Source organism: Mchenga conophoros, linkage group LG3, assembly GCF_057382185.1.
Source record: "Mchenga conophoros isolate Kocher_MC1m ecotype Shallow Benthic linkage group LG3, M_conophoros_male_GT1.1, whole genome shotgun sequence".
Taxonomy (NCBI): Eukaryota; Metazoa; Chordata; class Actinopteri; order Cichliformes; family Cichlidae; genus Mchenga; species Mchenga conophoros.
In genome coordinates, this window is record NC_140528.1 from 44596166 (window position 1) to 44647578 (window position 51413).

A 51413-nucleotide genomic window follows, 5' to 3' on the forward strand; every position below is an offset into this window, starting at 1 on the left:
ATACCATGCGGCCTGGTTGGTGACAATAGGCAGAAAAAGGATGTTTAATGTGGGTCAACTGAGCAAAACGGTTGAAACCAGTTTGAACCAGACAAGCTGTACCCTTTTTTTGTCTCACCACATTTTAGTGGTTAAAGCAGAGAGAGGCTCAGGTTAAAAAGCACCTCCATCTCATTTCCTCTTAGCTGAAGTGACATCACAAACAGTGGAAAGAAACACGCAGTTTACTTGTTTTTAGTTTAAATTTTAGGATAAATATTAAAACAAAGATTATCATGACACGAGTAGTTTGGGTCTTTCTGGCTCGTAAAACAAAGAAGCATTTTTCATTGCCTCACTTTATAGACTTATGAAAAAAGAAACATTTCTTTAAAGCTATAGGGGGGCAAAGCCAAACCACAGTGTCTCACAGAATCAGGAAGGAGGCGTGTCTAACGAGATGTGACTATGACCTTTGACTACGATCAAAGTGTCAATCACCAAGAGAAACAATGGAACCAATGACTCTGCTGTGGCTGCTCTCTAAGTACAGCATTTTGAATTAATACTACACTAGCTGACATCTGCATTGCAGTTCTGTTGTCTCATTTAGGGTACCAGTTATAATAATTGAGTTTGTTTCCAATAACATTTACTTTCATTTAAAACATTCTGGTACCCCTATACCATTTTTCAGCTCCCAGGATATTCTTTAACAAAGTCTAAAAAAAATAAAAAAGAGAATTTGGGAAACAACAGTCTTAAAATATATATATATATTAAGGTCCCCACAAACTCTAACCAAGTTACATTTTATCTTCATTTTATGTTTTTAATATAAAATGTATTTTTAAAAAGTATGTTATTAAAACACTCCTGTCTGCTAAGATTGCTTTTACTGTGTTTCCAGTTTTGAAAGATGACTTTCAAAACACATTTGCTGTGAAATAGAAATAGGCTCATGACAAGCTGTCAAAGGCCGAACAAACAACTTTTTCACTGCATTTGACCTGCGATACTGTGGAGTTAAAACATTTAAAAGTGAAGTTTAGTGACTTTAAACATGCTTTTAATGCTTTGTGCATGCCTTGCTGAGTCTAAAACTTGAAACTAACCTGAGTATCATTTCTCTTTAGTTGTGACCTTATTACTGATCTGCACAACAAACCAAGGTCAGTAAACCTCTGTCAAAGTTGGAAACTCAGCAGCTCTAATAAAATAAAAGTCTGTAAAGTGCTTCAGGAGAGCTCATAGAGGCTTTTCATTGGTGGGATAGATCAGAATTGTATCTTGCCTGCAGTTAACTCCATATGAAAATGCAATATTTTTAGATCTTTGTCACCTTTTCATTTTTCAAAGTAATGGGATCCAGAAAAGAGAAGTAGTGACATAAATGGAAGAATTTGTGGGCATATTTCAAGTGCAATATACTGCAGGCCAGCAGAAACACGTTACTGTTGCATGTTGTGGTGAAACTCAGAGACATCACATCCTGTCCCACTTTCATGTCACACTTTAACAACTTTAACCCCTTAACATCCAGAGCCTTTTTTGCAAAAAAGATGATATTCTTGGAAGGACTGTGTTTGTTTTGATGCACCCAGATTTGCATATTAACAATCATGGGGCATGTTCAGAAACAGCTCCGATGATGACGTCAACGTGTTTACGGAAGCGGTTGTGGGATTCATCGGGAAACTAGCGGATGATACCGTGGAGACAAAGACTATCACAACGTTTCCCAACCAGAAGCCGTGGGTGGATAAAACCATCCGCGACGCTCTGAGATCCCGCACCGCTGCCTACAACATGGGACTCACGACGGGGGACATGGACCTGTACAAAGCCGCGTCATATAACGTGCGGAGGGCGGTGAAAGAGGCGAAGCAGCGCTACGGGAGGAAACTAGAGTCACAACTCCAACAGAGTGACTCTAGGAGCCTGTGGCGGGGACTAAGGACAATAACGGACTATAAAGCACCAACAACCGGTATGACGAACGCGGCCGTGACTCTGGCAGACGAGCTGAACACTTTCTATGCTCGCTTCGAGGCTGCAGCTAAGGACTCCAACGATGCTAATGTTAGCGGCGCTAACGGCTGCAGACAGGAAGATACTGCCAGCACCGGAAACGTGCTCGTCATCTCCGAGCATGAAGTAAGGAGAGCCTTCAAGAGAGTGAACACCAGGAAAGCAGCAGGACCAGACGGCATCCCAGGTCGTATCCTAAGAGACTGCGCATACCAGCTAGCTCCTGTGTTCACTGAGATATTCAACATCTCTTTATCTCAGTCGGTGATCCCCACATGCTTCAAAGAGTCCATCATTGTTCCTGTCCCGAAGAAACCCCACCCTGCTTCTCTCAATGACTATCGCCCTGTAGCCCTCACCTCAGTAGTGATGAAGTGCTTTGAACGCCTGGTCAGAGACTTCATCATTTCTTCACTACCAGACACACTGGACCCACTACAGTTCGCTTACCGTCCAAATCGTTCCACAGACGATGCCATCTCTCATCTCCTCCACACATCACTCACTCACTTGGACGCTAGAAGGGGGAATTATGTTAAAATGCTCTTCATAGACTACAGCTCTGCATTTAATACCATAATTCCCTCCACACTCACCACCAAGCTGGAGCATCTGGGACTCAGCTCATCTATGTGTCAGTGGATCTCCAACTTCCTAACTGGCAGACCACAGGCAGTAAGGATGGGCGGACATGTCTCAGCCTCCACCACTCTCAGCACTGGAGCCCCCCAGGGGTGTGTTCTGAGCCCCCTGCTGTACTCTCTGTACACATATGACTGCGTGGCCACTACCAGCTCCACCACCATCATCAAGTTTGCTGACGACACCGTCGTGGTGGGCCTGATCTCTGATAACAACGAGACGGCCTACCTGAAGGAGATTAGGAATCTGGAGAACTGGTGCCAGAGGAACAACCTCCTTCTAAACGTCAGTAAGACAAAGGAGCTGATAGTGGACTTCAGCACTAAGCAGGAGAGGAACTACCAGACCCCTGTCATCAACGAGTGCCCAGTGAAGAGAGTGGACAGCTTCAAATACCTCGGAGTTCACATCACGCAGGACCTGTCATGGTCCTGTCACATCAACACCGTGGTGAAAAAGGCCCGTCAGCGTCTCTACCACCTCAGACGCTTGAGAGACTTCCAACTGCCCTCCAAGGTGCTCAGGAACTTTTACTCGTGCACCATAGAGAGCATCCTGACTGGAAACATCTTAACCTGGTTCGGGAACAGCACCATGCAGGACAGACAAGCTCTACAGAGGGTTGTGCGATCAGCTGAGCGCACCATCCGCTCCGAGCTCCCTGACCTGCACTCAATCTACAGCAGGCGGTGCTGGACCAAGGCCAGGAAGATGGTGAAGGACCTCAGCCATCCCAACAACAGACTGTTCTCTCTGTTGAGGTCAGGAAAGCGATTCCGCTCCCTGAAGACCAACACAGAGAGACTGAGGAGGAGCTTCTTCCCGCAGGCGATACGGTCTCTCAATCACACCACCACACAGTACTGACCCACACATATGGTTCTTACACACACACTGGACTTTCTGGACTTTGTTTCACTTCATCACTTAAATCACTGCTGCTGTTATTGTGTATATATTTATTTATACTTCTTGTGTATTTTGTTCATACATTCTTATATAGTTCTATATTGTGTATTGTGTATTTTGTTGTACAGTTATTTTATTTTCAATTTAATTTATATATTTTATCTTATTCTTTCCCAGTGTGTTGTACAGTTATTTCATTTTTAACCTTAATTTATATTTTATTCCTTCCTAGTTAAATTTACCCTTTTTAATTTTTCATATTTATTTCCTATCTTATTCATAGCCTTTTCCTTTTTTGTTTTCTTTAGGTCACGAGCAGTTGTCCAAGCATTTCACTACATATCGTACTGTGTATGACTGTGTATGTGACAAATAAAATTTGAATTTGAATTTGAATTTGAATCATGAAACTGAGCTCTTTCTTAGGCAGTGGTGCTAGTTTCAGCTATTATGCAAATATGCTTATAATAATGGATTGATTCATTCACTCTCACATTCACACACTGGTGGAGGCAGCTACAGTTGTAGCCACAGCTGCCCTGGGACAGACTGACAGAAGCCAGGCTGCCATATCGCGCTATCGGTCCCTCTGGCCAACACCAGTAGGCGAAGTGTCTTGCCCAAGGACACAACGACCGAGACTGTCCGAGCCGGGACTCAAACCGGCAACCTTCCGGTTACAAGACGAACTGCCAACTCTTTGAGCCACAATCGCCCCAAATGTAATATATATAAGACTGGGTTAACCAGCTGACTCAGCTTTCACTGAAGAATTTACTGTTTTATCATATGATGACATGTTTCTTCCACTGAAAACACTACATTCACATTAGCAGAATACAGTCCCTGGCATCTTGATTGTTGTTTTGTCACAGTGAAAGCAGCATGTGCTTGACAAGCACATAACTGTTAACTTAACTGTTAAGTTCATTTTAGTACATTTTAAAAAATAAACATAGTTACTACATATAAACACGTGTATGATACAATCCATGGTCGCATATAACACAGTAACATGACAACATGTACCATTGGTGTATAATTTGAAATTTAGTCACTATTTTCTTTCTTTTTTTTTGGGATAACTTTCTGCATCTTCTTCCAGCAGCTAGATCGTAAAGACGGAGAAATGGACTTATGTTGATTTGGAAGACAGAGGAATTGAGCTGGAAAGTTGGAAATTGCGGAGTAGAAAGGCACCCAAGTGCATTGAGGCAACTGCTGTTGTGTTTTGAAGCTATATAAATGAAACTTAATTAAGTTAAGCCAGCCAGTGGAGATAGAGCTCCAATGCTCTCCCATTAAATCAACTGAGTGGGAATGTCAGATGTTCCAAAAAGCAGCAAACCCATCTGGAAAACCATAAACAAAATGTCAATCCAAGTCAATAATTGACAATTTAGGAACTGTACTACCCAGCTCGTCTGACTGTGAGTCCCAGCAGCTCTCAGTTCTTTGATGGAGACTTTGTATCTCTGAGCTGTGAGGAGGACGACAGCTCTGCTGGATGGACTCTGAGGAGAAACACAAGCAAAGAAAAAAGCAGTCAGTGTGGAACTGACTGGGGAGGATCAGCTGGTTCTTCCTGCATCGTTAGTCACATCATCTCATGGGACAGTGGAGTTTACTGGTGTGAGTCCAGAGAGGGTCCCATCAGTAACATGGTTAACCTGACAGTCACTGGTAAGCTGAGTGTGTGGAGTTAGTGTTGATGAAGCTGTGTGTAAATGGATGAAATGCTGTAGTTTGTCTCTGTGTTGAGGTGGATCAGTGATCCTGCAGAGTCCTGTCCTCCCTGTGATGGAGGGAGATGACGTCACTCTGCTCTGTAAAACAAAGACCACTCCCTCCAACCTCCCAGCTGCTTTCTTCAAAGATGGAGTCTTCATCGGGAAAGAGCTTACAGGTCACATGACCATCCAGCATGTTTCCAGGTCTGATGAAGGCCTCTACAAGTGTGACATCAGTGATCATGGAGAGTCTCCATCCAGCTGGATCACTGTCACAGGTGAGGAGTTTCACTCTGATTTCACCTTTTATTTTATTTATTTATTCACCTGAACAGATGGGATTCTCTCTATAGGTAGACCTCCAATCAAAGCTCCACTTCCTGCCTTAAAACCACCCATCTCTTCCTTGAGCACAGTTTCTGTCCAGCCCACATCTGGAGCTCCGTCCTCTGTCTCAACACACTCACAGCTCACGCTGACCCTGCTCCACTACCTGGTGGTGTTCTGTCCATACTTTATCTCCACTCTCCTCATGGTGTCTTTATATTTATCCAGAGCCAATAATCAATAATCAATGACCTAATAACCTAATGATTGGCAGCTGTTAATTGTTTAATTCTTTAAATAGAATAAATCAAACTTTCCTTTCTGACCTTGCTGGACTCCATGAAATGCCTCCTGTGACAGTGATGATCCCGCCTACACAGGCTTAACAGGGACTGGACCAGGAGATTGATGATGTCACAAAGACAGAGGGAGTGTCATGGCTCATTTTTTACTCTATGTTGCTTTCGTTGAAATACTTCCAGAGCAGGTTCACAAAAGTTTGACTGTAGATTTATTTATTCTCACTGGTCTGCTCATCTCTGATTAACACAGCAGAAGCATGGAAGTCACAAAGTACTATATGACCCATTAACACACTCTTAGCATCAAACTTACCCTGAATAATGATGCAGATACTCTTTAAGGTTTGATTTAATGTTTTAGTGCTGTGCTCTCTGATTGGTCTTCTGATCTGGAAAGACTCATGCATAGCTTTGTTTGATTTCAATTGGACTATTGTTACACACTGTATACCAGAGTTACTCATTAATCTTTTATCCATTTGCATTGACTGAGAGAAGAGATCACATTAGTACAGTGTCAGCAGGCTTGCACTAGCTCCCTGTGAATGATAGAATTCAGTATTAAGACGCTGTTTGTGTTTAAAGCCTAAATGGTGTCAAACCTGCATATGTGGTAGAAATAGTGTGTCTGTATTTTCCCTCCAGATCATTAAGGCCTTCTTAATCACTTGTGATCATCCTGCAGTTTAAGCTCATTTCAAAAGTCGGTGTTGTTAGTATTGTTGCACAGTCTCTTCAATCACCTCCCAACCGACCTCAGATAACAGTTTCAGACTCAGCTGAAGATGAACCTTTTCTGCCTCTGTGTTTTTAGACCTCTCATTTCTGGAACTGTGATTGAAGGATTGGGTGCTCTTGGGTTATTTCATATACAGACTGAATATGTATATTCTCTTTTTATATTTTCTAGACAGAATTATAAAATCACTTTGGTTTTAAATGTGTTATCAATGAAATTTCAGAATCAGAATCAGAATCAGAATACTTTATTGATCCCTGGGGGAAATTATTTTTTGTTACAGTGCTCCATTTTAAACCAACATTAAGACAAGACAGACAATACACTAACTAAGAATAGTACAATATATACATATATATATATACATACATACATACATACATACATACATACATACATACATACATACATACATACATAAGTCACTCATAAATAAATAGTTGGAAAAGAAACATGTGTAGCTGTAGCAGTAAACAGTGTGTTAAGTGGATGCGTTGTACAGGGAGATGGCCACAGGCAGGAATGATTTCCTGTGTCGTTCAGTGGTGCTTTTTGGTAATCTCAGTCTCTCACTGAGCGTGCTCCTGTGACTGACCAGCATGTCATGGAGTGGGTGGGAGGTGTTATCCAACATTGTCTTTATCTTGGACAGCATCCGCCTCTCCGACACCACCTTGAGGGAGTCCAGCTCCGTCCCCACAACATTGCTGGCCTTACGGATTAGTTTATTAAGTCTGTTGGCATCTGCGACCCTCAGCCTGCTCCCCCAGCATGCAACAGCATAGAGGATCGCACTGGCCACAACAGACTCATAGAAAATCCTCAGCATTTTCTGGCAGATGTTGAAGGACCTCAGTCGCCTCAAAAAATAGAGACGACTCTGGCCCTTCCTGTAAAGTGGTGTGGTGTTTTTAGCCCAGTCCAGTTTATTGTCAATGTGTACTCCAAGGTATTTATAGTCCTCCACAATGTCAACACTGACCCCCTGGATTGAAACAGGGGTCAAGTGTTTCCTGGTCTTCCTGAAGTCCACGATCAGTTCCTTGGTCTTTGCCACGTTGAGCTGCAGACGATTCTGCTCACACCACGTGACAAAGGAGTCGACCACAGCCCGGTACTCTGTCTCATCATCCCTGCTGATGCATCCAACCACCGCAGAGTCATCAGAAAACTTCTGAAGATGGCAGGTCTCTGTGCAGTGGCTGAAGTCTGTGGTGTAGAGGGTGAAGAGGAAGGGGGAGAGGACAGTCCCCTGTGGTGCCCCTGTGTTGCTGATCACCTTGTCAGACACACACTGTGGGAGACGTACATATTGTGGTCTTCCTGTCAGGTAATCAACAATCCAGGACACCAGAGAAGCATCCACCTGCATCGCTGCTAACTTATCACCCAGGAGGGTCGGCCTGATGGTGTTGAAAGCACTGGAAAAGTCAAAAAACATGACCCTCACAGTGCTCGCCAGCTGGTCCAGATGGGTGTAGACACGATTGAGCAGGTAGATGATGGCGTCCTCAGTTCCGAGACGAGGCTGATAAGCGAACTGAAGGGGATCCAGATGTGGTCTTACTATGGGTCGCAGCTGGTCCAGGATGAGCCTTTCCAGGGTCTTCATGATGTGGGAGGTCAGTGCCACGGGCCTGTAATCCTGGGGGCCACTGGGACGTGGCCCACGTCTTTGGTACTTCCACATCACCGGGACCCTCTGCAGACTCAGACTCAGCATAAACAGTTTATGAAAGACTCCACACAGCTGGGGGGCACAGGCCTTGAGGACAAGGGGACTCACTCCGTCTGGTCCAGCAGACTTGCCTGAGTGAAGTCTCCTCATTTGCATCTCAACTTGGTATTGAGTTAAGGTGATGGGTGGGGGAGGGGTGTCAGGAATCTCACAGGAGGCAACATGTGAAGAGAGAGGCTGGCACAGTGGTGTGGCTCTGGATTCCAGGCTGACTATAGGTGAGGTTGTGGGGGTGGGAGCAGACACTGTGGTGTCGAATTTACTTTGTTACGAAATTTACTCACAAATTAACTATTAATTTGTTTCTGTGTGTACCGGCTAGTCAGGGTTGTGTGCTAACCACATCATGGTTGGGGAAATTAACATGTTCATAGACTAGATAAATATGTTCCTATTTTATAAATACTGTTTGTATATTTCTGTTTTCTTTAAAAAACACAGCAGACAGCTGCAGGTAATAAGCTAAAACTCTAGATTACAATAGATTGAGACTGTTGTGTGTTTTGAAGAAGCTGTTTTTGGTTGTCCTTTGGTTCCCTCTAGTGACTCATGGAAGTATAAGCATTTCTCTTTTCCAGCAAAGTGTTTCAGGAAATTTGTCCAGTTTGGTTCACAAAATAAAATCATGGCTTAAACATATAGTGGATCTCTTGTAATGGTGTTTACCGTAATACTGTGAATATCAGCATATAGTGTAAGGTAGAGGGGGAGCTACTTTGATCAGACATTTTCAATAGGCCCCTCCTACCTTTAGGGCCCCAAAGTGCAGTGACATGTGACTGGTGCTGATCCAATAAGAAGTAAATACAGGACTAGTGATGTTACGTCTGACACTGAAGCCTGAGTCCTGTAAAGGGCCAGTAAAGTTGCATGTCCAAATAAAGCCTGTGTCTGTTTTTAGAATATCTCGTGACCAAAGGCTCAGTTTCTCTGAAATGATGCCACTGCCTTGTTATGCGATTCGAGCTGTTTAAAATGCAGAAATTATTTTTTCACATGAACAAGGAGATGTAAGCAGGTTAGGCGGACAAATATCAGCAGTTAGGAGCATTTTGACATGCTATTGCACAATAATAACATAAGTCAATCAATAAATCAATCAGTCTCAAAGAGGATGATTAGTCGTGTGTGTGTGTATGACACACACGATCACTACACAGGCCAGTACTGCATTTAACAAGTACTAATACCAATTCTTTTAACTTATAATGGAGCTTATGTAGGAGAGAGCAATGTTTATGCAATTAGGTATGAAGTGTATCACCAACTGTTTCACTGTTAAGCCTGTATTTCACAACTATGGGATTAAACAAAAGCTCTTATTTAAATTAGTACAAAAATACAGTTTACTCTTCATGTCTTTTGTAAATGTGGTGTAAATCTACCTGATTTTAAAGCATTTGGGACAGATTCTGTTGATTTAAATCTGTTACACAAATAAGAATGACTTTACAATTAAGACAGAAAGGTTAATAATGTATATTCACATATACATCAATCCTCATGTCTGAGTTGTGTGTTTTTTTTTTCAGGTCTGATAAAATAATTTTTGGCTCAAGATACCATTTTGAATAAAGGCTACAGGTAAACAGTCTGCTAACGTGACAGCTATGAAGACTAATAACACTTTGAAAATTAACATTAACTAATTTTGAAGATCTAAGATGGCCTGGTTGGAGTTCTGTTCAAGATACTGAACCCTGAATTGCCCACTCACTGTGAATATTACTAGTACTAGTAGTATTTGCGCATGGATAAAAATTATTGTGATATTTGGTGAAAGAGAACATGGGAAACAGAGGGGGAGCTATACAGACAGGCAAAGAAAGACAAAGGTAAATGCACAAAGGATAATGAGGGGATTGGGAAACAGGAGGGAAACTGGAACTAATCAGACACAATGAGACAGGCAGGAAGCAAAACTAAATAAACTGAACACTAGGCAAGGGACTATAAAATAAAACAGGAGACATGACTGACTAGGGAAACAGAGAGGGAACATGAATCATAGAGACAATAGTAACTAAATGTGGAACACAAGGAAGACAGTGACAAAAACTAAAGACTATGAACTATGAATATAACACAAGCAGAAAACAATAAAGAGAATCAAACCCATGAAAAACAACATGTCAAGAAAATAACTTAAACCAGACTTACACATAGTGAGTCAAGGACCCAGTACCGTGACAGAGTTTCTCATCCTTAAACTGAGTGTTAGTCAGTGTGAAACTGAAGTAACTGATAGCAATCAGTTTCACACGTCTCTAAGTTTCAATAGATTGTGAAACTTAGAGACGGTCTGCCTCCGAGTCTCTCCTGAGCCTGACAAGGCGGGCACATCCAGTTATTGGTTCAGAATTTCACAAAAACATATGATGGTCAAAGCTGTCATACGGATATTTAAAGTACTTTGAGAGGTCGAAAGGTAGAAGTCAATGATATTTTAGTTATTCTCTTGAACGGCAGGAGTTGAGAGGTGGTTGCTGCCCCTCTATTAATCATGAGGAAAGATGCGGGCCCTTACATCGGAGGAATCTCCAATTTTGAGGTCTGAACACTCCTCGCTGCAGCGCACACATTATGTAACTAGTTTTGTCTTTGGGTGCAACACACACACACACACACACACACACACACACACACACACACGTAGGAAAACATTTAGTATACACATCCAGAAATGCATACACTATTATATATTGTACATATATTTATTAGTTTCAGATTAGCCATTCTTGTATTTTGCTCGTTTGTGTTATTGTGTTTTGCACATCTCTGTTGCTTGTGGGGCTCACACACAAGAATTTCACTCGCATGTGCTGTGCCAGTGTGCCTGCACATGTGATGTGACAATAAAAGTGATTTGATTTGATTTGATTTGAAAATGCACACTTTAAGAGCAAAAATAATATCATATAGCAAAAATTCAGCAGGCCCACTAGTTCAGAAACTCATCACTCACGAAGAAAGCAAGACAACGGCGAAAATGGTTTTTTACTTGCTAGCAAGGGAAGGCTGGTCGGACAAAGGCTCTTCGAGCTGAACACTCCTCACCTATGTCCTAGCCAACTTCAAAGAAACACCTCACCAAATAAGGACACACAGAATCTTACTTGCAACGTCTGGAGTTAAAACTACAGCTAATTGCCTTCCACACCATTCAACAGGATGGGGAGGGGAATTGAAATAGAAGAATGTCTTTGATCTTTGATAAAATGGTTTGGGCATCTGATTGGGATATCTCCTGAGCAAGGTGTTCTGAGCCTGTCATAGAGTAAGGAGACAATGAGGTGGACTCAGGACACGCCTAAGAGATTATGTGTCTTGGATGGCCTGGGAAATCGCTGATGTTCCCCCAGATGAGCAGGAGGATGAGCACCTTTATCTTAAATCATTTTTACTTCTATGTGATGTTCTTAATTGGTGGCTTACACTGCCACCTAACATGTTCAACCTATTCCTGCATGGATTTATGGCAGGTACTTCAGCTTCCCCCAGCAGGCTGACGATATGCAAGTTAAGTTAAATGGTGATTCTAAGCTGTGTTAGCTCTGGTCAGTGCTATTTCAGGCTTTATTGTGTAATACCCTGAAGTAGGCTGGGATAACCAGTGTTGGGGAGTAATGGAATACATGTACCGCCGTTACGTATTTAAAATACAAAATATGAGTAACTGTATTCCGTTACAGTTACCGTTTAAAAAGGTGGTATTCAGAATACAGTTACTTTGTTGAAATAAATGGATTACACTGCGGTACTTTCCTGTTTCATTTTGTCGCGGGTCAGGACTGTTTGGGTTTTGTTTGACAGCTACGTTCTGTTGTTCCAGGCGGCAGCGTTACGGTTGCCATGGTTACAGGGCGACGAGCTCTCTCTCTGACTGTGTGTTTCTTGGGTGAGAGAGCGCCTTTTCGTTGTTGTTGTTGTTGTGCTAAGCTAACAGGCAGAATGCTACAAGCATAGCTCTAAAGAATGTAGCATCATGGGCAGTGTAGTCCGTGTTGCAGGGAGAATGGACTGCCATACACGTTATGGGTCTGTGAGCGCGAGGAGGGAGAAAAGGGGGAGTGGAAAGGTACGAGTTGTCGTCGAGGAAAAACGGGAGCTGGAAGCATGTAAATATAATAATAACCACTGCAGCCAAGAAGAGTGCCTGACGAGCCCAGTTGTAAGTAAGCTATTAAGACTCGACTGTACACCGTGTTCGTGTTTTCCTCCGAAAACAATAAGTTCTGTTGGAGCAGTCTTTCAACGCCTCTCTCTGTCTCTCGCAAGAAAAGTTGACCCACACAACAAAGTAAAGCTATTTTTCAGCTACGAGCTGACAGGGACCCCGCCGTATTAGTCAGAGGTCCCTTTACTACAGTTCGGAGTCGCGGACCTTCAGTAACAGTAATAAATCACACAGCAATAGTACATTCACGTTGTTGTAAAAAGCATGATAATATATTAAGTAATCCAAAGTATTCAGAATACGTTACTGTCATTGAGCAACGTAACGGAATATGTTACAGAATACATTTTGGGGCATGTATTCTGTATTCTGTAATGGAATACATTTTAAAAGTAACCTTCCCAACACTGGGGATAACCGCCACTGCCCAAGAACTTTGTATAGTGTGACAACGCACTCCATGTTGCCCTTCTGTCGGCCTGTTTGTTTTTCTGTTGTGTGCCTCGTTTGCAGGCATTAGGTACTTTTAACCAGTGTTGGGACTAACGCGTTATTAAGTAACGCGTTACAGTAACTACGTTATTATTGTGGTAACGAGCACGGTAACTAGTTATTATGCCAAAATCAGGAACGCGTTAGTCGTTACTGGGATTTAGATAGGGTCGTTACTCGTTACTTTGTGTGGTGGCTATCGCGGAGCTTCCACAGATTCAGTAACATTAGCAAGTGGTGGAGGCCAGCAGGTGGATGAGAGAAAGCAACACGTTCTCGGGCTGGAGAAAGGGGACGCAGAAGGAAAAGAGACCCGAGGCGGCCGCCGGTCCAAGTGTGAACTGAACTTCAGGTAAGAAGTTATGACCTGCAGTCTCTCTGGGTCAGATATGAACCAAGTTTAGGTGGAGTTTATTTTCGTTATGCTGACTTTTTCCGTACTGCGTGCTAGCTAGCATGACGGAGTTTCTATACAGCTGGGTGGGTGCTATGAAGTTAATGATGTTGAACTTTATTTTGTTCATAAGTTATTAGAGTTGCCAACCGTCCCGTCTGGTATTCAGAGAAAATATTATGCGTTTCTTATTGAGGTGAAAAGGAACAGAGTTTGTCCCGTAATTCAGCTACAATGAAAAAGGCACAAAGCTGGAGTTATTCTGTGTCTTTGCTGCACAGCTGCCTCTTCTTCTCTCATTCTCCCCCCTCCCTCTCCCGTTTCTACTTAAATCATTAAACTGATCAGCTGATCGGCTCTCTTGTTTGTTTATCGCCCACTTTGCGCCGAAAGAGTAAACCAGCGGATGTCACGCTAAACAACAGCAGCACGTTTAAGCTTGATCAGCTGTTGTTAGAATTTATTTAATATTAATTTCTAGTATCAGCTGATGTTTGCTGGAGCCACAGCTGCAAAAACGCTGCTGGTCATGATATCGGTTTGTATATCTGGTGAGAGGGAAACATGAAGATGAAACCAGGAGATGTCCTTACTGAATCATCAGAGCTGAACAGGTGATAGAGAAACAGGTTTACCTTTTAGGTCACATGAATGAGTTGAAGGGAAGTTATGAACTGTTTCTGAGAGACAAATAACACCAGGATCCTTTTTTAGGTAGCTGACAGCTGGTAACTGTGCAGGTGTGGATCTAGCAAAGTTTTGCCAGGGGGGCCAGGTAGGGCATTAACAGGGAGAGGTGGGCACAAAGAAATACTTTTCTATCTTATTCTTATTTAAAATGTCTAGCTTTTAAAAAATAATTATCTGAATCTTACAACAAACGATTGATAGATTGATGCATATATACCATCAAAACAGTGTACATCACTGTCACAACAGCGTTTGTTTTTATTCAAAGGCTTTATGATTTTTCCTATAATGGTGGGCCGGTCTCTAGTCAAAATGTCCGGGCCAATTTTCTGTCCCAGTCCAGCCCTGTATGCAGCTCATCTGCAGTCTGGTGTTACCAACATCTTCCTATTCAGAAGGCAGAATTTCCGAGTTCTGAGTACAATCAAAGCACCACGACTGCAGTTTTTGTGTTGGATGTAAAAGGCGCACATGACGCTGTGACGTAGGCTAGAATCATGGCACCAGTCAATGACGGTCCAGGCGTGGGATTTCTCTCGTGGAAATATGCACATTATTTTTTCCTTTCTATTGGTAGGTGGCACAGTGCACTTGTGGCAAGTAAGCAAGCTAGAAGACTGGCAAAGTTATGGAAGAAACACATTAACAAGAGAATTCTGAGTAAAACCAAAGTTACTTTCCCTAGTAACTAGTTACTTTGAAAGTAACGAGTAACTTGAAGTAACTGAGTTACTTTTGAGAGAAGTAACTAGTAATGTAACTAAGTTACTATTTTAAAGTAACTAACCCAACACTGCTTTTAAAACACGTCTTAAAACCCATTTTTACTCTTTGGCTTATGACACAGTCTGACCCTGATTTTATTGTTTTAAATGTGTTAATTTTTTTTATTTTTTTAACATGCTCAATGTATCATGTTTGGCATGTCAAGTGTACAGCACTTTGTGTTCAGCTGGTGGCTGATCTGAAAGCGCTATATAAATAAATTGCTTGCTTGCTTGCATTAGAGGAGTAGAGTAGTTCATTTCCAATTAATGACAATGGCAAGAACTGGGCCTAGCGTGCCAGTGCTCTATAAAGGCCATCTGAGCTCAGTCACTAACATGTTCTAATCCCAAAACTTAACATACCAACGCCATGTGACAAATCATTGGTATGTTATGCATTGGGAGTGAAAAGGGTCTCCAGTCACTATGTGGTGCTCTCCTCTGAGATACCCTGTGGTTTTTCGTTCTGTTTCGTTTGGGTTAGCACTAAACAATGTTGTGTATGCCATTATTCCACCGATGAACTTATCGACACCACTGTTTGTACTGACCACAAAATCCATGGCTTGTATAAGGCTTTGTTTTATTTCTTCATTTAAAATAAATAGTTTTTTATTATTTTTCCACAACTCCACACTTTGAGCAGGCTAACCACACACAACGCAGAGACACCAGAGAACACCCCACCCTGTTCACAGCTCATCCCCAGCTTATATGACCTCAGAGAGGTGATAGCTGACTGGGCCCAGGTGGCAAACGAGGCTAATCAGAAGCCGCTGTGTCCTGGGGAGAGAGAAGAGCAAGAGAGAGACAGAGGGGTGGAGCAAAAGAGGAGGAGGCGGAGAAAAACACCACACCCACACAAGGGCAGTATCAGGAGGCCCAGCTAGGGCCGTAACACCCCCTCCCATATATACAAACCCGTGGTTTGTCACAGAACGTCCTACCCAGCTTTTAAACATATCACCTACCATGCACGCATACCCTGCCAACTCTGCCAAGACCTTTCTGAGGGTTTGAAAACACTGAACGGTGTTGGCTCAAGTCCCTCAACATAGTGTCTCAAGTGATAGCCAGGTGTTTGAGCCATCACATATGGAGGACCCATCAGGCAGCTAAAAGGCCGTACAGCATCACTTCTCTGATGCTTCTTCACTAGGTCATGGCGAAAGGCATGCGGGTTACCCAGAGGTGCAGGTTTGAGTGTTTGTGTCGTACACAATGGGTCACACTGCAGGTCATCTGGACCCGAAAGACAGTCAACAGGTGGCAGATTACAATTAGTTGATCTCTGACAGTGACCGAATGACACCACTGAGCAATTATGCGCCGATTGTTGCCTAGGACTGGCAACTTTGTTGGTTTGTGAACCACAGTTCACTCTTTTGAAAGCAGATCGATTTTGCTTTGAGTTTTCTTTCAAACAGTGAGCAATCAGGTGGCCAGGTTTGTGGCAGAAGAAACAGAGCTTTGTTTTGGCTCTTGAAACCACGCCTGTATTGACTTTGTTAGCTGGCACACTCCTAACTCCCAAGACTGACTGTTTCTGTTTGTAGGCCCCACAATCTGCTATTAAATGGCCAGACTTTAAACAGAAAAAACACTTTCTTTTTGCCTTTGAATGGGACACAAGTACCTCACCCTTTGGGTACTGTCTAGCTGGCACATCACTAACCTTCACTAGGTCATCGCGTCGGTCGTGCTTAATGACACTGGTTTTATGGATGAGGGCAAACTCATCAGCCAGTGTTGCAGCATGCTGTAATGAGGAAACCTTCTGTTCATTAATATATACCGCGATGCGCTCAGCAATGCAGTTCTTAAATTCCTCTATGAGCATTAGTTCCCGGATCGAAGCCAGGTCAGTGGCTTTGCAGGCCGCACACCACCGATCGAAAAGAACACCTTTTTCCCTGGCGAAATCAAGATAGGACTGACCCTGACCTCTTCTCAACCCCCGGAAACGCTGCCTATAGGCTTCTGGGACCAGCTCATAGGCCAGCAGGATAGCCCTTTTCAGCTTGTCATAGTCCAAGCTGTCCTCAGCTGACAACGAGGAACAAACTTCTTGAGCCTTACCCGCCAGCTTACATTGGAGCAAAATGGCCCATGAATCCCGTGGCCAGTGCAAGGCCGTGGCTATTCGTTCAAACGACTCGAAGTAGCTATCGACCTCAGTGTCACGGAACATCGGAACCAGACGACTGTTTTTCCCTACGTCAAACAAGGTGTCGGCCTGACGAATGGAGGCAGTCGGAGGAAGGGAAACCTGCCGGAGTTCCAGCTGTCGCAACCTCACAGCTGTCTCTGCCTCCACCTCCACCTTCATCAGCTCAACCTCCCTAGCCCTAGCCAGTTCCGCGTCCAAACGCCTAAGCTCTAGCTCCCTTTTCAGCTGGAACTCTCTCTCACGCTGCTCCTTCTCCAGCTGGAGACGAGCCAGACGGACACGGAGCTTAGCATCCAGCTTCGAGCCTTCACTTGATTCAATGGAGAGGGGTTCGAAGCGAGGCACTGTCATGGGTTTGTCCTCAGGCAGCCCCTGATCAACAGGTGTCGACACCAATGGACCTACAGCTTGAGCTGGCGCCTGCAGAACGGGCTGAGACGCTGCACCACGCTCACCCTTAAACACTGCAATATCAAAGGTAGCCATTGACTCTAACACAAAAACTACCTGAGGCTAACAATAACAACAAAGAAGCACCACCTCCAATACACAAATGAGAAACAGGCGGGAAAAGTGTGGCCACAGGTTAACCAATAAATAAACCCTCTCCCCAGACCTGCCTACTAAAATCTTAGCCTAGTTAGCTTCTGGAGTGTACCAGGCTCGAGGCAACTTTAAAGGCTAAGCGTCAAGTGCACAAAGCACCGACAAGCCTACCCCCGACAGGGAACTAATCCCCACCCGGGATGACTCCGAAAATAACAAAGGAAAAATAAAAAATGAGTGCCCGAAGGAGGAGCTTACGCTCAGCTAGACACTCCCCTTTGCTAACTGGAGAGAGAGCGCAGCAGATACAATACAACTAAACAAGCCACCGGCAAACAACTCACTAAAACTCAATTGCTGTTCCTTCCAGTCATATCCCGGACGAGCCCCCACTTTGTTACGTTCCCCCCGAAGGGGTCTAGGCATGTGAGAGAGGGGACCAGTAACAAATGAGTCCGGAATCAGAATGAAAAAGGAAAACAAACAGAGTTGTTCTGCATCAATAAAACTTTATTACAAAATGGTACAGGTTAACATTAACTTAAAGGGCCGGCAACGCCGTCTTACCAATAACGCCAAAGAAACAAAGAAAACGCTCTCAGCCACGAAAGGCAGGAGGACTACCAAACAAACACAATAAAAAAGGAGGCACTCCCCACCACGGGGAGACACTCTCAGGGCCCACAAGCCCACACCACTCACGCAAAGCAGCTATGCTGTTTCCACAACTCCACACTTTGAGCAGGCTAACCACACACCACGCAGAGACACCAGAGAACACCCCACCCCCTGCTCACAGCTCATCCCCAGCTTATATGACCTCCGAGAGGTGATTGCTGACTGGGCCCAGGTGGTAAATGAGTCCAATGAGCAGCAGCTGTGTCCTGGGGAGAGAGAAGAGCAAGAGAGAGACGGGGGGTGGAGCAAAAGAGGAGGAGGCGGAGAAAAACACCACGCCCACACAAGGGCAGTATCAGGAGGCCCAGCTAGGGCCGTAACAGGTACTAACAAAACATTAACGTGTAATCTTTTTTATTCAACACATGAATGCACTTAGAGCCATTTATGTAGCTGTGTGTGTGTGACAGAATGCAGAAATCTAGCTTTTGAACATATTCCAACCCTCCCAAAAAAGACAAATTATGGAATTTTCTGCAACTGAATATTTCATTAATTTTGGTTGGTCTTCCTTGAGTTTGGCCTCATTGGCTCAGTGGGCATTATAACCTACAACTCTTGCACCAATTTTGAACATAACAATGAAGCTGAAAAAATGTAGCTGTTCACCAGCATCGCAATTCCATTACTTTTTATCATGGCTTACCTTGGTGTGGTTTGCAAAGTGCTTCAGAAAGATGAGGAAATCTGTTTCTTGCACCCATCCTGATTTATTTCCACTACCAGTACTTCCTACTGGTCCATCTCTGACACAGTCTGCATAATGTATGTCTGGGAACACAAAGGAATTGTGTTGCCAATGGCATTAACCACATATACAAATGCGACCAGTGAACCTCTCTCTGCTGATGTCGTTGCCCCAACTTGTTTAATATAAGTTAAAGTAATAGTGTGGTAAGTTGTAACATCTGCATTATTGTTACAACTAACCCAGACTGTTGCTGTTACAACTGACCCAGACTCCTATAGCCATGAACTAGCTAACATTACAGCCAACAGCTAAAACATTAGCACTAAAGACCTACACAGAATATATCCCCATAGACATACAAATAACATAATTTAAGTTTGATGAGTTTAACTGCAAAGCAGATAATGCTATTACAAATTGAAATAAAGTAGAAAAACTTACTTTTTGGCATACAAATTACTTTTTTTCATGTTAAATTATCTGTGTTTGACAAAATGTGCTGATTTTTCACATGTGATAGCAGAACTGAGTTGGGCATGTACAGGATGAGTCACATCATTTGAAACTTAGCCCTGATTGGAGAAATTGGAAGTGTTACAACTGACCCACGTTACAACTATCCCCGGTCTCCCCTATTCATGTCAATGAAACTGCCAGTGTCATCAAAATGAGAAGTCTTGACACCATCTTGATGAACAAGATAGTCAAGTGGCTTTGTCATGTTTCCATTATGACAGTGTACAGTATTCTCTCAGTGTTTTCCAAAAAAGGTCAGAACTTGGTGACACTACCTGAAAGTGCTCAAGACAGCACTATGCACTTTTTGTACAGCCGTGTACAGTAAAATTAGAGTAATGTACACTAAACATGAGATATTATGAGATGTTGGATTACTGTCCAAGACTATACATACCTGTTCTCCCTACAAAATTTTTGACTGATTAAATTCACAGTGTTCTTCCAACATTTGGTTGGATCCTCTGACCAGCCTCATCCATTTTGAGACAGTGATTGACAACATGGTCCACAAGTTTGCCCTGATTTCATTAGGGATCTGCCTATGTATTTGGCGTCTTCTCCCTCTTCCCTTGTTTTGTCCCCCCCGCATACTCACCCCTCTTCCACGATGCTGACCTTCCATATCTGTGTCACAGAATTGTAGACATGGTACACACTATGTCCTGCTTGGTTCATATATGCTTGCCAATTGAGGGTTCTTGGGATCGATCCATGAGTGACTGTGAACAAGTGGCTTGTCATTGGTTACAACTATTACTTCACACACCTCATTGTCAGCGAAAGCTCAAGTTCACCTGAGAGAAAATGTTCAATTTAGGGGACATTTCCAGGAAAAAATAATAATGCTGGACAGCATTTGAAAACTAATTTACCAATTTTGTATGTAATGATTCAAGCAATGAAATGAAGACTATTAGTTTTATTGGGAACAACTATTCAGCATCCAAAAGTATAGTTCATTTTGACTGACATGACATAAGCAAATAATAATGTTGTCGACAGCAGAGAACTGTATGAAAGCAACTGATACAACTGTCCACGAGCCTTTGCAATTTGTTCAGAGGAAGGAGAAATTGCAACTATGATGTGTACAAATGTGGGGATAGGTTAATTGGATAATCCAAATTGTCACTAGGTGTGAATGTGCGAATGAATGTGAGTGCGAATGGTTGTCTGTCCCTGTGTGTTGGCCCTGCGACAGACTGGCGACCTGTCCAGGGTGTACCCCGCCTCTCGCCCTATGACAGCTGGGATAGGCTCCAGCGCCCCCCGCGACCCTGAAAAGGATAAGCGGAAGCGAATAGATGGATGGATGGATGTGTACAAATGACTAAATGTTGTAGAGGTTGCACTAATGGTTTTGAGAATTTTCATTCTGATCTGACCTGGCATCTTGATTGTTGTTTTTGTGCTTGACAAGCACAACTATCCAAACTAGTTTGTTGATCAGGAAATGTAATGAATTGGTCATCTGTAAAAATGCTCTTCAGATTGTCTGTTTTGAGTATTGTTCTGTACATCATTACAAAGTATGTAAGTTCTCCAGTTTATGTTAACTCTTAAGTTAATTTTAGTACATTTTAAAAATATACAATATAATATAATATACTGTATGTATCATGTATGTATCATACACAAACGCGTGTATGATACAATCCATGGTAGCATATAACACAGTAACGTAACAATATGTACTATTGGCGTATAATTTGAAATTTAGTCACTATTTTCTAATAATAGTACCTGTTAGGAGCATGAAGAAAGTGAAAAGTGTCTCAGTATAGAACCCTATGGAACTCCATGATTAACTTTTTTTGTGTGTGTGAAAAAGGCAACCGCTGTTGTGTTTTGAATATATATATAAATAAAATTTAATTAAGTTAAGCCAGCCAGTGGATATAGAGCTCCAATGCTCTCCCATTAATTCAAATGAGTGGGAATGTCAGATGTTCCAAAAAGCAGCAAACCAATCTGGAAAACCATAAACGAAATGTCAATCCAAGTCAATAATTGACAATTTAGGAATGGTGCTACCTGCACACTGCTAGAAGTCGCAAGCTGTCATACAGAGAAGCAGCCAATCAAAGTGGTTAGAGGTTTTAAAAGGTTTGCAATTGTTAAGAAATATGGAGGATGTATTCTCCTCTCCCTCACAGCTCATCTGACTGTGAGCCCCAACCGATCTCAGTTCTTCGAAGGTGACTTTGTATCTCTGAGCTGTGAGGAGGACGACAGCTCTACGAGATGGAATCTGACAAGAAACACAAGAAAACAACAGAGGACTCAGTGTGGAGTTCGGTGGGGGAATACCAGCTCGTTCCTCCTGTAACATCAGTTATGTCTTTCCACTGGACAGTGGAGTTTACTGGTGTGAGTCCAGAGAGGGTCCCATCAGCAACACGGTTAACCTGACAGTCACTGGTAAGCTGAGTGTGTGGAGTTAGTGTTGATGAAGCTGTGTGTAAATGGATGAAATGCTGTAGTTTGTCTCTGTGTTGAGGTGGATCAGTGATCCTGCAGAGTCCTGTCCTCCCTGTGATGGAGGGAGATGACGTCACTCTGCTCTGTAAAACAAAGACCACTCCCTCCAAGCTCCCAGCTGCTTTCTTCAAAGATGGAGTCTTCATTGGGAAAGAGCCTACAGGTCACATGACCATCCAGCATGTTTCCAGGTCTGATGAAGGCCTCTACAAGTGTGACATCAGTGGTCATGGAGAGTCTCCATCCAGCTGGATCACTGTCACAGGTGAGGAGCTTCACTCTGATTTCACCTTTTATTTTATTTATTTATTCACCTGAACAGATCGGATTCTCTCTATAGGTAGACCTCCAATCAAAGCTCCACTTCCTGCCTTAAAACCACCCATCTCTTCCTTGAGCACAGTTTCTGTCCAGCCCACATCTGGAGCTCCGCCCTCTGCCTCAACACACTCACAGCTCACGCTGACCCTGCTCCGGTACCTGGTGGTGTTCTGTCCATACTTTATCTCCACTCTCCTCATGGTGTCTTTATATTTATCCAGAGCCAATAATCAATAATCAATGACCTAATAACCTAATGATTGGCAGCTGTTAATTGTTTAATTCTTTAAATAGAATAAATCAAACTTTCCTTTCTGACCTTGCTGGACTCCATGAAATGCCTCCTGTGACAGTGATGATCCCGCCTACACAGGCTTAACAGGGACTGGACCAGGAGATTGATGATGTCACAAAGACAGAGGGAGTGTCATGGCTCATTTTTTACTCTATGTTGCTTTTGTTGAAATACTTCCAGAGCAGATTCTCAAAAGTTTGACTGTAGATTTATTTATTCTCACTGGTCTGCTCATCTCTGATTAACAGAGCAGAAGCATGGAAGTCGCAAAGTACTATATGACCCATTAACACACTCTTAGTATCAAACTCACCCTGAATAATGATGCAGATACTCTTTAAGGTTTGATTTAATGTTTTAGTGCTGTGCTCTCTGATTGGTCTTCTGATCTGGAAAGACTCATGCATAGCTTTGTTTGATTTCAATTGGACTATTGTTACACACTGTATACCAGAGTTACTCATTAATCTTTTATCCATTTGCATTGACTGAGAGAAGAGATCACATTAGTACAGTGTCAGCAGGCTTGCACTAGCTCCCTGTGAATGATAGAATTCAGTATTAAGACGCTGTTTGTGTTTAAAGCCTAAATGGTGTCAAACCTGCATATGTGGTAGAAATAGTGTGTCTGTATTTTCCCTCCAGATCATTAAGGCCTTCTTAATCACTTGTGATCATCCTGCAGTTTAAGCTCATTTCAAAATTGGGTGTTGTTGCTATTGTTGCACAGTCTCTTCAATCACCTCCCAACAGACCTCAGATAACAGTTTCAGACTCAGCTGAAGATGAACCTTTTCTGCCTCTGTGTTTTTCTAATTTCTGGAACTGTGATTGAAGGATTGGGTGCTCTTGGGTTATTTCATATACAGACTGAATATGTATATTCTCTTTTTTATTTTCTAGACAGAATTATAAAAGCACTTTGGTTTTAAATGCGTTATCAATGAAATTTACTCACGAACTTACTATTAATTTGTTTCTGTGTGTACCGGCTAGTAAGGGTTGTGTGCTAACCACATCATGGTTGGGGAAATTAACATGTTCATAGACTAGATAAATATGTTCATATTTTATAAATACTGTTTGTATATTTCTGTCTTCTTTAAAAAACACAGCAGAAAGCTGCAGGTAATAAGCTAAAACTCTAGATTACAATAGATTGAGACTGTTGTGTGTTTTGAAGAAGCTGTTTTTGGTTGTCCTTTGGTTCCCTCTAGTGACTCATGGAAGTATAAGCATTTCTCTTTTCCAGCAAAGTGTTTCAGGAAATTTGTCCAGTTTGGTTCACAAAATAAAATCATGGCTTAAACATATAGTGGATGTCTTGTAATGGTGTTTACCGTAATACTGTGAATATCAGCATATAGTGTAAGGTAGAGGGGGAGCTACTTTGATCAGACATTTTCAATAGGCCCCTCCTACCTTTAGGGCCCCAAAGTGCAGTGACGTGTGACTGGTGCTGATCCAATAAGAAGTAAATACAGGACTAGTGATGTTACGTCTGACACTGAATCCTGTGTCCTGTAAAGGTCCAGTAAAGTCGCATGTCCAAATAAAGCCTGTGTCTGTTTTTAGAATATCTCGTGACCAAAGGCTCAGTTTCTCTGAAATGATGCCACTGCCTTGTTATGCGATTCGAGCTGTTTAAAATGCAGAAATTATTTTTTCACATGAACAAGGAGATGTAAGCAGGTTAGGCGGACAAATATCAGCAGTTAGGAGCATTTTGACATGCTATTGCACAATAATAACATAAGTCAATCAATCTCAAAGAGGATGATTAGTTGTGTGTGTGTGTGTGTGTGTGTGTGTGTGTGTGTGTGTGTGTGTGTGTGTGTATGACACACACGATCACTACACAGGCCAGTACTGCATTTAACAAGTACTAATACCAATTCTTTTAACTTATAATGGAGCTTATGTAGGAAAGAGCAATGTTTATGCAATTAGGTATGAAGTATATCACCAACTGTTTCACTGTTAAGCCTGTATTTCACAACTATGGGATTAAACAAAAGCTCTTATTTAAATTAGTACAAAAATACATGTTACGCTTCATGTCTTTTGTAAATCTGTCATGAATCGCTGTGTGGCAGGCAGGAGATGTGGACCCAAAATGCAGGCGCTCAGACTGCAGGTGTTAACTCAAAGTCACAGCTTTATTGGCCTGCAGGAAAAAAAAAAACATACAAAATAAAACACACAGGGCGATCCACACAGCATGAGGCACAACGTGACACTGACTCAGAGAAACACAGGGTTTAAATACACTGGGAAGTAACGAGGGGAATGAGACACAGAAGGGGAGCACAGCTGGGGGAAATCAGAACTGACGAGACAAGGAAGCAAAGTAGGATACACTCACATGAGACACAGACCTTCAAAGTAAAACAGGAATTAGCACAGATGCAAACTAGACTGGGAGACAGAGCAACTAAGAAGCACAGAGGGCAGCTACCAAATACTCAGAGAACTAAACAGAATACAAGAAAACCAAATTAAGACACTACACTAAAGAATAAGCTGGGACAACAAAGAGAACTAAGAACATAATACAGAAAACTCAGAGGCACAAGAAACTCAAAACACTGGGTCACTGACCCAGGACCGTGACAAAATCTACCTGATTTTAAAGCATTTGGGACAGATTCTGTGGATCTAAATCTGTTACACAAATAAGAATGACTTTACAATTAAGACAGAAAGGTTAATAATGTATATTCACATATACATCAATCCTCATGTCTGAGTTGTGTGTTTTTCAGGTCTGATAAAATAATTTTTGGCTCAAGATACCATTTTGAATAAAGGCTACAGGTAAACTAACGTGACAGCTATGAAGACTAATAACACTTTGAAAATTAACATTAACTAATTTTGAAGATCTAAGTTGGCCTGGTTGGTTGGTACATGAAATTTACCAGTTTCTTGAGGAGTTCTGTTCAAGATACTGAACCCTGAATTGCCCACTCACTGTGAATATTACTAGTACTAGTAGTATTTGCGCATGGATAAAAATTATTGTGATATTTGGTGAAAGAGAACATGGGAAACAGAGGGGGAGCTATACAGACAGGCAAAGAAAGACAGGACTAAATGCACAAAGGATAATGAGGGGATTGGGAAACAGGAGGGAAACTGGAACTAATCAGACACAATGAGACAGGCAGGAAGCAAAACTAAATAAACTGAACACTAGGCAAGGGACTATAAAATAAGACAGGAGACATGACTGACTAGGGAAACAGAGAGGGAACATGAATCATGGAGACAATAGTAACTAAATGTGGAACACGAGGAAGACAGTGACAAAACTAAAGACTGTGAACTATGAATATAACACAAGCAGAAAACAATAAAAAATAAATACTTCAGTTTCACACTGACTCAGGACACTCAGTGAGAAAAACTGAATATCATTCCAGATTATATCTATACTGCATCAGAGGGACAGAATTCCCTGATTGTGTAAAGATAAATTAGAGATATTTCCAATTTTTTTTTAACCACAAAAAAAAAAAACCCAATTTGGATTTAATTTAATTTGTTGTTTTTGAAATTAAAGTTTTAAAGGTTTATGTCAGTTTTTTCAGTTTCAGTCATAGGTGACTTGCAATGACGGAGTTTTCACAATTCCCACATAATTTGTTTCTCTACACTAACAAATAAAAACACTTTTTTTCCCATATGAATTAAAAAAAATAAGACTTTTAGCAAGTGTTTCGGAGACAAACTTCCAGCTGGAAAAGCAAAGAATCCTGATTAAGTACGGAACTGCTGGCAAAAGACTCCATTTCAAGTAGGCGTGTCATGACCCTGTGCCTTCTCGGCTGACTCTGTATGGCTACAAGTGTTTCTGTTGTGTTGCGTCTCTCTCTCCTCCCGTGCACTGCGCTCTACCAGGGCGTAGTCATGACGACTTCAGCCCCTGGCTCAGACACCTGCAAGCAATCGTCTCATCACCACGCTCACTTCTCAAGGCGGCTGCTGAGAATGCTTCTTCGCTGGATTATTGTGCAACACTCGTCAGTGTCATTGCAAGTCTGAGCTTTTCCATGAGTTTCTTTCGTGCCTCAACTTACCTGTTCTTCCTCCCTGTGCCAGACTTCTCGTCAGCCTGAGGACCGCTGTTTGGTGAGCTAAAGCCGGAGTCGGAGCTAACTTGAGCATCAGCGAAGGATTGTGTACATAGCCCCGTGTGTCCCCTTCCCGTGCCTGTGTTCCCCGGAGACCCTCTTCCCGTACCCCCTCAACTGTATATATCTGCACCTGGTGTCTGTGTGTAAATAGATTGTGAAACTTAGAGACGGTCTGTCTGGGGTGTGGGGCCTCCCTGCTGCTGCGGAGTCGGGGTGGTCTGCCTCTCCCCACCGCAGGGAAAAGGGTAACACCACCTGGGTCTGGGTGCAGTTCCCCCCTCCAGGGGCAGGGGTACCTAGACCCGGTTTGTAGAGTACGCTTGGGGAGTGTGATCGTGTATACAGCGTCTCTTTATATTTGTCTCCACGTCGGTTGAGTGTGAAGTGCACATGAGAGCATGAGGGTGGGAATGGATGTTTGTGTCTGTGTGTGCCTGTATGTTTGTGTCTATATGTCAGGTTGGGTATCAGACGCCACCTCTCTGGGGACATCTCGGGCCTTCCAAGGTTTGGAGGCCTATCTCCACCCACCACCACTTCCCCTGCCGGTGGCGGACTCCCTCAGGTGTCGGTGCGTTGGTGGTTCTTTGTATCTGGGGGTGGGCGTCCGGGTACACACCGGCTCACTCCTTGGCGGCCGCTTATTGGGGCTCGCTCGGGCCATTTCGGAGGTGGGATGCCCCCGGCCTCTCGGCCTGGGGCTCGGTCACTCAGGCACAGCTGGCTGCTGGCGGAGCCCACGGGCGCATCACTGCAACTCCCCCTGGCTTCTGCTCCGCGGCTGCTGAATGAGCCCTCATCTGGGACTCTCCTTAGCTCTTACTGGGACAGTGACGCAGCTGCCCCTCTGTGGGTCTTCCTTGGTCTCTTGTGTTCTGGGGGCCTCTGGATGTCTGGAGTTTTGATCTCCTCCATACCTGCTTCATACCATAGAGGACAGGGCTGTGGCTCCCCACACTCCCTAACAGATCATTACATGGAGAAACCTTTGGAATGCAAGCATGCTGATCCACACAGGTATGCACACAGGTGTACACATGGGTATTCACAGACGCAGACTACAGCTTTCTTGGCTGCTGCCTCAAAGCACACTGTGCACTGTCTATCTTGCGTGCTGAACAATATCGTCTATTATTTAGTAACTATTGATATCTATGACTAGCTAGTTTATTGTGATGGTGCTTTTTTTTTCTAGTATTATGTTGCTCTTTGTTGTTTGCTGTCTCCTCTGTTTTTTTTTTTCTCCATACAGGTGACCCAGGAGTTCTTTTTTTTTTTCTCTCTCTTCCCCCCCTTCTCACCGTCTCTTCTCCCCTTTGGTTTTCTTTCTTTCTCTCCCCCTCTTTCTTTCATTCTTTCCCCCTGTCCTATCCCACAGTTATGTCTGTCCCGTTTGCAACTGAAAATAAAATAAATTCACAATTATAATAAAGGTCAACCAAATGGACCAATATGGCAAGGCCATGATGATCCACTTGGTAAAATAAATCCGCTTGGCATCTTTCTTGGCCTCAAGACAACAATTCTGATGGCTATAGATCCAAACGGGACACAAAAAAAAAAAAAAAAAAAAAAAAAAAGAGACGGTCTGCACATCCAGTTATTGGTTCAGAATTTCACAAAAACATATAATGGTCAAAGCTGTCATATGGATATTTAAAGTACTTTGAGAGGTCGAAAGGTAGAAGTCAATGATATTTTAGTTATTCTCTTGAACGGCAGGAGTTGAGAGGTGGTTGCTGCCCCTCTATTAATCATGAGGAAAGATGCGGGCCCTTACATCGGAGGAATCTCCAATTTTGAGGGCTGAACACTCCTCGCTGCAGCGCACACATTATCTAACTAGGAGTTTTGTCTTTGGGATAAATCCATTTTTGTCCAAGGGTGCAGCTGCCACACTACGTGCACAAAAAAGGGGAAACACACACACACACACATACACACACACACACACACACACACACACACACACACACACACACACACACACACACACACAACTGGTCCAATTTAGATCCACAAATTCTCTCTAAAGGTAAATCACTCAAAGGATCCAGGTTTTCAGCAGAGAGAAGAACAGAAGTTAAGATCACAGAGCCAAAGCATACAAATGTGCAAATTTCAGCAGTAATAATTCAATAATTGTTAAAAAAAAAAAGTCTCACCCCAGGTACATCGAGCTGAAGCACAGGAAGCAGCAAGAGCCAGACTTTGCTGTTATAAAAATATAACTGAAGAAAATTAGAATGAAATAGCCGATGCAGGAGCACCATGACTTTTCTTTTTTTTTTTTTTTTTAACAAACCAGTATTGATTCTCTTCACCATTAATAAGTTGTCTTTTTGAAAAACTGTAGCATTTTTATTTACTTATTTATTTTTGGTTCTTTATGGCAGCACTCAGAGATTTGTGGAAAATGATTCATCGTCTGTAAAAAGCCCCTTTGTCCCATTAGTCTAATGCTGCCAACACCACCCCTTTCATGTGAAAGTGTAAGGAAACAAAGAGAATATAACAGGACTGGCATGGGAGGCAGACACTGAGGCAGACTGAGACTAAAGACTAAACAATCATAGACAAGGACAAAAAAATAAAACAAAGTGACAAAGTAAAACTGAAAGTTAAATAATTTGCTAAACACAAAGGCAGGAAGCACGGTGAACAGGATACAGGGGAACTCTGGGTGATTCATGAAGCACAACACAATGAATGAAACCAAATAGCCCTGCCTGCTACATCCAGATAAAGAGAATCCATTTTATTCGATTTTCTTACCTGGATGATGGAGCATCCATGAAAAGAAATCGTCCAATTCATGGCGCATCGGGCGCCAAGGCTACGTTCACACTGCAGGTCTAGATGCTCAATTCCGATTTTTTGATCAAATCCGATTTTTTGTCTGCTTGTTCACACTACAACTAAAATGTGACAGCAAACGCGCTCCTGTGTGAACGCTCAAAGCGGCCCGCATGCGCAAAAGAAGTCGTCACACACGACGCACTCTGTTTAAACCCAGAGCAAACAATATAGTTTGACTGATGGCCCTTAATATAAAGACTTCGGACTTTACGTTTCCCAATTTTTTGCTTTAGGTTATTTTGTTATTTACATAATAATGTAAATAACCTAATAATGATCCTTATTGCTGTTTTAGAGAGGAGCGGTGCTTAAAAGGATAGTTGCAGACTTCTGTCAGAATCTGCAGATTATACAGTACAAATAAAATGTTCACGTTGTCTTCCCAACTGTTTCACTGGATGGCCAGGAAGCGTTCACGATGTCTTCTCCGGTGCTGATAATTGGCGTCTGTCTTGTGTCAGTGACGTAAAAGACGGATTTAATGCGACATAACCGTTCAAACAGCAGTCGCTTTCTGAAACATCGGATATGTATCGGATTCAGTGCCAGATCGGATTTGAAAATATCGGATTTGTGCCGTTCACACTGTCATACCATGATCGGATATGGGTCACATAGGGTCAAAAAAATCAGATTTGATGCGCTTTCGCTTTCGTAAGTCAAGATAAATCAAAGAGCCAACTGAAAAAACTGAAGGCAAAGGAACCTTAAAGACTGAAGTGAGACCATACAGTCAGAGTGAAACCGACTAGAAAATGCCCAATAAATGAAAGAGGATACTCCTCCACTTCCTGCCCCAAGTGGAGGAGTTTAAGTATCCAGGGTCTTGATCACAAGTGACGGGAGCAGGAGATCGATAGACGGATTGTTGCTGTGATTACAGTGAGGTGGACACTGTACTGGTCTGTCATGGTGTAGAGAGAGCTGAGTGTAAAAGCAAAGCTCTCGATTTACAGTCACTCTATGTCCCTACCCTCACTTATGGTTATGAGCTGTGGTGACCAAAAGAATGAGGCCTCACCCTTAGAGATAGGGTGAGCAGTTCAGGCATCCGGGAGGGTGTAGAAGTAGAGCCGCTGCTCCGCCACATCGAAATGAGCCAGTTGAGGTGGTTTGGGGATCTGGATGCCTCCTGGGCGCGGTGTTCTGGGAGATTATATCTCTCGGCTGGCTTGGGAACGACTTGGTGTCCCCCCGGACAAGCTGGAGGAGGTGGGCGGGGAGTGGGAGGTCTGGGCTTTTCTGCTTAGGTTGGAACCCCCCTGACCGGCCCTGGATAAGCAGAAGAAGGTCGATAGATGGATCATGGATAACCAAAACAAAGACTCAAAAAAACATACAATCCTCAAAACACAAGTCTCCCCATTATTATTATAAAGAAAAGAAAAGAAAAAGCTTAGACAGAAACCTAAAGTCAGATGCTTTCAAGAAATCCAGGGACCATCCCACTGGTATATCCCATGATATTGTTGCTCAAAACTCATTATAGAAACAACGCTTAACAAAACTTGGAGGGAGAAGCTGATCTGGTAGCAGCTTTGAACAGAGTTTAAATGAGAATTTCTACCCTGAAAATTGCATATGTACGTACATGGTATTACTAGGAAAACAAACTGCATATGACAGCCCATGTTCTGGGAATTTATTGCCTTGTTACTGAGTAAAACATCAGCTTTTTCTGAAGGGTCAGGTGGGAATTTATTTTCAGACATGATGAAATAAATCAATTTCCTGTTGCTGTAAGACCCGAGGTGTCGTTCTCAGCTGATATTTTGACATGTTTTTGAAGGATTTCAAAATGTATACTCTTTTGCAAAAGTGATTTCCTCTTTATTTTCTCAGATTACGGAAACAAATTGTTTCACTCACACGGTTAATCACAGGATTAAAAACAACAAATTTAAAAAACAAAACAACACACAAAAAAGTGACACAATGCCAACAATAGTTTTCAAGACAAGTTTCCTGATCAGACTTTGTTTGATGCTTGTTTGGATTCAGTCATCCTAAAGTTTCAGTGAGCTCACTCAGTAGAAGAAAGACAGTACTGGAATATAATGAGTTAAATTTTTTTAGTTAAATTTATTGAAAAATAATACATACAGACAAATAAAACAATAGAAGCTTTAGGTACGAATAGAAAAAGATGTGTTAAAAGAAAACAAAGATTTGACAAAGATTTTATGCTGGGTGCCTTTCCTTTGGTAAATGGTAAATGGACTGGTTCTTATACAGCGCTTTTCTACTCTTCTGAGCGCTTCAAAGCGCTTTATACAACTTGTGTATTCACCCATTCACACCCATTCGCACAAGCACATGTTTCTAAGTGCTTTCTAACTAACATTTACACACATTCATACTCCGATGGATGCATCGGAGAGCAATTTGGTGTTAATATCTTGTCCAAGGATGGCATGCAGACTAGACCAACCTTCCGATCAGTAGATGACCTGCTCTACCGCCTGAGCTACAGCCACACTCCTCAGTTGAGGCGGGTGGAAATGTCAGAGTGTGCTGATGTTACAGTGGTTAGAACTGCCACCTCAAAGTGGCTGCGATTCTCAGGATAGCAGTTAACTGAGGCGTTGTCACTGTCACCTAGCAACCCGTGAAGAAATGGTTGGCGTTCCTTAGACGTATGTTCAAAGATGTCTTTAGCATCTTTTCAATGAGTTTTGCCTGAGCTCCTTTCCTGCTTTTTTTCAAAAGAGGTAATTGAATTGAATTGATTGATTGATAATACTATTCATCCAGAGGGAAATTGGGTTAAGGCTGCCAGCCGTGCCAGCGTCATCTTACCGTTCCAACCATACATACATTACACAAACATCACATGGGGAAGACTTCTCTCCAAGATGTTATCCATATTGAGTTCAAAACACAGTCTGAGTACTCACAGCCCTGCCCATCATCTATAATGTCGGCCAGCCTTGTGGGATTTTGAACAGCTGTAGCCGTTTCTTGTACTTCGATAAGCCAGGTCCGAGCCAGCTCCAATCAGTCAGATCGTGGTTCCGAATTGGTAGATGTCGTTCAATGTCCTCCATCGAGAGTGTCGCCAGACACACGACGCAACCGACCATCGAGTATGCGGCAGCAAACGTCTCCTCAGGACAATCAAGCTCTCCCAAGCCCCGGAAGGTGTTAATTCCATTACTGGACCAGTTGATCAAATCCATAATTATTTAGGTTTTAGAGAACAAAACTGAGAAACTCTTTGAGGGTTAGAGAATAAGCGAGACAATACAAAAGACACGAGAAGCCAAGCAGGAAAGATAAGGGAGAGGGAGAAGGAGAAAAGTGTGACCACCTCCGTCAAGAGCAAGAGAATCATGAATAATGCTATGAGAATGGAGAATAGAATAGAATAGAATTGACCATTATTGTTACTGTACATGTACAGCGTGTTTACTCACAGCCTAGGGGAGAAGCTGTTAGTGAGTCTGGAGGTGTTGAACGTCATTGACCTGTGGCACCAACCAGAGTGCACAAGGGGTCACCTGTGATGTCCCTGGTTTTCCTGATAGAATAGAATAGAATTCGACTTTATTGTCATTGCACATGCACAGGTACAGGGCAACGAAATGCAGTTTGCATCCATCCAGAAGTGCTTTAGTGATATAGATATATTAGGAGGATATAGGAGGAGCTGATGATGACCCCCAGGGGTGGCAGAGGGCAGCCAATGAGTTTCTGGGCAATATTAATTACCCTCTGGCCAGCCTTCCTGTTCTCAGTTGTGGCTCCTGTGTACCAAACACTCAGGTGGTAGGAGAGCATGCTCTCTACTCAGGAGCGGGAACGGGCCAGCAGCAGCTTCTGTCCAGATTGTTCTTCCTGAGGACAAGCAGAAAGTGTAGCCGCTGCCGGGCCTTCTTTAGCAGGGTATTGCTGTTGTGGGTCCAAGTGAGATAGGCAGAGATGTGGGAGCCCAGAAACCTGAAGGTGGAGACAGTTGGCAGTTTATGATGTGCTGACAGGCTATCCACTCCATGAAACCTGTTTCAGTTCTAAATTTTAGCAGCAGGACATTTCAAATCAGCTGTGGTTGCCTCAGTAGTCTGCTGCTTCTTTCTTTTAAACGTCCACAGAAGCACAGAACCACCTATAGTAACAACAAGGACAGCAGCAACAACAACAGCAGGAACAACCATCAGGACAGTTGGAGTTTCTTTCTCTTGAACGAAATGCATGTTTCCACCTCCATGTTCTCCTTCAGTGATGGGCTGCTCAAACATGCTGTTAAGTGTTTCACCTGCAGAGAAAACATGAATTGTTAGAGCAGAAATGCTGAGACACCAAAATAAGAAACCAACAAGAGTGTGTGTTCTGCAGGTGAAACTACTGACAACAGCTTCAGTTACTCATCTGGAGCAAATTATATTTTACAGCTGCGAAAACAGCAAAAAGTTTTCAAATATATACAGCTAAAATATAGCTTTAATGACCAATGTCCACCAAAGTACATTTAGTATCCATGTGTGAGAGAATATGTCCAGAGAATATTCATGGATGTAGTGAAGCAGGACATATAGAGGGTTGGTTGATCTGATATCCTCGTGTTGGTGTTGTTCCCAGACCATCATGAAAATGTTGTTCCAGGATCAACATTGCAAGTGACCAATCAGAATGTTATGACGTCATACTTTTGCGACTTCGGGAAAAACCGGCGTAAAACAAAAAACTGTACTTAAGCTGCGTGAAACCGCCTCTGTCCGCCGATCAACAGACCCTGACCCTAATCCTAACCTTAACCGTAACCCTTTAATAAACAGTAAGTAGAATTGCAACATTGCAACATTGGAATTTCATAAATGCACGAATGGCTTGGCGCGCAAAAGAATAACGTCACAACAATGTGATTGGTCACTTGCAATGTTGAACCTGGAACAACATTTTCATGATGGTCTGGGAACAACACCAACACGAGGATATCAGATCATCCATAGAGGGTTGGTGTGACAGAAGGGGATGCTAAGGATGATCAGAGTGAGATTCTGTATCAAGCCCAAAAGGGAGCAGCTGAAAGAAGAAGATTGCTATGACTTTACCCTTCACACTCGCCATCGGAGTAGAAGTGAGCAGAGGGGACAGTGGGTGAGTTATTTTACCTACACACATATTGGTTGGTCATTTACTATATCACACAAGTACAGAAAATTCTTCTTAAAGTGAGCAAGTGCTGCAATTTCCGGGCTGGGGAAGAGACTCACCTGTGACTGTGAGGTTGATGAAGTGACTGATCTCAGTGTGAGCTCTTTTATTTCTCACAGGGTTCCTCACAGCTACGTGACACTCATACATCCCAGCATCATTAAACGTGACCTTCTTCAGGATCACAGAAACGTCTCCATCCTTCATCTCCGGGTCCCTCAGCTTCACTCGGCCATGAAAAGATGGATGTTGGTAGTTTTCATAGAATCGTTTGTTCCTGTAGAAGTAGACGTAGCCGTCTGTGTTCAGGTCAGCTCTGCTCCACTTCAGCACTGAGATTATTTCATCTGTGGAAATCTGACACTGAAGAGTGACGTCTGCTCCAAACTTCACCTGCACATCCTGCTGCAGAGCTGAAGGAAAGAGAACAATCGGTAAGTATGAAGTTTATCTTGCTCTACTGTTACTTTAATACGTGTAGCTGCTGTTTATACAATGTAAGTGATAACTGAAATGATCAAATCTCACATTTGTCTCCAGTTCATGAAATCGCATGAATGAATTTCAGAAAGCTTAACATTTAACATGCTAATTATCGCTCCTGTGTTTTTTTTTTTGTTTGTTTGTTGTTGTTTTTTTGCAGTTTGGGGGCATTGCACAGTGGGCTTGGGGTGTCTGTCATCTCAACTCCTAAGAGGACTATGCCATTGCATTTCAAACTTGCCTCTCTGACTTTGTCTCCAAACCTCTGATATATTCATTCTAATTATGTCAATCCTGTTCACTCCAAATCAAACCTTAGCATCTTCAGTTCAGCCTCCTGCCTTTTCGTGGAACCAGCTCTAAGCCGTTCATCAAAGCAGGTCTCACAACCATCTTGTAGAATGTTACAGGAAAAATGATTCTATGTTTCTTTACCTTCTTTTAAATGTACAAAGATGCCCTTTGTCTATGGTTAGATTAGTTTAGAATTATCCTTTTAGACTTTCCCAGCGAAGACATACTGTTTTGGGACATATTGTTTTAGATTGTTTTATCTCTCACAGCTTTCTCCCAGCTCTCTGCTGACGAGACTAGCGCCACATATGGAGTTGTTTATTTTATCTGTTTATTATTTTCTTATCCTGTTCTCACTGTCTCTCCTATAAAAAGTGCCAAGCCTCTGTTCATGGTGTGAGTTGTTCTTAACAGCTTACCCGTGTGCACGTTAAAGCATAAAAAGTGATCTTGTCTCATTGTGTCTTTATTTCTCCTGGGTCTTTTACAGAGTTTTCCCCCAACATTTCTTGGTCCTTCGAGAGCCGGAGCGCCTCCATCGTGTCCCATCTCCGTGACCAGTCCACGTTGTTCGCCTGTCGACAGCTCACACACCAGGTGTGTGATAAAAGTCCAAGAGCGTTAAATTCGGGTCTTGGCCAATGTCTTAGAAAGCGACCCACGGTGGTGGGGCCCGATCGAGGTGGACCAGACCCGGCGACACTGACCAGGTAGATACAGACACACTGACACAATCTTGCGTAAAAGCGCATTTTAAATTCAGGGAATTTAAAATAGCGGAAGTAGCTCGTCGACAGGTAGCTTTGGAAGCTCGTCGACTGGTAGCGTAGCTCGTCGACTGGTAGCTTTGGAAGCTCGTCGACTGGTAGCTTTGGAAGCTCGTCGACTGGTAGCTTTGGAGCTCTGGGTAGCTCCCCCAGCTGGGTCTAGACTGGGTCTAGGGAGTAAGTAGCTCTGGGAGCTCCCCTTATGATAAGGGTTCCGGTCGCGCGCGCGTCAAAGCTGTGAATGTGAATGTGTGTGTGTATCGTTTTAATTAACGGAGCAAGCTGAATTTTCACGGTCCAATAAGAGACTGAGCTGCTCCTACTGTGTTTTTCTTTTACTGCTGTTCACTGACGTGCTGGTGAGTTGAGAGAACGGTCGAGTTCCGTCTCGTAAAGTTCACACCGCTTTCGGAACTAGTCCGAAAGTAGAAGGGCGTGTGAGCAACCACTCTCGTCTCTAATACCAGCGAAGGTGATAGCAGCTGTATCGTGTATATATTACTTAAACAAAAAATAAGTAAATACATAAATAAGATGGGTAATCAAGCAAGTGAAATTAAAACTCACTCCTGCTGACGAGCAGTGGTGAGAAAAGAAAAGTCCAGACGCCGGACAAAACAGTGTCTGTAAATTGAGAGTCACAGTGACACATAGTGATTAGGCATATGATTGAAAAATGCCTAGGTTTAGAGCTGTGAGCTATGAGCTGTGAGCAATGCAAAGTTAAATATATATACGGTATATATATGTATAAATGGGAAACAACCCTAACTTCAAAGTTTGAAATGTGTGAGATGCATGAATTGTTTGAAAAACTAGAAATTATCTAAAAATGCCTTAAGTGAAAATGTAGTGTTGCATCTATTCTCCCAAACCAAGAGAAAATAAATAAATAAATTAAAAAAAACAAAAAAAAAAGGAGAAGAAGCATTCTGTAACTTAAAAATAAGGCTGACGTGTTGACAATAGACTAAGAGACTCATTTTCAGAACAGAGAGGCAAGCAACGTCACAGACACCAAGGCTGCAGACAGCCACGCAGAAACAGCAGATAAAATAGAGACAACGCCTGCTAGAACCGTGGAGAGGAAGGTCACTTCACACGAGATTGTAGGAGTAGGCCACAGAGAAATAATGCAAAACAGTTTTGAGGCAGCCACTTAAGAACTTACAGTTTTCAAAGGACAAATTAGTTGTAAAGTCAGCCTCAGGCCACACAACTGTACAACAATTAACTGCCCCTTTAGACCTAGTATATACAGCAAGTGGCCGCAGGTGCTTTATTAAATGCATATATGACCCGTCGTGTCCAGTAAATTTGCTAGGTAGAGACGCTCTGACAAAACTTAAGATAGGTGTAATACCAGAAAAGAATGGCATGACTGCTGAGTGCATGCTAAATGACACCCCACCAGAGCCAGATAGCACTAACACAGAAAACAGTAGCCGCGTGTGTCTCTCTCCAGGCTACGGTGTTCCACATTATTACTGGACTCTCGCTTTGCCACAGCTAAAAGCACTAGTGCATGACGTGTCAAAAATATAATGCTCAGGGAAACCTGAGACCACAAAGAGGCTGTTTTCCCACACCACCTTATCTTTTTCACACAATCCATATGGACTTTATTGAGCTAAATGAATGCCAAGGGTAAAAATACGCCCTAGTGGTTATAGATGTATTCTCAAAGTGGCCAGAAATCTACCCAGTGAAAAAGGCAGATACAATTTCAGTAGCAAAATGTCTAAGTTGTAGGAAAATAAAGAGGTGATTGTAAATAACGAAGAATGTAATGATGTCTATCAAGTGACTTGCAGATTACAGCCTGGTGACTGGGTTCTGATCAAGGTGCTCCAAAGGAAAAACTGGAGCGCACCCAGGTGGGAGGGACCATATCAGGTTAAGCCATCTAAACTCAGCCGGCACAGGCTCGCCCAATTGTCGTGATCTCGCTCGGTGGAGGGATCAGCCTTTCTGGCCGAGGGGTCTACTCTCAACAGGAGGGTGTGTTCTGCTGTCATGAGGTGTTGGCTGCTTATCACTGCAGCGGGCTTGACCCTGGCCGGGCTCCTCATCTTTGCTTCCGTGAGGGACAATAAGTCACGCTATATGAAGAAAAGGCAGACACTGTATGACAAAGGAAAGCACACCAAGTTTCCCCATGGCTACGCCACTAATTTCTGGTGGCAGTTTATGAACACTATCGCTCACTTGAATAACAAAACTGACTGCTATGCATGTACCCATATGCCCCTATCCTCACAGACGTCTGGCCTGTGGCCGTACAGCATACCTGAAGATCGCAGTTGGTGTCTGGTGGGCCTGGCAACACATCCAGGCTACCGTACTCTTTGGTCCAAGGCCAACTACAGCATCCCTGCAAAAGCAACCTGGAGGTCATCGTCACTCACGAATGTGAACTGTTTCGGACAGACCTACCTACTGACCTGGCCCCAAGTCTCAGACCCACTGCCTGATGTAATTCTACTGAACAAACCGAACGCATCACAACTGCCAGTATGTGTGATGAACAATGGATCGCGGGCAGTGGGGGAGCTGCCTACTCACCTATGTAAGTACATATACACTTTCTGCCCACGGAGGAACGAGAGGAAGTGTATGGCCTGTTCAATCAACGCAACCTGTGCCAGTAACACGACGCTGATGAGCCTCAACTGTCGCTCCAACTACAGCTACCGAATGCCACTAAAAACAAAGACTCAGTACCAGACAGGATGTGCACGGACGGCACCAAGCAGTAAAGGAACCAGAGTTTCGCATCTGAGGAGGAGTGAAATTCTTACAGAGCTTGATCCCCGGCATTGGAGTTGCCGAGGTGACTAAGACCCTGGGAACGGCCTTAGCAGGAGAACAGAAGGCCATCAGAACGATGGTGCTGAAGAACAGACTGACTCTAGACCTGCTAACAGCATCACAAGGAGGAGTTTGCAAGCTGATCGGGGAGACATGTTGCACCTTTATCCCTGATGGATACGACGCTGGAGGAGACATTTATGCACTGACCACACATCTGGAGCAGCTACACCGCCATGTCTAAGAGTAATAACTTCAAAGATGATAACAACTACAATGACTGCTTATGTTGCCGTGCCTCAAGAAGAACAGCATCCCGTTGCAATTCTGTTAGAGGAGAACCTGTAATAGCTGCTAATAAATTACGTGGTGATTAAAAATGACTTGTCAAGTGATCATGATATGATTAACACATTAGTAGTTTATGCAGGTACAACATAAGGTTTTTATCCTTTTTTTTTTAGTTTTATTACTTTCTCTTGACTATTCCTTTTGTTATTTCATTTACTATACTTTTCTTTGTTCTTTTATTATCTTTTTTATTTGTTTTATTCTTTAGACCACATGATTTACATTTCTGATATTTTGAAAATTAGAAAATTGCTAAGCGTAACTAATCAGTAACCTTTTCAGACAACTGTTTTGCACATTTAAAATAAGTTAAAACAGGAGGGAATATGTTACAGGAAAAATGATTCTATGTTTCTTTACCTTCTTTTAAATGTACAAAGATGCCCTTTGTCTATGGTTAGATTAGTTTAGAATTATCCTTTTAGACTTTCCCAGCAAAGACATATTGTTTTGGGACATATTGTTTTAGATTGTTTTATCTCTCACAGCTTTCTCCCAGCTCTCTGCTGACGAGACTAGCGCCACATATGGAGTTGTTTATTTTATCTGTTTATTATTTTCTTATCCTGTTCTCACTGTCTCTCCTATAAAAAGTGCCAAGCCTCTGTTCATGGTGTGAGTTGTTCTTAACAGCTTACCCGTGTACACGTTAAAGCATAAAAAGTAACTTTCTCTCATTGTGTCTTTATTTCTCCTGGGTCTTTTGCAGAGTTTTCCCCCAACATAGAACTATCATCTCACTCCTGCTGCTACCGTTCTTTCACAAGTCACCCCTGAAATCCTGCCTGCACTCTCTTCTTCATTGCTCTTTTTCACCGTCCATTACTTTGTTCCAGTCTTTAAACTTTTGGTTACTTTTTACCTCTGTTTCATGCAGCTTCCCTGTTACACCAGTCTCCCTCTCATTCATATAAATAAAAGTTTTTTCTTGTCAGCCTTTAGTTGTACAGAATAAAAATATTAACAAATTTTGTTTCACTCACCTGTTGATTCAGCAATTAGGAAGAAACCCAGGAGGACCCTGTGAAAAGCCATGTGTGACAACAGATTACACTGAAGTGCCTGCCAACTAAACAAAAAGTTTTATTTTTCAGTCAACTGAAACCTTTTATGTTGAGAGGAAGGGAGTGGTTTAAAGGAAATGAGTATTATTCTGAAAGGCAAAAGAAAAGGAAAGTTAGCTATAGCATGCCTTTTACACAGTTTCTTACAAGCTTCCCCTTTACTATTAAGCATTTGCCAGAACAAAGTAAAAAAACAAACAAAAACCTGATTCACAAAGTTTCGGTGCAAACTGCGAGTCAATGAAGAATACATATAAAAAAGATAAAAACCATTTATTCTGTGGTGTCACCAAATTACCTTTACACAATGAAATAAATCTCTCTGATTCACATGGCAGTGTGGTCCATCTTCTTAGTTTCACACTGTGAAACCTTGACAATTTTAGTTTTCGAATGACCTTATGAAAATTTACATCTTTACAGCACTAAAAGCTCAAATGTCTTAGCATTGACTTTTAGATAAACATAATTATTTCAGATGAAACAAATTGAAGGAAAACCAGCAGAACAAATGTTAACTCCTGGGCATTTCTCCCAATTCTCACCTCTAACAGTGTCGTTGGGCTGGGACACATCCTTCCCTGATGACTCACTCTGTTAATCCCAGAACATCTTCGTGTGGTGGAGCAGCAGTAGAAATTTCTCCCTACCAGCGATGGGAATAACGGAGTTACAAGATGTTACCTGCAACACCAAATGTTTTTTAACTGAAATATCAGCACCTGACTTCCACTGGGCCGGTGTGAGCTCTCCAGCCTGCCTGTGTACATGTGGCTGACAGTTCTGCATACCTTTCCCTCTTTCTCTCATGAGAAGCCTCTGTCTGCTTTTTTTATGGGATAGTCAGCTCCACCTAACTATTCTGTCAGTGACTGGCCATGTTTGGGTTCAAGGATAACATGGTGATCCCCACAAGGAATTTCAGCTGGTAATCAAGTTTGACTGCCAGCTGTCAAACTCCTCCAAGTGACAAGAGAGACCATTGCATCTTGGAAAGTGACTATGCCCTTTCTAGAAAAGGCCACGAAGGCCGTGTGATTTTTTACATCATGCTAGTTGTTTGGGAACTTTATGTAAAATTATTCCTAAGAGATCATCTTACCTGACCACTTGTTTAAGATGTTTTAACATACCAATCATCTTGTTCCAGTTTACAGCTTTCTGAATTTAAGAGTGCTAAACTCTGAGTCTATTAGAGCATTATTTTGACACAGAAGGAATCCCAAGTAGAAAATGATCCTGGTGTCCAAGTGAATGGGACAAATTTTCATCCCTATGAAAGAATTAGCTTTGTGCAACTGCCTGTCCCACAGGGTGATGTGGGCCTTTAACATGCTCCCTTGTTTGCAGAGTGAAAATGTGTTAATATTTCTATACTTCTGAAGCTACCTGGGGAACAAAAGAGAATTAAAAAGCTGAATATTTCAGACATATATTTTAAATCTCTGTATATGAAGGTAAATTTTTTTCCATGCCTCCATTAAATATACTGACCATTGATATACTGAATTTACTGACCCCCCCCCCAAAAAAAAAAACAAAACAAAAACAAAAAAAAACAAGAAAACAACAACATAGTCGATTCATCAGTTACACTGTTTGATATAAGAAGTGTTTTTTCAAACAATATTTATTTCTATTAGTCTTTGCGTTTGTTGCCTTCACTTTTGTTTTGATAGGATCACAAAGGTGCTGTCATCTTGTGCCTTCGAACTGACAGTGGTCTAAGTAGAAATGAGTAAAGAGGGCTCGCATTTGTTTAGTGTGTGGGTGTAAGCTTCAAAGACCACCCATGCATGCATGCAACACCTCACTGGCTTTTAGTGCCTGACATTTAAAGAAAGGAAACAAAGGGGGGGATCACTTCCGTCAGAGGGGGGTACCTATAGGGGCCTTTACTGATACAGTGATACAGACACCCTATAAACGTTTACATCTCATTTGATTATTGCTACATTATATTTACATACGTGTGTATATATATATATATATATACAGCTAGATAGATATATAATGGGTTTTAATTAGGTTGGTACAGTTGTAGTTAGGTTAGGACATCTTAGCAGCACTGCATGGCAGCATGTGACAATTTTAATTGATTATATGGTAAACTTTAGATATTAGTGGTGGCTGATGATCAAAGTAGCCAGTTATTTTACTTGAATTCTTGAATCTCTCCCTTCCTAATTATGTCTCACCATTATTTTCTTACCATGTTACTTTCACCTTCCTTTGTGTCTTCACTTCTGTGTTTCTCCACAGCTGGTGCTAACAGGTGGTTATTGGGTGTTGCTGGTTACTTGACGGTGGTGGAGCTGCAGCAACAGCAAATTATCATGTCATTAATTTGACACATTTTGCTGCATTTATTTTTTTGTGTGTGTGTATCATGTTGAAAACACGCAGTTCTTTGAATCTTTGGGCTGAAGGAAGGACAATACTCGGTGTATAAATGCTCAATCAACAATCATTTATTTCCATACAATTCAACAATAAGAGCATTACAACGTCCGGACGGGAGAGATGCTACCAGAGGGTCAGGCACATGTCTCAAAATGGTGACGGGTTGCTCAGCTTTTTATAGTCTCTAGTGGCCCCCAGCTAGTCGTAAAAGCCAAAACATCACATTTTTTCTCTGTTACAGCGCCTAAGTTATGACCTCGGCAGTTGTTTCTCTGCTTTCTGTAAGGTGGGGGTGTGGAATGTGGTCTGTCTATCTCCCCTGTCTTTAGACACAGAGTCTCCTGCTTACAACCTTCTCTTCATGATTCAACAATTAAGCATGTCAAGAAAACAGTGTCACACATTCCCAGCAGATCAAGGATACAGAGTGATGCACATTTATCTAATGAACTAATATGTGAATATGTTCTGTTAACTCAAAAGTATAATGAGAACTAAACTACATACAGATCACACACTCTATTTTAAAGGGTATAATATGATCTACAACAATATCATAATTCAACTATTTTGATTACATCTATAAGGTAACATATAATAACAGAATAATATCACAATCAGCTTGTCACATCCATAGTTTCACTATTTCTTCTACATTAAACTCTGTAGGGGAGGGTGCTGCGTTCAGAGATTTCACTACAATACAATGTCAGTATTGAAAATGAACGACTGGGCTGCTTTACAGGCGATTTGCAGCGGCCCTTCAATTGACCCATCGGCCCAAAAATAGGTCGTCCCACCGGGAAGATGTCCATTATGCAAGATTACCAATACAGCTCTCCTCTGTACGCTTTAATGTTTAAATTGATCCTGTTTAAATATTCAGAGTTTCAATTTGCAGCTGTCACCTTAGAAATAAACGGAGCACTGAGAGTGTACTCAGGTTAACTTGATTAATTTTACCGTTATATTTTTTGTTTTTTAATCACCATTTGATCATCGCTTGCAGAATATCTCTTTATGTGCACACAGAGCCTAAAGCAGTGAACCTGCTTTAACAGAAAGTTCATTACCACCTTATTTTTAACCTGTTTGAAGCTTTAGTTATATTAAATGATGTTGTAATTTCATAATATTTTGCGGGGGGTGGAGGTGGGTTAATAATTTCACAAAAAGCTCTTCAAAGAAAGAGACTGGGCTTGAACCACCTGCTGCCCGTAGGTACAGATAAATGAGAACGGGTGCCGTACAAATTTTAGGGTATTACATAAATAAATGGGTAACTACCTAAAACCCATCTGGACTGTATGGTTCACTAAAACAGTGATGTTAGTTTAAAACGAAGTGCTGTTCTTTTTTAACATGAACACAACCTTTTCCACCTCTTTAAAATATGTTATTCTTGTAAACATATTTTATTTAAGTTGCTTATTTTTATTTTTGTACAAAAAACAAAACAAATCTGAAAATCTAAAAGCCGAGGTAGAAAAAAAAAGCCTCCCTCCCTAATATTCACCTTTACTCGTTGAATGGAGGAACAATTTCCCCTCACTTATTGTTAACATTTGGTTGGACACTCAGCAAACGTGTGTCAGTATTGTCTCTGCAGTATAATAAATATTCTTATTTCAAATATTTGAATTCCACAAATGGCACTCCTTTACACAATTTAATGATTTATTTATTATGCGGTGTGCAGATAATAGCGGAAAATAAAACCATCTGGTGCTCAGTATACATGCTTTTCAAAGCAGCAGTTGACCAGAGGACAAAAACTTCACAGTTTAGTAATGCTAAGTAACACTTGATTTTGCAGTGTAGAGAAACATTGTACATTGTACTCATGATAATTTGCATAATAATGGTTCACGGCAAACTGAACAATCAAACTCGAAATAAACACACTGATGACATACAACACAAAAACAAGGTGTTATCAGAAACTCAACATCCCTATAATCAAAATGATCTGAATAATCATAGTTTCAGTTTCTTCTTAAGGATTTTTGTTCTGAGTATGTGAAGTGTGTATCAAGGAGGGATGTCGAGCTCATTTTAATTAAATATCCACAAATGGAGAGCAAAATTCAAAAGGAATACATTTAATTAATCTAATAATAATGATAATATCAATAACACCACCACCACTATGCCATTATTATTATTAAAAATAATAATTCATTATTATTTATTATTATTATTATCATTTTGATAATAAATTAATAATAAGCCTGTCAATCCTCTCCTAAAAAAAACTGTATAAAACTGTATTTTATTCAAATATGTAAAAATCACAGTTAAAAAAAAAAAAACACCAAATATTTTAAATTCATTGGCTTCTTTACATATGCGTTGATATTCTATGTGTGCAGATCAGACTGTGTGGTATAAATAAGCGCGAGAGGTAAAAATTTATCAAACGTTCAGCAAAATGCAAACACATACACATGAATGTAAAGTATTGATGAAGTAATTCAGGTCAGTAAGATCTGTTTAGTCTCAGCTAATAATAAAAACACTAAACTAAGGGCTCCAAAGATCAGATCAGCCCCTTCGAGCAGCACTTGGTTGAAGTGGAGAGAAACCTTCACACCCAAGCTAAAAAAGACTATATTACTTCTGCTTTTGATTAGAAAAAGTAAACTGAATGGATGTTAATTCACTGAGCAGTTTCCAGTTTTTTGTTCCCCTCCCTCCCTCCACTCAACATTTTTAGCCCTTTTCTATTAGTACCTACTCAGGTCAGGTCGGCTCAGCTTGACTCAGTTTTTTAGGGTTTGCCATTATCTTGTAGTACCTGGTACTTTATGAGTGAACTAAGTGTGGCGATCCAAAAATGTGACATTATTGATGGCTAGTCAGTGTTGCTGACTAGCCACTGTTAAAAGCCAGCAATGAGGGAAAGGACAGCCACAGAACAATCAGTATATCACCTTGACATCCTTATGTTCGGCTGCATCACTTTCACGCCTGCATGCATGTCAGGTGGCACTCGATTATAAAAGCAAATGACCAAAACCAAGCAGAGCAGAGTCGAAGTAGGTATTAGTAAAAAATGGCTATTTGTAGCTGAGTTGAGGATATGGAGGCCTCAGTAACTGACTGATGTATTCACCATACCACCACCTTTGCAGAGGTGTAGAACCTTTACTGACCTCAGTAGACTTTCATTTTTTTTCCTACAGTCTTGAGGTAAATGTTGTTAAAGCATCAGCAAACATCTTTTCAGTCTTTCTCCTTTGTTTTTTTGTTTTCTAAAAATGTAACACTGCTCAAATAAAAGAGTGTGAAGATAAAATGTCTGACATCATGTGACAGAGGAAGTGCGGTAGTTTCAAAATTATCACCCGCAATGTCTAAAACTTTACTTGATTTGACATTAATGGACAGCAGAGATGTCCTTCAGTGTGGTGTACTTGATAAACGTAGTTACTGAAGTGTCAGCGTTTAATCTTTCCTCAACCCTTTACTTTCAGTTTGGGTCAAATTTGACCTTTTTTGACATTTTACAACGGTCTTAACAACACATCACCCCCCACCCTCACATTTCCATCGGCATCCACTAAAGTTACACACTACAAGTTTTTCTTCCCCCACTTACAAATCCCTCAATGGCCTGGTCCCACAGTACCAGTCTAACCTGCTGCACCCACAAACACAGTCTCGATGGTCGGTCTCTCTCCCTCCTCAACCTCCATACTTTCATGGGCAGAGCATTCATTTTGGTTGCCCACACCCTCCTTCCTTCACAACGTGCCATTGGGATTTTTTTTGTTGTTATTCCAGTTGTTATTATAACTTTTATTATTATAATTTGGTGTGATTAGCCTCACAATAAGAATATTCCTGGTTTAAATCTTGCCTGTGGCCTTTTTGCATGGATTTTCTTGGTACTCCAGATGGTTCAAAGTCTAAACACATACATTTCAGTTATGTTAGTAATTCTAATGTGTCCATGTATATGCAGTACATAAAATGCTTGCAGTGCACCTGCAAGCACAAATATCCATGTGTCATTCCATACATGCAAAGGTGTGCACGCAAAGTTTCCTACCACTGCTTTGAATGCACAGATTAGCTTCAATAAGCAAGATTTGTTCTCTAGGTGTATATATTTAACTAGTATTAATAATTATAAATGTAGTTATGAGGGCATTTTTATGATAGATATGTGAGGACAGTATTTAATCGTTGTAATGGTTACAAATTATCATCTAATAAACAAACAGTTTGTGATCTTATCATTTTCACTTTAAATTAAATATATTTAAATCCTTATGGCGGTTATTTGTAATCAGCAGGACTGATTCTTCCTCAGTAGGATGTGACGCTGCTTCTTATTTCTCTTAAGAAGCAACAGTAACAAACCAACAGCTGCAGCAACAGCAATGACAGCACCAACAGCAGCAACAATCAGGATAGTCTGTGCTTCAACCTGTTCAACCTCAGTGTTTCCATCAGCATCTTCTCCTTCCATGATGTGCTTCTCCAACATGTTTTCATGCACTTCACCTGCAGAGCAAAGATTAGCTGTCAGAGAAGAAACCCTCAGATGTGAGCTTTAACGTGTTCAGCAGGTAAAGCTAGCAGGAGAACAGCTTCAGTCAGCTGCAGTTAAGGAGATGTCAAGTTACATAAAATGTGTTTGGCTGTTGACCGAAAGCATCTATGTTAGCAGCATGCTACGACTTTACCCTTGATATACAGTAGTAAGAACTGCTAGCTCAGTGCATGTCATTTTCTGTATTAAAGCTACTCGCAACAGAGTGAGCAGCTCAGCATGTTTTATCTGACATGTGACACTAAACACACATATGTTTTTGCTGACTAAAGCCCAAAGGTTTTGTGTCACCTGGGCTTGAACTTGCTAAGTGAACATGCTAACTACGACATTATGGACGCACTCCATTTGCTGTTGGCATGACAAACTCACCTGTGACTGTGAGCTCAATGAAGTGACTGATCTCAGTGTGAACTCTTTTACTTCTCACAGGGTTCCTCACAGCTACATGACACTCATACATCCCAGTGTCATTAAACGTGACCTTCTTCAGGATCACAGAAACGTCTCCATCCTTCATCTCCGGGTCCCTCAGCTTCACTCGGCCATGAAAAGATGGATGTTGGTAGTTTTCATAGAATCGTTTGTTCCTGTAGAAGTAGACGTAGCCGTCTGTGTTCAGGTCAGCTCTGCTCCACTTCAGCACTGAGATTATTTCATCTGTGGAAATCTGACACTGAAGAGTGACGTCTGCTCCAAACTTCACCTGCACATCCTGCTGTAGAGCTGAAGGAAAGAGAACAATCGGTAAGTATGAAGTTTATCTTGCTCTACTGTTACTTTAATACGTGTAGCTGCTGTTTATACAATGTAAGTGATAACTGAAATGATCAAATCTCACATTTGTCTCCAGTTCATGAAATCGCATGAATGAATTTCAGAAAGCTTAACATTTAACATGCTAATTATCGCTCCTGTGTTTTTTTTTTTTTGTTTGTTTGTTGTTGTTTTTTTGCAGTTTGGGGGCACTGCACAGTGGGCTTGGGGTGTCTGTCATCTCAACTCCTAAGAGGACTATGCCATTGCATTTCAAACTTGCCTCTCTGACTTTGTCTCCAAACCTCTGATATATTCATTCTAATTATGTCAATCCTGTTCACTCCAAATCAAACCTTAGCATCTTCAGTTCAGCCTCCTGCCTTTTCGTGGAACCAGCTCTAAGCCGTTCATCAAAGCAGGTCTCACAACCATCTTGTAGAACTATCATCTCACTCCTGCTGCTACCGTTCTTTCACAAGTCACCCCTGAAATCCTGCCTGCACTCTCTTCTTCATTGCTCTTTTTCACCGTCCATTACTTTGTTCCAGTCTTTAGACTTTTGGTTACTTTTTACCTCTGTTTCATGCAGCTTCCCTGTTACACCAGTCTCCCTCTCATTCATATAAATAAGTTTTTCTTGTCAGCCTTTAGTTGTAAAGAATAAAAATATTAACAAATTTTGTTTCACTCACCTGTTGATTCAGCAATTAGGAAGAAACCCAGGAGGACCCTGAGAAAAGCCATGTGTGACAACAGATTACACTGAAGTGCCTGCCGACTAAACAAAAAGTTTTATTTTTCAGTCAACTGAAACCTTTTATGTTGAGAGGAAGGGAGTGGTTTAAAGGAAATGAGTATTATTCTGAAAGGCAAAAGAAAGGGAAAGTTAGCTATAGCATGCCTTTTACACAGTTTCTTACAAGCTTCCCCTTTACTATTAAGCATTTGCCAGAACAAAGTAAAAAAACAAACAAAAACCTGATTCACAAAGTTTCAGTGCAAACTGCGAGTCAATGAAGAATACATATAAAAAAGATAAAAACCATTTATTCTGTGGTGTCACCAAATTACCTTTACACAATGAAATAAATCTCTCTGATTCACATGGCAGTGTGGTCCATCTTCTTAGTTTCACACTGTGAAACCTTGACAATTTTAGTTTTCGAATGACCTTATGAAAATTTACATCTTTACAGCACTAAAAGCTCAAATGTCTTAGCATTGACTTTTAGATAAACATAATTATTTCAGATGAAACAAATTGAAGGAAAACCAGCAGAACAAATGTTAACTCCTGGGCATTTCTCCCAATTCTCACCTCTAACAGTGTCGTTGGGCTGGGACACATCCTTCCCTGATGACTCACTCTGTTAATCCCAGAACATCTTCGTGTGGTGGAGCAGCAGTAGAAATTTCTCCCTACCAGCGATGGGAATAACGGAGTTACAAGATGTTACCTGCAACACCAAATGTTTTTTAACTGAAATATCAGCACCTGACTTCCACTGGGCCGGTGTGAGCTCTCCAGCCTGCCTGTGTACATGTGGCTGACAGTTCTGCATACCTTTCCCTCTTTCTCTCATGAGAAGCCTCTGTCTGCTTTTTTTATGGGATAGTCAGCTCCACCTAACTATTCTGTCAGTGACTGGCCATGTTTGGGTTCAAGGATAACATGGTGATCCCCACAAGGAATTTCAGCTGGTAATCAAATTTGACTGCCAGCTGTCAAACTCCTCCAAGTGACAGGAGAGACCATTGCATCTTGGAAAGTGACTATGCCCTTTCTAGAAAAGGCCACGAAGGCCGTGTGATTTTTTACATCATGCTAGTTGTTTGGGAACTTTATGTAAAATTATTCCTAAGAGATCATCTTACCTGACCACTTGTTTAAGATGTTTTAACATACCAATCATCTTGTTCCAGTTTACAGCTTTCTGAATTTAAGAGTGTTAAACTCTGAGTCTATTAGAGCATTATTTTGACACAGAAGGAATCCCAAGTAGAAAATGATCCTGGTGTCCAAGTGAATGGGACAAATTTTCATCCCTATGAAAGAATTAGCTTTGTGCAACTGCCTGTCCCACAGGGTGATGTGGGCCTTTAACATGCTCCCTTGTTTGCAGAGTGAAAATGTGTTAATATTTCTATACTTCTGAAGCTACCTGGGGAACAAAAATAAGGAGAATTAAAAAGCTGAATATTTCAGACATATATTTTAAATCTCTGTATATGAAGGTAAATTTTTTTCCATGCCTCCATTAAATATACTGACCATTGATATACTGAATTTACTGACCCCCCCCCCCAAAAAAAAACAAAACAAAAACAAAAACAAAAAAAAACAAGAAAACAACAACATAGTCGATTCATCAGTTACACTGTTTGATATAAGAAGTGTTTTTTCAAACAATATTTATTTCTATTAGTCTTTGCGTTTGTTGCCTTCACTTTTGTTTTGATAGGATCACAAAGGTGCTGTCATCTCGTGCCTTCGAACTGACAGTGGTCTAAGTAGAAATGAGTAAAGAGGGCTCGCATTTGTTTAGTGTGTGGGTGTAAGCTTCAAAGACCACCCATGCATGCATGCAACACCTCACTGGCTTTTCCATTTAAAGAAAGGAAACAAAGGGGGGAGGGGGATCACTTCCGTCAGAGGGGGGGTACCTATAGGGGCCTTTACTGATACAGTGATACAGACACCCTATAAACGTTTACATCTCATTTGATTATTGCTACATTATATTTACATACATGTGTATGTATGTGTATATATATATATATATATATATACACACACACACACACAGCTAGATAGATATATAATGGGTTTTAATTAGGTTGGTACAGTTGTAGTTAGGTTAGGACATCTTAGCAGCACTGCATGGCAGCATGTGACAATTTTAATTGATTATATGGTAAACTTTAGATATTAGTGGTGGCTGATGATCAAAGTAGCCAGTTATTTTACTTGAATTCTTGAATCTCTCCCTTCCTAATTATGTCTCACCATTATTTTCTTACCATGTTACTTTCACCTTCCTTTGTGTCTTCACTTCTGTGTTTCTCCACAGCTGGTGCTAACAGGTGGTTATTGGGTGTTGCTGGTTACTTGACGGTGGTGGAGCTGCAGCAACAGCAAATTATCATGTC

The 51413-nt window shown here is 41.7% G+C and overlaps 3 protein-coding genes and 1 pseudogene across 5 annotated transcripts; 2 read left to right on the forward strand and 2 right to left on the reverse strand.

Annotated features, from left to right (window-relative positions):
- The first annotated feature begins 488 nt into the window (after positions 1-488).
- On the forward strand, positions 489-6217 carry LOC146578899 (Fc receptor-like protein 1). The gene is made up of 5 exons (XM_085269154.1): positions 489-522; positions 1116-1151; positions 4981-5244; positions 5324-5569; positions 5645-6217. Exons 1-5 carry the CDS (start codon positions 492-494, stop codon positions 5860-5862), a joined length of 795 nt encoding a protein of 264 aa, XP_085125280.1. The 5' UTR covers positions 489-491; the 3' UTR covers positions 5863-6217.
- A 15058-nt stretch (positions 6218-21275) lies between these two features.
- LOC146578900 (Fc receptor-like protein 1) lies at positions 21276-22797 on the forward strand (annotated as a pseudogene). Its single transcript, XR_014891333.1, has 4 exons — positions 21276-21284; positions 21644-21942; positions 22022-22267; positions 22343-22797. The product of XR_014891333.1 is annotated as an Fc receptor-like protein 1 (transcript).
- Positions 22798-33043: 10246 nt separating this feature from the next.
- On the reverse strand, positions 33044-40511 carry LOC146578901 (uncharacterized). Its single transcript, XM_085269024.1, has 3 exons — positions 40460-40511; positions 34830-35183; positions 33044-33871 (listed from the first exon to the last, which is right to left on the reverse strand). Exons 1-3 carry the CDS (start codon positions 40509-40511, stop codon positions 33627-33629), a joined length of 651 nt encoding a protein of 216 aa, XP_085125150.1. The 3' UTR covers positions 33044-33626.
- A 5153-nt stretch (positions 40512-45664) lies between these two features.
- Positions 45665-49609, reverse strand: LOC146578902 (uncharacterized). Of its 2 annotated transcripts, XM_085269042.1 has the most exons (4): positions 49582-49609; positions 48956-49041; positions 47877-48230; positions 45665-47455 (listed from the first exon to the last, which is right to left on the reverse strand). In XM_085269042.1, the coding sequence occupies exons 2-4, from the start codon at positions 49005-49007 to the stop codon at positions 47238-47240; spliced, it is 624 nt and encodes a 207-aa protein (XP_085125168.1). In that variant the 5' UTR covers positions 49008-49041; positions 49582-49609; the 3' UTR covers positions 45665-47237. The 2 variants fall into 2 exon arrangements, with proteins under 2 accessions (XP_085125168.1, XP_085125169.1); XM_085269043.1 differs by lacking the exon at positions 49582-49609 and having other exon boundaries at positions 48956-49404.
- Positions 49610-51413: the final 1804 nt, after the last annotated feature.

Excerpts from the sequence above, each read along its gene's own strand:
- LOC146578902 (XM_085269042.1), bottom strand. The coding sequence starts at position 49,007 with ATGGCTTTTCTCAGGGTCCTCCTGGGTTTCTTCCTAATTGCTGAATCA. Across the intron at positions 48,231-48,955 it reads CCTAATTGCTGAATCAACAG|CTCTACAGCAGGATGTGCAG; the intron begins GTGAGTGAAACA and ends TCTTTCCTTCAG. Across the intron at positions 47,456-47,876 it reads CATTGAGCTCACAGTCACAG|GTGAAGTGCATGAAAACATG; the intron begins GTGAGTTTGTCA and ends TTTGCTCTGCAG.
- LOC146578901 (XM_085269024.1), bottom strand. The coding sequence starts at position 40,511 with ATGGCTTTTCACAGGGTCCTCCTGGGTTTCTTCCTAATTGCTGAATCA. Across the intron at positions 35,184-40,459 it reads CCTAATTGCTGAATCAACAG|CTCTGCAGCAGGATGTGCAG; the intron begins GTGAGTGAAACA and ends TCTTTCCTTCAG. Across the intron at positions 33,872-34,829 it reads CATCAACCTCACAGTCACAG|GTGAAACACTTAACAGCATG; the intron begins GTGAGTCTCTTC and ends TTTTCTCTGCAG.
- LOC146578899 (XM_085269154.1), top strand. The coding sequence starts at position 492 with ATGGAACCAATGACTCTGCTGTGGCTGCTCT. Across the intron at positions 523-1,115 it reads GACTCTGCTGTGGCTGCTCT|TTGTGACCTTATTACTGATC; the intron begins CTAAGTACAGCA and ends ATTTCTCTTTAG. Across the intron at positions 1,152-4,980 it reads GATCTGCACAACAAACCAAG|CTCGTCTGACTGTGAGTCCC; the intron begins GTCAGTAAACCT and ends TGTACTACCCAG.